The 72,089-nt window shown below is 34.6% G+C and overlaps 1 protein-coding gene across 1 annotated transcript; it reads right to left on the bottom strand.

The window, feature by feature from the left end:
• Positions 1-13,863: 13,863 nt before the first annotated feature.
• On the bottom strand, positions 13,864-60,299 carry PFD3 (prefoldin 3). Its single transcript, XM_089810261.1, has 6 exons — positions 59,923-60,299; positions 57,203-57,260; positions 56,761-56,832; positions 14,609-14,728; positions 14,430-14,531; positions 13,864-14,300 (listed from the first exon to the last, which is right to left on the bottom strand). The coding sequence occupies exons 1-6, from the start codon at positions 60,060-60,062 to the stop codon at positions 14,226-14,228; spliced, it is 567 nt and encodes a 188-aa protein (XP_089666387.1). The 5' UTR covers positions 60,063-60,299; the 3' UTR covers positions 13,864-14,225.
• Between the last annotated feature and the right edge of the window lie 11,790 nt (positions 60,300-72,089).

The raw sequence follows: 72,089 nt of genomic DNA on the forward strand, positions 1-72,089 counted from the left end.
AGCATCATCAACATAAGTGTTTTATCATAACAACATACATATGCAGATAAAGAAACAAGCCATGTTCATTAATCAATCTGGCACAAGATGAAGCCTTAAAACACTTCCAAGGGTTCCATGACAACCCCTAGCATTAACAAGAATGGTCATTCACATTTTTAATCAACCACACTGGAACTCAGACATTATCCACAAACCTCATGGGATAGACTTGGACCATTGTTCATGGTCTATCCTCAACATAGTCATTCGCTAGGTTCATTTTATAACCAAATTGAAATGTGAACTAAATGATACCAACTTAAATAAAAAGAGGTAATGTCAATACATAAAAAGGGTCCTAGAAGCCTAAGAAAACCAAATCCAAACTATATTTCTACAAAGACCCTTAAGATCATCAAACTATCATGAATGTGAAATTCTACAAGATATATGCACAAGAATAGAGGATAAATGTGCTAGTTTGCAAAAAGATGAATATGTAGAAGCAAAAATTTTATGTGCAAACAAAAAGAATGAATGCACAAATGCATGAGTATAGGATATATGCACATAATCACCCAAAACATGGAAAATTGACAAAATATAAGATGTCAGCACTAATGCACAACCATACAAAGAAAAATTTTGCACTAGTGAGTATCAAATACTTTAAATGGAGGTCAATTACATCAATTTAAGTTGTATAAACCAAAACATTAATTAGAAGTACAAACAAGGGCACCTAAGTGCAAGTATATATAACATGGAACTATAATGTCACAAAGAGGTATAATATAGTTTGGGGTTGCTTGAATACATGTACAATGATCTCCAATAGTGAATGGTCATTCCACCCATCTATGAGGTACCCTTAGTCCATCCTCAACATGTTAGATAGATAATCATATGGCCCAAGCACACAGACAAACCAACTATGTAGGAGTTCTTATTATGCAATCAAATACCAATAACTTCAAGGTACAATAAACACATCATGTAAGAAGAAAAAGGTCACATCACAGACACAAGGATATAGAAGGCATGTTACTACTCAAGGCCATGCAATAATCAACACATCAAGAAGTCCACTCTACATGAGGTCATCAAAGACTAGATACACAAATTGTATTTGCAAGCAATCCAAAAGCACCAAGGACGCCATGCAAGGTAATCATACACGACAATAAGAGGATCACTCAACATGAGGGCAACACAATAATGCAATCAAACATCCATCAATAATCCATATACCAAAAGACTACATCTCGTTATCCATTTTTGGAATTCACTTCTGACATAGCCTCAATTGGTAATAATGCTAAGAGAACATCTTTGAATCAACTCGATAAAAAAATTTTCTCAGATAATATAATAACTCCACAAAACAAAATAACACTTAAATCCAAAAGGTCTCACTTTTATCAAATTCTCAATTAGCCTAAAAACTAGTCATTCAGGTCATCCACCATTGATGGACCTCCAAAAAGCTTAAAATTCCAAATGTAACAAATCAAAAACTAGAGAAAACTCATTGCAATGTAACCGCCCAACACTCCAACAATGCAATGGCATTTAAAATTTAGGCATCCATAAACATTTGAGCAACATTTACCCATATAGACTCCCATTTCTAATTTTTCTTCCCATAGATTCAAAAATGCATCGATTAAACTTCTACCAAATAGAAATGTGTTTAAGATCAACTCACGAAGCATTTGCAGCTTACACATTTCAATTTAAATGAAAGACCAAGAAAATATGATGCTTTCTTACCTCTCACATAAAGACAACATAAAATGTGGAGAACAATCCCAACTCACAATGAAAAGATGCGAAATCTGTAAAACTAGTACCCAATATCAAGCCAATACCTACGAAGTATTTATAAAATGGATTTCTTCATCCAAGCTAAATTTGAAATCCCATGATAAGGTTTCTGGGAGCTTGTAAAAAATTGGGAGAAATAAAAAAGAATCATAATAAAATCACTTCTTCCCCGAGTATAAAATGAAGCATGCACACGTGCACGCGCACGCGCACACACACAATTTATCCATGCATTGTTGACAACCATAATGATGAAGAACAATGCACAACACACACACCATTAGTCTCATCACACAATCTATGGTATTCGAATGTTACCATGATAACCAACTGGTAGATATGAACAATATGGTGATTGTAGCCCAAGAACAAGAATGATGTTTAGACTTAGAAACATGGTTGTCCATATGACTATGTCCAATTTACCCACTATTGCAGATAATATAGGTAGGCATGCTTGGACCTATGGAGCTAGATGAAATTGATGCATGGTACCTTCCTTGATTTGTACATAGCCAAAGCACACATATATCATCATAAAACAATGGTAATCAGTGAAAAGGAACTTTAGCAACATAATCATTAGAATGATGTTATGACACCACCCCTTCCCACATACAATAATCTCCTATTTTAACACATTCATACCTATTTTAAACAATAATAATCAGCCACAATTACTAACATGAGTGTTTGGGACTCGAGCATTGGATGACCTTCCCCTCTATTGCATTTATTGCTTTTCTAATAGGAACATGGCTATTGATTGTGGTCTTTTGCATAAGAAAGGTGTTGTTGCTTGGTCTACAAATGCAAGCATTGATCATTTGGCAGTCCATGCTTTTGATTATCTCTCTAATTCTTCAACTAAGGAATCATAAACTATTGATGAAGATGAAACCTCTGCAAAAAATTTGAATGTTAACCCTATTGCTAATCAAAATTAGATTTTTGATGCTCTTTCAATTTCTGCTCTTACTACAACCCTAGATGTTGCCCCTAATACTTCAAGTGCAACCCTCTTTTGCCTTGCAGTCCATTTTGATCCTACTCCTTCTTTTGTTCTACATCAAGTTTCTATTGACATTACTCAACTTCTTTAGCACTCTGACCACTATGTTGATAATTTCCCTAGAGAAGTTTCTTCCATTGGGGCATTGCCTAGATATTTGTCTAATGATCTAGGAAGAATTGTTCTTCAAACTCTCACTCTTCTTCTCTTGTGATATGAGTTTGGCCTTTTTGTTGAAGCAATTCTATCCTTTATGCTATGTGTTATGTCTTTCTAGTTAGCACAAGCTATGCTATATCTTTCTAGTTAGCACAAGTTGTGTTGTGTATGTGTTGTTTGTTAATGGCTTGACTTTTTGCTTTTGAGCCTTATTTATATAAGGTTCACCCTTCTTGCTAGGTTTCTTTGATAGTCAAACACGAGATTTCAAGAGAAATCATCAACTTACATTGCTTACCATTTAATAGTGTGGTCGTAACAATCATAACCTTACCAAGGCCAACATGTTGAGCATCACTAGTCATTAACTATAACATAAAATGTCATAAAGGATCTTTGATTAGCATTAGTATCATTAATCATCAAATGATAACATAAGCCACTACATTTATTAACTAATATCAACATCATCATGAAATAAATCGGCAATGCCACAAGGCTACATAATATCTGAGTTGGAGAACATAATTTAAAAAAAACAATGCATAACTATTTCACTTATAGTATTGTCTTAAACCGCAATTTCCTTGGCGTGAAGTATAATCTACCCATCTAAGATGTGTAGTATTATCCCATGACCCCGTGTAGAGGCGACATCCTGACCCTGTGCAGAGGCGACATCCTGTGCCATAACCAAACAGGTTCCATCCCATTTGACTATTGATGCCCTAACGTTTGAGGCCCTTGACTGTAGATGCCCCGTCGTGAAGTTATCCGTGAAGAAATCACCCCCCTGCAGTGAACGTGCAAGTAAAGTATGGAGAAGTCGTAATCAATCCATACCTACACCACTAGACAGATTATGACCCACAAGACAGTCCGTACATGATTTGTTTGACAGAATGTCTAGTACTGTTTCTACTTTGTTTTATTCAAATACGACTTAGTATTATTTATTCATATATTGTTTAGTATTATTTTGAGTCATGGACCCCCCACCCAATCCAGCAACATTACAGCAGATAATTGACCTCTTGGCATTATTAGAGAAGGATAATGCAGCTCTGAAAGTCACAACTCTTTCTCTCTCAGCAGTTTCCCAAGGTCTTTTAGTGCAGCTCCAGAAGTTCGAATCAGTGAATCAAACTCTCTAGGATACTATTCACTCCCTATCTCAATCATTAAATGACTTGAACCAGCAGGTTGTAGCTAATTCTTCACGCATCCAGGACCTTTCTGAAACTTTTACCACACAAACGAAAGGCATTACAAAAGATATCAGCTCCATTATTGAAGACTTCGGAGACATTGGAAACCTCGAGGATAAGTAGACCGAGCTTGTTAAAAAACAATCATCTCTTTTGACTGAAACAGAGCAACAAATTAAAACTTGGGCCTCTACTTGCAAAAACTCCAGCACTATGCCTCTGCCAGTGGTTGAAAAAATTGTCCAAGAGAAGTTGGCAGAAGACCGAGTTAGGCTCTTCAGGGAACTCAACCTTCGGGTTAGAGGTCTTCCTTCGTCCTCCATTGATCCTCTCCCCATAGGCTACTCATTTCTCAACGAGCAACTGGGTATTTCAAATATTACATTAGACAGAGCATGGTTTGGGCATGATGGCACCCTTTTTCTTAGGTTTCTCTCACTGGCTGATCGACTACAAGCTCTCAAGGCAAAGAAGAAGCTCTTCCTTCTTCCCACAAAGATATTTCTTGATGAGGACCTCACAAAATCACAGGTAGTTGAACTAAAGCACTTTAGGAGTCTTGTGGTAGAAGCAAGGAGTAACGGGAAATGGGTAGTAATAAGGAATCTAAAGGCAGTTATTTGTGACTCACCTCCCAAGGGTTGGGATGAGAGACATACCCAAGCCAAATGACACTCTGAGCACCAACAATTTGGCAAGTCTAAGCCCTCCATTGGCTCTTTGCTTGTCAACTGTTGGAATGGCAATGGTTCCTTGTGGTCTTTGCCAGGCTTACTTCATGATGCAGTTGGGGATGTTGATTTGTTAGTTGTTACTGAGACTCCTGAGAGTCTTGCTCAACCCCTTCCAGGTTACACAGGGTATTAGTGGCTTTCAGTTTGCAGAGAGGAGGTTCGAGTTTCGGGTGGTGTGCATGGTTCCGGTGGAGTTGCTTGTTTGATTAGAGATGATCTGTTCAGTATTACCACATTGGTTCTTTCTTACACTTATGCTAGATTTATGTGGATCCGATTGAAGGTACCAGTCACCGTCAGAAAGATATCTTCATTGTTGTTTGTTACTTCCCATCGACTACCTCACCTTACGCCATTCATAGTGTTGAGGATGGGAACCCTTTTTCAGACCTATTTGAGAGCATCTCCAAGTTTGGGGCTATGGGCGACATCATCATCTTAGGAGATTTTAATGCACGGACTAAAGATCTCCAGACCCCCCCAATATGACCGTGGGTCCGATTTGATTTGTACTACTAAGAGGGATCTTACTAGTACGAGGCTTCAGCGTTTATCCAAGGATCATAGTGGACCTCTAACTTGTTATGGTCACCACCTTCTCCAGCTTTGTGAGTCCTCCAACTTGGTGATTCTGAATGGCCTCTCTTGTTTCCCGGGTTCTGAGCTTTTTATGTGTTGGCCTCATAGTGGGGGTGCAAGCGTGGTGAATTACATCCTTGTTGTTGCTTCCTTCCTCCCCTCCATAAAAAATTTTACTATCTCCCATCTTCCTTGGCTGATCATGCCCTTCTTAGCCTATCGGTCTGTGTTTCTTCCCACCCTTTACCACCCATCTCTACTCACCCTGCCCGGTTCTGCCCCCACACTCATTTTTGTTTCGAGGATAGTGATCAAGACCTCTTCATTTTTCATTTGAGAAGATTCCTTTGCCCAACTAGCTTCACGGATCACAGTCAGGTGTCCACCATGTTTCACTCACTAGCTACCGCAATTTGGGAGTTGGGTCTCCTCTCTATCCCTCACTGCTCCATTTCCAGCACTCACAGATCAGCTCGACAAAATACTTGTCCCATGAATCAGTGGTTTGATGATGACTGTAAAACTTTTCACCGCTCCTTGCGCTTGGCTTTTGATACTCATTCCCCCACTTTCACCAATTTACGGCTCTCTTACAAACGCTTTCTTCGCCATAAGAAGCGATTATTTATTGCTTTATAGGGCAGATCCCTTTGAGACACGCTTATTTAGTATCCCAAGTTGTTTTGGCGCATCATGTTCCCCAAGCGTAGCCAACCTCAGTCCACCCCCGACCTTCATCTCCTTGCTTCCCATATCTCCACGTTGTATGACATCTTGGGTCAGCTCACCCCCCTTCCTAGCCCGCTCCCCTATTGTCACTTATTCTCCACCTCTAGCATTTACGAGGCCATCAGACTTATGAGATGCAGTAGGGCGACTGATGAGGAGGGTTTTCAGGTGGAGCTCTTCAAACTCGGTACCACAATCTTGGGCCCTTATCTCTCTACACTCTTTAATAGAGTGGTTTGTTTTGGTTTTTCGGACTCTTGGTCGAGACACATTATTCACCCAATCCATAAGTCTGGGCTGACCTCTAATCCCGAAAACTATAGGACCATCATGATTGGGCATACATTTGCCAAACTTTATGCTACAGGTTTGAATACTATTTTATCCAGTGAGCTTGATAGGAGGAATTGCAGGGCTAAGGGTCAAGCAAGATTCAGGACAAACTACCAGACCATAGATCATATCTTTACACTACGAGCTATTATCGAGGAGGCTCGACATCACTCAAAGAAAGTCTACTGTTGTTTTGTGGATTTTTGTAAGGCTTTTGATTCCATCCCTAGAGCAGCCCTTTTTCAGACTAAGAGATATTGGTATTTCTGAGATCTTATTGACAGCTATTATGAGGTTATATGAGACTGTGATTAGTAGACTCAGGACCACTGAGGGCCTCTCTGATCCTATCCAGAGCACCATTGGGGTGAAGCAGGGTTGCCCTCTCTCGTCCACCTTGTTCGGGATCTACATTGATGAACTCAAGGCTTTTCTTAGTGACTCCTCACTTCTAGGTGATGGTTGTCATCTACACCAGGTATTGATCTCCATCCTTCTCTTTGCTGATGATGTGGTTCTTCTTGCTTCCTCTCCTGAGGGTCTTCAGAGGCTTTTAGATAGACTTTCATCTTTTTGTGATATGAGACAGCTGGTTGTGAACCTTGAGAAGACTCGGGTTATGCTCTTCAATGGATTGAAGACTTCACATCTCCATTTTCACTTCTAGGGTCGGGAAGTTGAGATTACATCATCTTACACATACCTTGGGGTTAAGTTTTCTGGATCTTGTTTCAGCTTGAGATTGGCTATTCAGCCTCGGATCAGTAAAGGGTTGGTTTCCCTTGCCATGCTCGAGAGACAATGCTTTAGACACCACTTTCAGGATACATAGTCTAAGTTATCCCTCCTGGATTCCTTAGTAAGACCCACAGTGCTCTATGGTTCGGTGGTTTGGGGTCCTTCTCTTTTAGACTCAGATTGGGCCAAGATCGAGAGTACCCAAATTATGCTCCTCCGTCGGATTATCAGATGTCACGCTTCTACCCCCAACAGTATTATTTTGGCCGAGTTCGGTGCTCACCCATTCAGACTTGCAGCCATTTTTGACTTGATCTGATTTCTCCACCGTCTTTGTGGCTTTGCTGACTGGGAGGAAGGCCAACACAGATACCCTCATTTAGCCTACTGCTCTTCATTTGCTATTGCTGACTTCGATCCTGCCACTAGAGCCCGTGGTTGGTATGCTCAGGCTACTATCCTACTGAATTCAGTAGGGATCGACATTGATCATCTTCCTTCCTATCAGTTCTCATTAGATGCCCCTGCTCATCTACTCCCTTCTCAGCAGGAGTTGAACAGGCATGTTAGACTTGACATTTACAGGAAGTATATCTCACGAACCTGGGTGGATCCTCCAGGGGGACTACGTCCAAGGATGGCTTTCTACGCTGAGCACTTCTTAGTTATCCGAGATGGGATTATTGTACGCCTTGAGTACTTACATAGATACTGGACTCATGCCTTGCGTATCTCCCTTGGCTCCTTTAGGGTGGGCTTGCACAAACTCCAGATTCAGGTCGATCACCATATTGCTAGAGAGGATTGAGTGTGTACACTTTGTACCTTAGCAGAGGTAGAATCTGAGATTCATTTTCTTTTCAGATACCCCATATACTACGAGATTAGAGGGAGATTTTACTGTCTGTTTAGAGATTGCAGATCCCTCTCGAATTTTTTCAGGTACACCGATCAGCATTGCATTGCACTCTATCTCTGTGAGTCCTTACAACTTCATGACCATACTTTACAGCTTTCATTTCTCAAGAGTCAGACCCAGGCACAACTTATTACGACCTTCTTCTGGCCCTTAACTCCAGCTCGGGGTGTGAAACGACCGTACAGTTTCCCTAGCACAGGCTGTTCCAGATCGGTGAGACCCTGTAGGGGACCTTTTTGCTAGCGAAACTCCTCTCGTAGCACTCAACTTCATCACAAGGCTTCTAGTAGCCGCACAGATCAATTAGTGTTGGACTTTTTCCCTGTGAAGACGGATACCTAATCTTTTCCGTGATGTTTCCTGCTTTCTTCTTCTTTTGTTGTGCTTGTTCTTTTTTGGACACCGTTTGGTGCTCCGTTTGTCTGCTTTTTCCTTGTTGTAAGCTTCCAGTCCCATAGACCCACGTTGTGGTCTTTTGTTGGACGTTAATAAATTTATCTTATCTTATCTTATCTTATAGTGGCATTAACAAAACCACAAGTATGATCTATTATCAACATCAATTAATCATCCAAAGTACAAGGATATAACAATAGTTGGATGTGATACTAGCATACCAATATCAAGAGAATGATAAGAAACTAATCAAATAGTAATCAACCACAATATATGTGTGGAATCATAACAAGTTACATGCTAACACTAGCACATAAATAGGCATCATCACAAAAAGGACCAACGTGACTAAACACCACATACCCATGTTGAGGGTCACTCAATAGAAAGCATATAGGAGGGGCACTACAACCTAATGACATTCAACAAGGAAAATAACATGAAACAAGAGACTTCTGGGTTGCACAACCCCAAAGTAATCACCTCACAAGGTTCCCATCCACTGAAGATCAAATAATGTATTAATTTTGGCAAACCCTTGACCAATCTGCTCTATTTCCTTTTTGACAAAGTTTTGCCTATAACAATCACCCATAACTTCTTCATGCCAAAATATATCAAGAATAGATATTGGAATATTAGAGGATGCAAAAATGGAGTTTTCTTAAAATAATATGCATTTGTCATAGTACCAATCAAGAAAAATGACTTTGTATCAAAACAAGATACAAAAGTTTCTAAACGAGGTTGTTAAGAAGATTGACTTATCGCACCAATCAAACAATCTTTTCTATAGAACTAATAGGAACAAAAAACAATTGCAATAAAGTTATTTTCTACCCATCAAAGTTTTAGAGTCATACCTGTCCATACTAAGTCATATCATTCAAGTAATTGAAATGAAAAGAAAGATACAAAAACAATGTGTAAGTGTCAAAATCAAGTATCCATTTGTAACTTCCCCGAGTGATTTTCATCAAATACATAGAAAGTTGCTTTTATTTTTGACACTTTGGCAACTTTTCTTGCATGACAACTTTTGCTATTTATTGGTATTTTTATAATTTGTTCTTGAAAATTTTGAGCAAACTAAGGTCCACATGGCCTAAATAGTCCAAAAGAGACCTTATTAACACTAAGAAAACCAAAACCAAGGTTGAGAAACAAATTCCAAACCTTACAACCCAAAAAAGTTTCACCATGGAAATTCAACTAGATTTGGTAAGAAATCAAGAAATTCAAATTTCCAACTTATTCACCTAAAATAAACTAAAGAACTTGATTTCCCTGACTCATAAATGACTTCATCAAATCAAATCAAGACTTGGAGTGACAAAATAAACATGACTTGCATCGACAAGGTGCTTCTGCATCAATTACTCATCCCCCTCAAGCACTAAGAATTCAAAAGTATGTTATGGAACTTGTCCTAATTCAATAAAAACATCATACTAAATGAAAAGTTGATATGTTAGTTTTATTGTGGAAAATTTGTTTGTGCCAAGCAAGTCTAATATAGTTTGTTCAAACATCAAACTACTTGTCCTTTTAGATGAATTACATAACTAGTCATATTTGAGTTTTGTGGACTACTTTGCTACATGAGATTAGCCTTGACAAGTTGTCTATAATTCATTGCTTTGAATTAGCAATTGTATGATAGTATCCTACTAATTTGATATGAGAGCCAACAAAGTTTGTAGTTCCATTTTGAAATCTTTGAGTCAAAGACTTTTGAGCAATGTGCTTTTCTTGGGCCTTTTCATCCTAAAACAAGGAAAACATGTGCTATAATTCAGCAACCTTGCAAAATAAAAATTGTAGATCGCCTAAAATTTGTGGATCATATGTTATGAATATGTTGAAAAATCATCCCCAAATGGGTAGAACGCATGTTTTCATTCATCTACCTTGCAGTTTTAGCCAAACTCGCTCTCCAAAATGGAGTATGATTGCACCCCATGTTTTCCAAGCCTATTGTGGAGTTACCACAAGTACATTGTCCTATCCTCCTCACCAACAAAGAATATATCAACATATTTTACAAGACTCCTCAATAAAAATACCAACACAAAATGGAAACAATTGGTTGTTGGTGTCCAAGAAAAAAACAGGTATGTACCAAGCACAAATCTAAAATAATTTGTAAGAATATAGGAAGGACTAGCCCTTCTTATGAAATGCTTAACGGCTAATCATATTTGAGCTCTAGAAGCTAAGTTTCAAAACGAGATTAATCTCTACAAAGAAATAGATTGACCATAATGAATAACTATGAATTTGGACTACACACGACTTCTTAACAAATTAACATAAGAACGAACTATATGGGGTTCTTAAAAAAATTTACTTATGATTTGTAATTTATTTTGAAGTTTTGTGTCGAGCTTCCAAAGATTTCAATATACCTTCTCTAGGCCTTTTCATGGGGAGTGTTGGTGCATAGAAGAGTTCGTTCACTGGCCCCTAAAGAAAATGGCTCTAAGCAATATGGGTGTCAAAGCTCAAGGCCTTCATGTTGGGAGGTTGATGTCTCTATCCCCTCTAGGTGAAGATATCATTCAACATAGACTGATGGATTTGTGACATGTGCTTAATTGTTTCTTGTGGATCCTTGTCTCTGGTTGTTTTGATGTTCATTGATAGCTCGAGCTTTTGGTGTAACAATAGTAGTGATTGCAACGAGTGGTATTAGAGCATTGGGTTACGAGTTCAAATCCCTTGGGTCATCTTGAGGGGGGGGTGGGGGGATTGTTGGGCAGTTGGTGCCTATGTCCCCTCTAGGTGAAGGTACCATCCAACACAGACTGATGGATTTGTGACATGAACTAAACCGCCTCTTGTAGATCCTTATCTCTAGTTGTTGTGACACACATTGATAGCACGAGCTTGGTGTAACAACAATGGCGGTTCCAACACTTCAACCTTATAATCAAGCTTGAATAAATTTGTTAGGGTGGATTAGACCTTCGACTCCAAGTTCAATTAGATCTAAGGTGGTTTTCTAGAGATTTCTTAAACAAGGATAACACAACTAAAAATGCACAAATGGTTAATATGTTGCAATAGTATATGATGTGCACCTGACCCCAATAGATGTCACTAGGCCAAGTACCAACCTATTGCTATAACCTCTACTATTACAATAGACTGTATGCACAGCAACATTGTTTCCCTAATTATAATGTTGAATCACAAAATGCCAAAAACTACTTATTCCTAACCTACAAGTGAAAGGTGTTTTCAGTTAAAATTCATGGTGGATCAATTCATCTAAGATTGGTGCCTAATCCATTGGCTTACAACATCATAACACATCACACATTGAATAAAAAAAGGATATCAGATACGCATATACATACATCAGAAACATGAAATAAAATAAAATTAACATAGCAATCAATCCCCATATGCGATAAATAAATGACAATTGCAAAACTTGTAGCATCTTTGAATGTTGCAACGTCCATCAAATATCCATTACATTCATATTAGCACATTTGACAAGTGAAAAAACTATGCTAGGATTTCTATTCATATCCCCAAATGGAGACATCTAGGCATTCAGTTACATGAATCATTTACCTATCAACAACCTGTGATTTTTAACAAATATTGTGATGTTGTCATATAATACTTTGTCGATTGTCCCAATGCTTTATGAATCAAGAAAGAACTGTCAGTAGCAAGTACTTATGTAAGGCAAGCCTTGAACATATAAAATCCACTAAATAAGTGATCTTGAATAGGCACAATGGCCATTGGGAGCTCAAACTCAACCGCTGCATTAATGACTAAACAATCATATTTCCACAGTTAAATTTAACTCCATATTAGCAATCTAAAATTTGAACAGAGAATCTCTAGACTTGAAAAAAAAATTAGATTTTCACAACTTCCAACACATGATGAGCCCATGGGAGATGATGGAGAATATTACTAACGCAATCTTGACTAAAGGAGACCCATCAACAATTATCTCATATTGGTTAAATACGATGGGCATAGTGAAGCCAAAATACATGAGGGTTGTGACAAGCAAAATTGAACACTGTCAAATTGGGCGCCAACAAAAGCAATAATGTTTTCATTCAGCTCCCAGAAGCAAAATTGCAGTTGCTTGGCACTAAAATAGAGAAAAATGTCATGATTCAGCTCCCTTACATTTTATATTGAACTTGCACTTACAAATGGGGCCTTATTATATCCCTTACTGTGCATGCCTATTACAAAGTTAACCACAAGACCACTATCCATCCTCATCACAAAGAATGTGTCAAATTATTACACTTGTTCTCACTCAATAAAAACATCAGACCAAATGGGGGAAAAAATTGGGTATTATTTTCCTAGCCAAAAAAGGCACGACGTACAAAGCATGCATGTCAAGGATCATTTGTATAGGCATAGGAAAGACTTGCGCTTTTTATGAATTGGACATCTCGTCATATGTGAGCTTTCAAAGCTAAGTTTCTACAAGATGCAAAGTATTTATAATGCATTGCCATGGATTGCAATTGCACGACAGAATCTTACCAATTTGACGTGGGTCCAGACATGAAGGCTCAGTACTCACAAATTTGGCTCACTAATAGAAATCAAGCAAAGTTGGCTCAATTGGCCCATACTAGTTTTAAAATACTTACAAGTGCTTGATGTGTAGGTATATCAATTTTTGCAACAAGTTATCTATTTAAGCTATTTAAGCTATTCTTGCAAAAGTTATCTATCATGAGCATAACAATCAATGTACTCTTGGTTTGATTTTCTGACTGGTTTAATGCCAGCTCTGTCATCCATGGAATTTTGGATTGTCATTAAAAATTCAATATTTTTATCTATATTGTTTGGCTTCTAGATCTACTTCAGTATTCAATGTAGAACTGAATACTTGGCCATCATAAAGTTGACATGTCTAGCTCAATCTCCATCACTGAATTACTAAGTTGTGAAACCTCTCACCACATCCCTTCTGATTACCTATGTAATTGAAAATTTATTTGAATTGGCTAGCATCCGTGAAAAATACCGATGATAGATAATGCCTGGTTTCAATTACCTATTAAACATTAAACTTTGTGCTGCCAATATTTAGCAGACAGTGAATTGAACAGAAACTTTTAGGAGAGTTTGTTATGGTATCAAAAGCACAAGCTATATCAAGGTATCAAATCCTAGCCATAAAAATATTACCAGAGTTTATCCTCGGAAATGCAAATTCAGACTGCCAAATCTGACCATAACTAGTTTGTTCAAGTTAACAAGAGAATAATATTAATTAAAATATGGATATTTAATAGTACTCTTTAACCTAGAACACTCTATCCAAGAAAAAAATAGGGCGATTTCCAGAGAGCTTCAAAAGCTCCTATAGGTTAATTATAAAACTTCTACAACAATCGGAAAGAGCAATCAATTAAAACCATTTTTCCATATTTTGAGAGGGTTTCATAGTGACACAATTAATATTGATGGGAAGGATGAAGGAAACATGGATACATGGAGCTAACAGTCCACAAAGAAGGGCACATCATGTAATAAACATCATCAAAGGCTGGCTAAAGGTCAAGGAAATAACATAGATTGCAGAATACTGCCATTAAACAAAATCAAACATCTGTCCCTGGTTGACGTTGTTTTCTGCGCTGGTGAACATCCCAGTTGTAAACTCGAGCAATGGTTACCTAAGCATAAATCAATAGCATGAATATTCACCGCACAATTAGAATGTGTTCCAAGAAAGGGCACTTAGAACTTAAGACACCTGGAAGTCAGCAAAGATTGAACAAGAATATGACATCAAATCTTAATACCTGTGTTATCGTCACCTGATCCCGCAGAAACTGCAAATCTTCCAAGATGGCTACCAAACTAGAATTAGCATTCTCCAGATTCCTTTTAAGAAGATCAATAGCCTGCATAAAGAATCATATCGTTTATCAATGTGTTCAAGAGAACTTAAAATAATCTTCAAAGAGAAACAATCATCTACCTCATCGAATGGATACTCTAGCATAACATTTGCACCCAGCCACAGACATACTGAGTTAGTTGCCTCGATACGAGCCTGAGTATATATACCTTCTGCAAGCTCAAAATCCACTGTGGTTGCCTGTAGTTAAATTTTGGAACTCAAAATGAGAGATGGATCCAATATATCAATGAATGAAGATTTCTTACGGTTTTTATATACTCCAAAATTAAATCAGGACCAAAAGCTTAAAAACAACCAATTTCTCAAATAATTTCATACGAGATTATATTTGCAGGATAAGCAGATGTTTCAGCCAGATTGATATGGGTCAACAGAAGAAATACAGCTAGCAAATTCTTGTCCAAATATATAGCACTGACTGGTGGATGATCTTAACGTTATGTCATGATCACTGTATCCATATAGATATACTGTTTTTGGTATTTTGCTTGGAAAGCAGGATATGTATACCCTGGGATGGTGGACAAAGTTGAAGAGGTGTACACTTTTGGTTATAGAGGTGTAGAATATTTCTCCTTGCTACAGGGGATGGTTCTACTAGGCACAGGAGACATACCCTGACATGTAACTTCAAAACACAAAAATAAAAGTGAGAAAAATTACTATCCTGAAGCCCTTAACGGTCAAAATGTCTCATTCCTTACCACTTCTCAATCATTCAAACAAAAAGTTTGCAGGACATCTGGACAGAATATAAAATATATCAGATGAATCTTGAAGAAAAAGTTAACCAAGATTTTGAGCAAAAACACAGATATAATTCATAATTAGTATGTAACATTTATATATTCTTTCCATTTATTTTAATTCACTTTTTTTCAATTGCATTTACATATATCAAGAAGCACTGAAATAAAAGGCACCAACATTTCCAGCTTTAGTCCAAACCAAAGAAACTAAAATTATATGACCTAACCCCTAGAAGTCCTAGAGATGGATTTTGGTGGAGATTCTGATGATCAAGTAGACCTTTCGATAGTTCATTAGCAGATACAAGTTAAATTGTAAACCACAAATGCCTGTACAAGTAGTGTCAAGAAGAGCACGGTTGCCAAGAAAAAGATTTGAAACATCTACATTATAATATTGTACTCCAGTATAGCGTTGTTGACTTGCATAAGTTACACATGCCAATAAAACGTTTTGGTAAATGATTATAAATATTCTTTATATGCTTTGAAATAATGGTTACCCCTGCCAATAGGTTGGGTTGCTTTCAGAAGAATTATTAATATACAATTCTTCAACAAGTAAATATATAATCTAACCGAAGAACAACAAAACTTGTCAATCATAAAATAAATATAAGAATTTCAGAAATGCATAATGCTTGAGAATGGAGTTCAGTAGCATTGATCAGATTTACATAATACAAATTGAAAAATATTTGAAATAAAGCAATTAACATAACTAATTTGCACCTCACAGCTTAAAATGGTGATGAGAAGATCCACATAGATCAATGATAATCACAACTAGAGAGCAACCAGTTATTATTTTTTTTTTTCATTAACACCCTATCTGTATAGAATTAGATTCAGTATGCAACATTTGAAGGCCAACTCACTCTTTCTGCACTCTTCCTCAAAGAACATAATCATTTTATTGCTAATCACAACTGAACATCCCTTAAGTCATGACTAGTCTTTACATATTCAAAAATTGGTCTCAACAATAAACCATATTAAAAAAGTGCCTGTTAGGGAAGAGAACTTAGAAAAGCCAATCATTGAATGAGGCCTAATAGTGCAGGCACTTGGAAACTGAAGTACCATTTTTTCTTTCAATAGAACTTTTAGATGCGACTTAGCTTTTGATCACACAAATTACATAAAAGAAACAGAAAATTATGTGATTCAACATACATAGGGCAAAAATGGTATGACTTAGTTTAATAGTAAGTATTAGATTTACCTTTTTCTCCATTTGTTACTACAAATTTGAGGGGACTTTTAGGGGTGATAATTACCATATCCTCTTTCTCCATTTTTCAAACAATGGCCTTAAGCTAGTCTCGAATGTCCTTAACTTTGTCAGATGCTCATGTAAGGCCTATAAGGACATACGCTCATCCACCATGATAGAAAACAGTCGGTTATTTAGGAAGAATGCATAGCTCTTATCTGATGTCTAATGGAGATGATTCATAATAGTCCAAAACTATGCAGTTGTCTTGTCAGATGGCACTTATGGCAATTGATCATCACTAACTGAAAGCTTGATAAGCATGACTGCTTCTCAATTGCACTCGTCAAACTTATCATGATATTGTCCAGTTCTAATAGAATGAGACTGTTTACCCAAAATGAGCTCATCGAGGTGATGATACGTGAAGTCAATCATTATTTGTTGCTTCCATGTGTTGAAATTTTATTGTTGAATCGTTACTTGCCTTCCAACATTATGTTGGTCAAATACACCATAGGCACATTTTCCATGGAAAATGAGAAATTCAAAACAAGCAAAAAACAGAGTGCAAAACACGAGGCACAAATCTCAATGCACAAACAAAAGAAAATTCAGTTACAAGCTTCAAGAAAGATGAAGTTCAGGTAGCATGAATCTCGAGATACCGATTTTTGATAAACCCAATAAAATCTGATGAAGACCCAAAAATCTTTGCAAAAAGCCCACAGAGAATATTGAAGTAAAATTTCGATCCAACCAAAACTCAAAGGGTTTTTGACATAGCCTACTTGACAGGAAATGGAAGTCTGAGAAAAATGCAAGATAAGAGCAGATAAAATCAATCAAAGAAACCATAGGTCGCAAAGGAAAAAACTGTTCTGTAGAGGCATTAAAAACACATCTGCAAGAAACAACCAAGAATGGTCGTGAGAGCCAAAACATATAGTAAAATGGTCGTCCATTTCAGGAAATGAAGAAAAACAGTTGTCCATTTCAAGAAATGCTAAAAGAAAGCACTAGACAAGGTTGAATACCATTAAATTGCAAACAGAATATGTAAGCGTCTATAGAAAATGGCTACAAACAGGTGTTGAAATCATATGAGCAAAGAAAATGATCATAAAAATAATTCTTTGAGCTAGAGAGAATAAAGCACAATTTGCAGAGAAAAAAACTCATACCCTATGCTAAAGGCCAAAAACGTCAGAAAAATCATATTTGCGACAAAAAAATGAGCCGCAAGTCTCATAAATGAATCTTAAATGTGCAAAATAAATAAAAAACATATCTATAAAACTGGAAGAACAAAAAATAAATGTTAGTGTATCTTTTGGATAGTTTATTTTAATTCTAATACTAGTGACTCAATTGCCTTTATCTTCTACTACTCTGAAACTTTTCCCCACAAGCTAGCATGTTCATTAGCTTTGTTACCACTGTAATGCCCCATTTTAAGAACAATGCAACATAACCACAAAAATGCAATGTTTTGATACTACTACAATGTCCCCTTATTGGATCTCTTGCGATTTTGGGACTATTCACTTAAAACTATAATGTCCCCATTTTTGCTAGCATCGGACTTTCAGGGATTAGCCTATTATTGTGATTCTCGTAGGCTAATTATTGTGGATAGAGGGTCTTTTGAGGTAGTGACTTAGCTTGGGAGGGTTTTGTATTTTCCACAATTCAGTAAGCTACACATTGGTTTCTATTTGGCTCAGATTGGACCTCATTTGGGCTTAGATTTGTGTACTTACTATTTGTGATAAGTAGGGTTTTGATTGAGATGGACCCTTTCTATTTTTGGAAAGTGCATTTGGTCACATGGAGAAATAATAAGTGTGGTTCTTATTTCAGACAGCATATTTAAATGATGAGCATGGGAGTTATTATAATTTTAGTGGCAAAATTATTATTAAATCATTGAATGGCTTATTATAAAGTTGTAATTTAGCTTAATAATTTCACTTAAGTTGAGGGTCGAGTCATCATTGGAAGGGGCCATTTAATATATGCCTAAGCTGAGTATTAAATATTTGAAGTGATGTTGTGTTGGAATGTTTCTTAAGCTGAGTTCATTTGGGAAACTTTCCGAGTTTCTGAAGTTGAGTTCTTTGGAAACTTTTATCAACAAAGCATTCTAAATATGAGCTCATTTCATTGGAAAAAGCACGCTTGAATATTTATTGACTTTTGTTGTCTTTGTGACATTCGTGAAGGTCTGATTTTTCATGCCCTTGCTGAAGTATAAGGGTCTGATTTATGAGTGGTGTCTTTGCAAGTTTGCTGCTGAAGTATAGCAAAACTGAAAATTGTTATTACTTCTCTACTGTATCTATTGTGGATGAGAAGAGAATTTATTTGCATCTTCCATTTCTGTACTACTGTTGCTTTGGAAGAAGTTTTGGCTGAGAATCACAAGTGAGTTCAGTTCTGAGAATTGAAAGTTTGAAAATTAGGAGTCTTCCTACAGTATCCGCTGTTGCTGGGAGACACAGTTTGTACATTTGAATATTTGGTGATTGAGAAATCTGTTTATGCATGCCAATCATCTCTGCTGCTGGGTGTGGTTTCAATTTGCAAATTGGTGAGAAAAAATGCTACATTGCTGAATATTTGTCATTGCATTTTCTGATCAATTATATCTGCTTATTTGGGCGTCTGGCCACTGATTTGTGAGTATCTGAAATACTGATTTCTGGGTGGTTAGTACTTTGGAAGTTTGATGTTAAAATGCTGCAATTGAGTGCCTAAGTTGCTATCAAACTGGGCATCTATTGGAAGAGTTCGGCCTGTGCACAGTGGGAGGGCACATTTCCTAACAGGCTTCTTGTTTACTAACGCCAGCTGAAGGTGTTTAGTCTTTGCTGCTGGGCAGAGATAACCGTGTTTGTCTGTGATTTGCAATCAGATTTGGTGCCCCAGACTACTGCAAATTCATGGGTGACTTTATCCTGCTAGGGTCTGCATTTTGGTTGGAAAACCACCCTGTTATTGAGCATGGGTGATCTGCTGTAAGTAAAATCATTCTAGGGCTTTCATATGAAGTTGTATTTACTTGAGCATTTGGATGGTCAAAGAATAGTTACAGAATTGAAGTTTATTTGTAACTGTATGGTGAAACAGTGAATTGTCAATGAAAATAATATCATGTTTAGAGATTGGCACTGATGGTTAAAATTGCAAAATTTATTATAACCATTTATTTAGAGATTGGAGCTGTGAATATACAATATTTGTTATCATTTTTCTTCATGTATTTCTTGAGTTGCTTTAACATAGACAACAGAATTACAATCCCACAAAGAATATTACATATTCTCTTGGTTTAACAGAGAGAACCAGTCCAGGTTATTACAGTAACTTCAATTGCAAGAGACTTCTTTCTATTAAAGCCTTACAAATGTTAAGTTAATTCCCTTAACACTGAGTAAGAATTAGATTATAGATCCAACTTGTATAATATGGAAACTCCTCTGCTCCACTAATTGTATAAGTCTTACTGGTGGAACTGATATGTATATGGAATGAATTTACAGTGAATCACTGATATACAGAATAGATCTGAATATGCTGATAGGTAACCAATGCAATATAATCTGATGTGTAATGTAGGACTTATCCTTTATGCAAGATTAAAGGATTATGTTGATATTGGTATCAACTGTTGTCTCTGATATAATCTTAAAGTATATGCAAATGTATAGTGTCAAAATATCTTCTGATACGATCCTTGATGATGCTATAACCACAATATAATGGAAGTTGCCTTTGACCATCCAAAATTGACTTTATATTACACATACTTATGCAAATTAAAGTCTGATGAAACAAAGACAAATCTGAATATACAAGAGATTGTTAATCTCTGGATAATGACTGATGTATATTAGTATTGTTAAAACTATAACTTGATCCTCATACAGTCTGACTGTGCAGATCGCACATTCCTCTTATTGCATATAAAACCATTGTAAAGGCTATTAATACATTGCCCTTTGAATAGGCATGATCGGCAGTCTTTTGGGGTGACTATAAGTTAGCATTAAACATTAACTAATTAGTTATGTTTGTTGTTAAAGTAAATCTACTAGGCACCGATTATGAGAAGACATTGTGGGCCGACCTAGATAGGGTCATGTCCCTTTAAGGGACATGCCCTTTGGTTATGGTATATAAAGAGGGTATTGTTGTAGTTAAAGGACACACATTAGAATACAAGTCTGCTCCTATAAGCAACTCTGCCACAAATTGATTACTTGCTGTGATAAATACATTTCAGAAGGACAAATTAATATTATCATATCCTTTCAAGGTCAGACATTAAAGAAGATCAGAACAACAAGCTTAAGAAGGTTTTATCTCAGGTTTGATTATTCAGAATTTGCAAAAACTTTATATGGTATCAGAGCTCTGGTAGTCAACCCTAGGCTCTGCAAATTAAATAATCAAACTTGATATATATCTAGCATCATTCTCTTATCTTCAATGGCATACACAATCAGACCCGAGGACAGGTTTGATGGGAAAGAACACTTTGATGCTTGGAAATTCAGAATCATGATGATTCTCGAAGAAAATGATGTAAAACAATTTGTTGATTCAGCATCCAGACAACCTACTGTTGAACCTCATAAAACTATATGGAGTAAAGGAAACAGGAAAGCCATATAGATCATATTAGATGGAGTGAAAAATGAAATAGTACCCATGCTAATGAAACATCAAACAACATTTGATATGATGAATGCAGTATTAAATGCATATGAGGTTAACAATGCAACTAGAGTTCTTGCACTAAAAAGGTAGCTAAATCATATACAAATAAAGGAGGGAGAATCTATGACTTCTTAATTCCTATGGGTTGCTAGTCTAAGAGATGAACTTGCAAGTATAGGAACCATCATCAATGACATGAAACTAAAACTGATGGCTATAGATGGATTACCAGATTCATGGGAAACATTCACACAAGGAGTAAGTGTCAGAGACAATCTTCCTGATTTCAATGGACTTAACAGAGATTGTCTTCAAGAAGAATCTAGAAAACTTAAGAAAGGCGTTAAGTTAAAAACTGAAGATGAAGAACTTCATGTTCTTAACACAAATTCCTATAAAGGCAAGAAGAAGCACTTCAAGAAGAAGAAGGGTAATCAAAAGAATGACAAACCTAAGAAAGATCTATCCAAAATAAAATGCTTCAGATGCGAAAAGTTTGGACACTACAAATCAAATTGCCCTGAGAATTCCAAACAGCAAGTGAACTGTACAAACATTACAAGGGAAGAAGATAACTATGATCCTGAGAATCGTGTATTGTATTCAACACTATCAAATGAAGTCTCAAGTAAGGCATGGGTGATTGACAATGGATCATCTCAACATATTATAGGATACAGAGAAGCACTAGACCCTATATCAGAAAAGATTAATGGTGAAGTCACCATCGGTGGTAATTCAACACATTTCGTCAAAGGAATTGGAAATTGCACCTTGAAACTAAAGTCAGGTAGTTCTCTTCTTCTCAAAGGAGTACTCTATGTACTAGGAATAGAAAGGAATCTAATCTCGGTTACAACACTTGAAGATGATGGATATAATGTTGCATTTATGGACGGTAAAGTAATAACTTGGACTAAGAACTCCTCATTTAAGAAAGCAAAATTGATTGATCAAAGAAAGGGGCATTTGTATGAGTTAAATTTAGAACCTAATTGACCCACTCAAGCCTTAATTCATAAAGCTATTGATATAAACGAAATATGACACAGAAGATTAGGACATTTAAATTTCAAAACCTTATCTACTATGGAGAAGATGGTTATTGTTTACCTAAGTTAAATAAAGATCATTCAAGCATATGCAAAGGATGCGCTATGGGTAAGAACACCAAAAGTCTATTTCATGATAGCACTAGAAAAACTAAAAATGTTTTGGAATTAATCCTCTCAGATTAAAATGGACCTATGTTTTGTTTCCTCTCTTGGAGGATTCTGGTACTATATACTTTTTATAGATGACTTCTCTAGGAAAACTTGGATTTACTTCTTAAAATGTAAAGAATCAGAAGAAATCCTTAAGAGATTTAAAGAATTTAAAACCTTAACTGAAAACTTATCAACACATAGAATCAAAACTCTTAGGACTGATAATGGACGGGAATACACCTCAGATTTGTTTAAAGAGTTTTGTAAAGAAATAGGAATTAAGAGGGAGCATACCGTTCCTTATAACCCACAACAAAACGGGCTAGCAAAAAGGAAGAATAGGACAATTATAGAAGTTGCAAGAGCTATATGATATTTGATCAAAATCTAGAATATTATCTTTGGGCAGAAGCCTCTTGTACTGTTGTCTATATTCAAAATAGAAGTCCTCACTCCTACCTTAGAGATAAAACTCCTGAAGAAGTCTTTAATAAGGTTAAACCTAATATAAGTCATCTCAAGATTTTTGGGTGTCCAGTATATACACATGTTCCAAAAGAAAAGAGAACTAAGTTAGAACCCTCTAGGAGTAAAGGTATTTTTGTTGGGTATAGTGAAACATCTAAAGTATATAGGATTTTAATACTTGGTCAAAAAAATATTGAGCTTAATGTAATTTTTGAAGAAGATTTAGCATTCAAAAGAGCTCTAAGTTCTGAAGAACTCTCTCCCTTACCTAGTTCTGAAGGAAATACTGAACCTGAGTCTCAGAGGGAGAACATTGAAGAAATTGAAGATGAAATTCAAAACCTCAGTCTTGAAGAAACCAAAAATTCTAAGAAATGACCACTTTGGGCCATTAAGACAGTAGAGGAAGCACAAGACTTTGTTGCATTATCTGGAACATTCAGAGAATGCAAAAGACCCAAAAGATTTTCTAGTTATGCAGCAAATATGAATGATTTATCTAAATCAGAACCAACCAATGTTTCAGATGCTATTTAACATACAACTTGGAAGAATGTAATGACAGAAGAATACCAATCCATTATGAAGAATGATGTTTGGGAAATTGTTCCAAGACCTGAAGGAAAATCTGTTGCTTCTTCCAAGTGGATATTTAAAATCAAGCATGCTGCTAACGGTAGCATTGAAAAATATAAAGCCAGATTCGTAGCCAGGGTATTCTCTCAGAAAGAAGGGATTGATTATGAAGAGACCTTTGCTCTTGTTGCCAGATACACCTTTGTAAGAATAGTCCTCACTATTGTAGCATCGAAGGGATGGAAAGCACATCAGATGGATGTAAAAATAGCATTTTTGAATGGAAAGATTCTAGACGAGGTATATTTGGAGCAACTCGAAGGATTTGAATCTCATAACCCTAAAATTTTTGTTTGTAGGCTCAAGAAAGCTCTCTATGGGCTTAAACAAGCTCCAAGGGCATGGTATGAAAGAATTGATAAGTATCTTACTAGCTTAGGATTCTTCAAGAATGAAGGTGATCCAAATCTATATTATAAAAGGGATAAAGATGATATAGTAATTTTGATATAGTATGTTGATGATTTACTAATAACAAGTGATGATCATCTCATAGATCAATGCAAGAAAGATCTAATCAAAGAATTTGAGATGAAAGATTTAGGACTCCTTCATTACTTCCTAGGACTCGAAGTATGGCGGACTTTTGACAGCATCATTCTCGATCAAGGAAAGTATACATTAGACATCTTAAAAAGATTTGGAATGTGGAACTGTAGGCCTATGTCTTCTCCTATGGAGACTAATTTACATTAACTTAAGGAAGAAGCTACAGAATCACCTTCCATAGATTCTACTCTCTACAGACAGATGATTGGGTTCCTTATGTACTTGGTAAATACAAGACCTAACATTTGCTATGCTGTTAGTACATTAAGTTAGTTTATGAGTGAGCCAAATGAGATTCACCTAGTTCTAGTCAAACACATCTTGAGATACTTACAAGGCACTCTTAACCTTGGGCTCAAGTATGAGAAGGTTGAATTCGATCTACATTTATATATAGATTCAGATTGGGCTGGAAGTGTTACTGAATGGAAAAGCACCTCAGGATGTTTCAGTTCAGGCTCAGTGATGATATCATGGATATGCAGAGAGCATTCTTCAGTAGCACAAAGTTCCACAGAAGCCAAATACATTGCAGCAATGATAGCCTCTCGGAAAGCAGTTTGGCATAGAAATTTAGTTGTGGGATTATTTGGTCAAGCCATGAATCCTACGATTATTCACTGTGATAATCAGAGTTCAATCAAGCTTTCTATGAATCCAATTTTTCATCATAGGTCTAAACATATCGAAATTCCTTACCATTATGTAAGAGAGATGGTAGATAGGAATACTGTAAAATTAGAATACATTTGCACTGCGGATCAGACAACAAATATTCTCACCAAACCTCTCTCTCGAGTGAAGATAGAGCACTTTAAGAAAAGACTTGGTATGGTTGAACTGTAATTCATTTGTATTCTTTAAGTTATTAATAAAATAATTTTACTGTCAAGCTATTGACTGTTATGGGCTCCACCATTTGTATTCATTATTTCGAAGGTGACAGTCTCTAAGATAATGAACACTTGTATGAAAGACATTATGAGAGATGACGATCTCTTAGACAATGTGCTAATCAGCAGAGAGAAACTGTCAAATCTAGATGAGTTTAAGATCACATTGTGATATAGACATTGTTATGCCTATAAGTCACAATTTGGATAAAGGTAGAATTTTATTATTCTCCGGAGTTTATCTTATGTTCTGGTAGATCTTAACTCGGGATCATGTTGTGATATAGGGATGCCAATACCTATGGGTCACAACTCGGATAAATGAAGAATTTAGTTACTCTGTGGATGTTATCATGTATGTTGTATTCATTGTAACACTGTTATCACTAGTATAAGTGATGACATATCACAAATATTGTAATATGACATAGGATCATGTGTTCAATAATACCACATGCTAAAAAGAAGATTCAGATAGATTAGGAGTATCATTCTATGATTATTCATCGTAATTGATGATGTTAGATATGTTATCTCTCAGTATGATTATCAAGTTAAGAGGGAGTGTTAAAACTATAACTTGATCCTCATACGGTCTGATTGTGCAGATCGCACATTCCTCTTATTGCATATAAAACCATCATAAAGGCTATTAATACATTGCCCTTTGAATAGGCATGATCGGCAGTCTTTTGTGGTGACTATAAGAATTAAACATTAACTAATTAGTTATGTTTGTTGTTAAAGTAAATCTCCTTCTAGGCACCGATTATGAGAAGACATTGTGGGCCGACCTAGATAGGGTTATGTCCCTTTAAGGGACATGCCCTTTTGTTATGGTATATAAGGAGGGTATTGTTGTAGTTAAAGGACACACATTAGAATACAAGTCTGCTCCTTTAAGCAACTCTGCCACAAATCAATTACTTGCTGTGATAAATGCATTTCAAAAGGATAAATTAATATTATCATATCCTTTCAAGGTCAAACATTAAAGAAGATCAGAACAGCAAGCTTAAGAAGGTTTTATAGCAGATTTGATTATTCAGAATTAGCAGAAACTTTACAAGTATTGATCTGATCAAGATTGTATGGATGTCCATATCAGTCACTTATTATAGCTGGAGTATACTGATTGAATATAAAAGTTATATTGGTCTGAAAGTAATATGATGATCACTATTTCTGATCCTCATCATTATATATGAGCAAATTGTATGCTGCTGTAAGGTCAGAAAGACCTTTAACTGGTCGCTTGTCTGATAATTTGTCTAGTGCAGTCGCAATTATCCAATTGTGCTTCAATTGGTGCCTTGACATTAAAGCCCATCTAAAGTCCTATATTGCTGTTTCTGATATATAGCTTTTCCTTTTGTTTATACAATGTTATTAAAATGTCGTTTCAGATTGTTGACAACACAGTCTCAAACTCTGCAAGTACTCTCTGAGTTGCCCAGTACTCTAATTTTTTTGTTGGGCAAGTTTTCACGAGTTTAACCCTCACATTTACATAGACACGTACAACCCTGTGTAAAAATGTCAATGCGGGTAAAATCTTGGTGGAAATGCATTTTTCCCATGTTTTTGCTATAAAACCATGCATTTCTCTTTCGAGATGTCAATTTTAAATTTAATATTTTTTGTAATAAAATTTTATTAAAAAAAGTTTTAAAAGAGATTTTGATTTTTAAGACATGCAAAGTTGTTGAGTTTTTTGCCAAGTTTTTGTTGAGTATTTGTCGAGTTGAAAATTCTGAGCTTGTCAAGTACACTTGGAAGTCCAAATCTATGAACTATGGTTGGCCATATATTCATGCATGTATTTTTCTGGAGCCGTCCCTAATGAGTATTATTGGTTTTCATGCTTGCTAATCGTAGAATTCTGCTGCTCAGTTCGAGCCTACAGGTTAAATCAGAATATAGAATAAAATCTTCACCCCCTTTCAAAACACAAACTTTCATATTTATATCCTCAAACCTCATTAAAGAACCCACCTTTCACAATCACATCATTGGATTATAGGTCAGCTAACAACAATTATTCATTTAGAACCTTAATATTAATAATAAGCGATTTCTTTCTTGAGTGCTGCCCTATCATAAGGAGCCTGTTTATCAAGGTTGATTGTATTGATTTTGCAAATTTCTTAATGTAAGTCGACCTAGTTATTTTCTTAGACTACTGCCCTATATAAATAAGCTAAGTTGCTGGTTTGGATTCCTGTACGGACGCGGGTTCAAAATTCATAAAAATATTTTTGGTGTTGGGCTTTGATTTTGGGCTCATCCATACAGGTTGTGTGTGTGTGTGTGTGTGTGTGTGTGTGTGTGTGTGTGTGTGTGTGTGTGTGTGTGTGTGTGCAGCAAATCAGTTCATACACAAATGGAAGCAAGAAGTTTTTCTTTTCATTCACAAATGCACAAATGACACATGAAATAACCCTTTTGCTTGTTTTAGTGGTCACTTTTAAGGTTTGAGGGTCATATAGTCAAATTTGCCCCAAATTCATTTTGGTCTCCTCTGTCGAAATCAAAAGTCTTCCAAATTCATCCAAAATTCTTATATGGTCCTGAGAGAATTTAAGTAAATTTACCTGACTGGCGGAATTTTGAGCGAATCCAAATCAGATCCAATTTTGCAGCAAACCAAATTTTGAATTCCACCTTCTAGGAGTCAATCTGGTAACATAGTATACAAGCAATAATCGCAGTATAGTCTCCCTTGTGGTCATTATCAAGTTCCTTATCCTCTGCTCCTTATTTACAATTTTGTTCCCCTAAAGTAATCACTGTTAACAACATTCTTCTTAGCTAGCCCTCTGTTTTGTTCTCTCAGGGGAATTGTTATATTTATAATTGTCAGATTTTGGCGGGGACGCCACATTTGCACAATTATTGAATGGCTCATACTACCTAGTCTAAAACTTTTATTTTAGCCCGTTCCTTCAATGTGGGTTGCTCATATGGTTGGAAATAAACAAAGACCATGTCACCTACTTAAAAGTTGTGACCTATCCATTGGTGGTCCTCTTTATGTTTCATCCTATTTGCACTCATAACTAGATTGTTTATTTATCACTAGATGGTTTTTTCAACAATATAAGTCCATTTTGTATTTGCCTGTGTGTCCAAAATTGTAGGCATGTTTCCTCAATGAGCACCACAATTCAATAGTAATGGGATATCATAACCATGAAGTGCTTTAAAAGGAGTCATCATTAGCCATATACAATAGCTCATGCTGTAACTATACCAAGTACGACCATTATACCCATTTCTTGTGCTATCCCTAACATATATCATACAATTGCCCTCCAAACATTTGTTACACTATCTTCGTTTACCCATCTATCCAAGGATGGTAGTATGTACTCATGATGAATGCAACTTGTATAGAATGTAGAGTTACTCAAAGAAATGGCTCTTGAATATATCATCCTTATTACAAATGATTCATTGCAATACCTTATCTAACATAGATGTAGTAAATCGCATTGACAAATTGATAATCATCGATGGTTCAAAATTCTGCAGTTCTGTTGTATTTTGTGCGACCCAGCAAATGCTCTAAGTACAATGGACATGCATGCCATTGGATGCACTCAGTAAGATGAAGATCTAACAGGTTGCAAGGCTCTCAATTATTATAAATCAGGACTCAATCATGAAGCCCCAGAATTAGTCCATGCTAGTTAGTGAATTCCCCTTGATTAGCACAACAATACAATGCACATTAGCGGACCCCATAGATCTGAAAAAAATTGGTTGATTAGTCATGTTATAATTAAATCTACACGGTGCTGCCTCTTGCAAGTTCCTAAGAATTAGAGTGATAATCTCTACTTCGGATAGCATGTGTTGTTTTATCCACCATATTCATCCAATGATGCATGGGATGAACGATCAATCCATTGCAGACCTTCTCAATCATATGCCATGGCTACACAGGTTCATATCCGCAACTCCTCCATGACATCCACAAGCTATCCTACAACTCTACAGCAGTTTGGATAAGGATCTATCATGTTTCAAGTCCAAATATCCTCAAAATCTAATACTGAAAACCAGCTAACTGTGTCCCATGTGACACACAACATAAGAATCTATCTACCAAAAGCTACAAAGTGTCGTACTATACATAAAGCTTCATTAATCATGTATCCTTGGCCTATGTAGTAGACCCCAAGCACCAAGAAAAGAGATTCAAGGTGCTGAATTCAGAAGTTGTTACTCTTTTCTTGGTTGGTCTATAATTTCAAATATCTTGTTTAAAGGGAGAACTTCACTGTGGGTTGGGATTTTTAGCTATTGTAATGTCCCATTTTTGGGACATTGGGAAATATCAGTCCACTTTAACAAATATTTAAAAAGTGGCTTTTGGACCTAAGTGCAAATTATATAAAGGGATCATTTTTAAATTTAAAAGGGAAAAAGGCAACTGAAGAGAATGAAGAGACACAGAAGTGGAAAGTGAAGAGTTGCAGCTTGGTGCATTAAAAGGAGGAAGGGAGACACATTTTGGATATGCGTGGATATTGATTAGGTTTTGAGATTTCTTTTGAAGAAATTGAGGAAGCTTAGGATTCTATTCAGGATCTTGAGGATGGAAACCTTAGGGCTCTCGTTGGTGGATTGGACGCAAAAACCCAATTCATCAGTTGCGGTGAATTCACAAAGGAGTTCGCAGTTGGATTTCCAGGTCTTTTCTAGCTTTTCCAATCTGACTGTGACACTGTACTTAAGATTGAATTCTTTGTTATGTTGTTTTGTTGCTGATTATTATAATACAATAATAATTCTATGGATTGCTTTATGAGCATTTGCTGGCTTATTTACTGGTTTATCGAAAAATTATTGCATTAAGTTATTTGTTTGCATTCTGAAAATTATTTGGGAGTTTTTGGGGAGTATATCCAGTAGGGGATATTACAGTAGTATCAGAGTTGGTTTTCCTGCCAACCTGTGAGGTTTCATGAATTATAAAAATTAAGCTATTTGCAGTTCTGGAATTTTATCATCTAATTTAGAGAACAAGAAATACCTCTTTCCGGAACATGAAATGGTTTTCTTTGTTGTGAATTTATCTCAGAATTATTGACGGAAGAATATCATTTGAAAAGGAAAGTTATATGTTCCCAATAGTTAATTGTCAGATTTAAAGACATTTGAGTGTCCTAGTATTGCCATGGAAAAAAATATTTATTGGCCAAGGTCATTATAAAGAAAACAATAAGGTTTATATCTGCCTTATCATCTAATTTGGAGAACAAGAAATACCTCTTTCTGGCATATGAAATGGTTTTCTTTGTCATGAATGTATCTCAGAATTATTGACGGAAGAATATCATTTGAAAAGGAAAGTTATATGTTCCAAATAGTTAATTGTCAGATTTAAAGACATCTGAGTGCCCTAGTATTGCCATGGAAAAATATATATTATTGGCCAAGGTCATTATTAAAAAAACAATAAGGTTTATATCTGCCATGAGTTATGGCGCAACTTCGTTGGCCTAGGTTTGATTTGTATTGGCAGCAATTCTCAAGTTTTCTTAAAATCATAGAACTCACCTTTCAATACTGCATTATTGTTGAAGACAAAATATTTGAGCATTGTGCTGAGACTTATTTGTGAATGGCAAATAATCAAGCATGTTATATTCTGTGGTGGATTTCAAGGAAATATTCACAGCTTTTTGTATTTTCCGTGGTTTATAAGGGAAATTATTATTTATTTAGGACATCAACATTTATATTTTGGCCAATAATCGGCTATTTTCAAGGTGAAAGATGTATTACAAAGTTTGATTTTAAAATAATGGAAGTGCCGAGAGCTTTAATCTTTGTTGCATGACTATCATCGGAATATCCAAGTTTGATTAATCTTCGGGAAGATGGTCCCAATTTTAAAAAGAAACAGTATTGTTTTCCTATTGTTAATTCCTTGTAACTTTGACAAGACAAGTGTTCTGATTGTCAGATCAGTCTAATCTGGATTCATGAGTTCCCTTAAGTATTGGTCACTAGAACATATTGCCCCCTCTAGACAGATCAGCATTTTCCTTGTGGCTTTTATAAGCCTTCTTATTTACTAATGTGGTTAGTTAGTTACTAACCATTAGTAACTCTTGGAATAGGCACCAATCTTGAGGAAAGAATTATGTTGTTAAATGGGCCAACCTAGAGAGGGACATGTCCATTCAATGAACATGCCCCTTGAGTTAGGTATAAGGGAGGGCTAGATTGCAGATTAGAAGACACATTGAAATCAATAAGTCTGCTCTTCTAGCAATCTGCCAAATAGGATTATCTATAGGAGTGTAAACAATTGACCAAGATCCATGAACTTAACATGGTATTAGAGCTTAATTCCTTTGTGGAAAGCTTAACCGCTTGAAGGTAGATCCATTCAAATTCATTGGGTTTAATCTGAGGTTTCTGTAGATTGTTGTGACTACTTGTATTGTTTCTACTGTGGATGAGAAGCTATTGCTTGATAAAGAATTTGGCAATTCAAAAGATTGTCATTATGTGGGACTACAATGATATTCTGAGCTATAGATTGATAATAATTATCTTTCAGAGTTGGGCGGTCAACATTGTAGATTCCAAGCATTGCAAATCCCTGATAAAGATGCATAAGTAATATTGTTTTCAGCATGCAAAGACCCTATATCTGGACGTGATTTACCTGGCTTCTTGGACACTGCATTGTTGAAGGATTGGACGGCAATTAAACCCTACTAACAGGACTGCAATTTGGGGTTATAACTGGCCATTACGACCTACGGTGTGTTCCTTCAATACGATAGCTAGTTGTCTACCTGAAACATCATTATTAGTGTCATCCAGCTTTGTTATTTGAACCCGCGATTGCGTGGTATCAAGAAGTGTCATTACTACAGAGCTGCATTTAAAGAGAATAGTTGTCTATGCATTGGCGTGGGAAGTAAATGAGAGACTCCTGCTGGAAATTGTGCAACATTACTCAAATAATCAAGAACCTTTAGATCATATTGAGGCAGACTTCATTTTGTTTGCTGATCTTTCTTGACATTCTAGGTTGAATTGAGTGCAAGTACATTCATAGCAGCGCCGGCGGACATCCCGGTTCTAGCGTGAGCATTATCTAATACCAACATCAGTATTATTGAGGCACGTGGGTGGAGTTCTTTGGAATTGTGGCTGTGTTTGGAATACAGATCCATCACCAGAAGCTATGTAATAATGGAATGTGTTTGAGGGGTCAAGATTGAAAACTGCAAATGTAAGAAAGGAATATAGGGAGATATACATTAAAAAAATAGTTATTAATCGGAGATGGTTATGATCAGAAATGGTTATGTGCTTGCCAGTTTGCACAAATGATTCTTGAATTCACATCTGCATGCATAGAAGGCCACCGTTAGAGGATATGAATGGTCATGTCTTTCACAAGGAAGGAGCATTGGGATATGAAAACATGGAATATGTAGTGATTATCTACCAAATTTAATCAACACTTTTATACTCCTGCTGTAACACATCAAATGAAAACAGAGATGACTCATATTAACTTGTCCTGTAATGATTTTATCAAGGGTGGCAATTATAATAAGTAAACTCACCTCCTTACAAATCTGTGATTACTTTAATGTGAGAGATCATCAATTTTTGTTTAGAATATAGATTAGGTAACACCAAACTTCCCGAATGTTAGATGGTCGAATTGACACATGGACAAGAAAGTGTCGTCATGTATAAAGCGCTTGAATCCCACATGGATACCATGACAAGGAATAGAAAAATAGATCAAATTAGCGGGGCATAGCAATTTAGCAATGACAATGTCGCATGGATCAAAGTCTGCAATGCTATTTCTAAAGAATTGGATCGAATGTGCTTTATTCTTGGGTTCAGGACTATGATATGAGGAGATAATATCAGACTACGAACAAATCAAGGAAAAACTACTCCCAGTTGGCAACGTATGTGGCAAACATCTAACATGGCATTTCCATCAAGGAAAATATTTGATGCTATATGTCGGGCTAAACTACAAAGGAGAGAATGCAAACTATTATTCAAGAGGCAGTTCTGAATGCACCAAGAAAATCACAGAGATAACACAGATTTGCAGGCAGAATAAGATATCAAATGTTTAATAAATACTATGTTGTTATGGTCGTAATTGTCTATACAAATTAGAATATCAGATACTATCGACAGTTGGCCTTCAAACAACAGGCATCAGTGTTATGAATTGCAGGATGCTGCAATGATGATCTACATATAGACTTATGATTGCACACTCATGTGCAGATTCTACGGTATTGACCAGAAATGAAGGTTGTGACCTCTAGATGGGAGATACATTTGGGAAGGCTTTGTCAGGTCGGGAATATTAAAGGAGGATACATCAAGCTGCTGGAGACTATAGTCAAGCACAAAATTCATTGTAATATTTGGTGACTATCTACCATTCTGGAAGGCCATTACTCAAAGAGTATTTGGTGAATATCGTTGATATTCTAGGAGGCCAATGCTCATGATATCATATGCGATATCAAAACATTTTACTCAAGGCATTTATGATCTTCCCTCAAGTCCAAGAGGGAGTGTTAATGATTGTGGACTTAGAAAAGATGCATTCTATATAACCTTATGACTATTTAGATTATTAGTATTGGTTCTCTTAGAAAGGAGGGAATAAAGTGACATCCTGCTATGACACTAAGATCATGGATATTAGCATGGTATGCCTTCTTGACAAAAGGAGAAGCTAAATGATCTACAATGGTGAATCTTGACTCAGAGGGAGTAGACCATGCTTTATTGATTTCCGAGTAATAAAGAATTTGTAGCAAAGAATCATAAGTATCATCTTATAAGAAGGTTATATGTCAGAGAGAGTACCTAGAAGATCAAGTTGACTTCCCAGGCTCTAGGTTATACAAACTCAGACTGAGTGTACCATGTCAAGATGGTGTACAAAAGCTTTCATCAAGCTTATGATGGAAAGATAAGTATCTATTGTACTTGAGCTCTTCTTTTAACTTATGTTGGTAATATCTTTCATTTATAAGAAGAGCATATGCCTTGATTTTGTTTTCTAAAGAATGTTCTTGTAGGAAAGAATTTTGGATTCAAAGGGAGTCTGACATCTCATCAAGGCAACCTTGAATAAGGAGCTCAGAAGATTTGATATCCAGTAGGAATCTAGAAAATCTAAAGTGAGCAACCATCTGATGGGCCTACCTTTATAAACATCATGGTGTGGAAGCATTTCTCAGCAAACAGTCTTGCAACATCAGTTTGCAGTAATAGGAAACAATCTTCCAACACGAATTTGCAGTGATAGCAAATGATCTTATGGTGTTTTAAATCAATAGAGGACTCATGGAAAATCTTGAATAGATTCAAGATTGTGTTGTGAAAGAGACATTCCAATGTCTATGAATCACAACTTGGATAAAGTGAGAATTTAATTATTCTCTAGACTTTATCCTTAAGTACTGGAAATTAGAAAGCAAGTATTCTTAACAAACCTCTCTGAGAGTGATCATCTCAGGAAAGATCCAAGTATGATTGAATTGTTTTGTATTCTTATGATTATTTATATTATTGTCAGGATATTCACTGTTATGGGGCTTCACCATTTGTGTTTGTTATTTAAGAGGTGAAAATTTCTGAAATAATGAACACTTGCATAAAGACATTATAAGAGGTGACGATCTCTGAGATAATGTTCCAACCAGTAGAGAACTACTAGCAAGTTTGGATGAATTTAAGATCATGTTGTGATGGAGGCATTTCTATGTCTATGAATCACAACTTGGATAAAGGAAGAATTTAATTATTCTCCGGATTTTATCCAGTGTATTGGCAGATCTTAATTCAGGATCATGTTGTGTGCCAATGAGTCACAACTTGGATAAAGGAAGAATTTAATTATTCTCTGGATCTTATCCTGTGTAAGGTATTCTAGTAATGGATTGCTGGTAGAATCTAGATCTTGGACGAAATCAAGATCATGTTGTGACAATGACATTTTTAAAACTCCAGACGTCACAACTTGAGTAAAGGGAGAATTTAATTATTCTCTAGTCTTTATCCTGAGTATTGCATTCTATGTAATACTGTTATCACAAGTTCAAGTAATACTTCATATCACAAGCCTAGGTGATTTGATAGTTTGTATTACGAACGATGCTTAGTGATTTGATCACAAGCTCCGATGATAACTTATATTACAAGATCTGCAATATGATGTGTTTTCAGGTATCATTTGTCTAATGATACATCATGCTTGAAATTCAAAAAGGTATAGAGTGTATATCTATGCTTAGTCATCTCTATTGATGTTGCTAGATATGTTTCTATCACTTATCAAGTTAAGAGGGAATGTTAATTCCTTGTAACTTTGACAAGACAAGTATTTTGATTTTCAGATCAGTCTGATCTGGATGCATGAGTTCCCTTAAGTATTGGTCACTAGAACATATTGTCCCCTCTAAACAGATTGGCATTTTCCTTGTGGCATTTATAAGCCTTCTATTTACTAATGTGGTTAGTTAGTTACTAACCATTAGTAACTCTTGGAATGGGCACCAATCTTGAGGAAAGAATTGTGTTGTTAAATAGGCCAACCTAGAGAGGGACATGTCCATTCAATGAACATACCCCTTGAGTCAGGTATAATGGAGGGCTAGATTACAAATTAGAAGACACGCCGAAATCAATAAGTCTTCTCTTCTAGCAATCTGCCCAAATACGATCATCTATAGGAGTGTAAACAATTGACCAAGATCCATGAACTTAACACCTATATGCATCTTATATATATGGGGAATTTCTAATGTCGAGCGTTATTTTTCTGTGGCATGAAGATCAGTTTATAAAATTTGTATATTATTTTTGACAGGCCAATTTGTTACTTGCCTTGTTCACAAATTGTATTGTGAATTTTAATTAATTCAAGGATATAAGCTTTGGCATATATGAAATTCTCAATTTCCACCAACAAGAAAAGCTAAAATGAGGCCATGAATGTTTTAGGCAAATAATTTTATCGGGTCTAATACAACATTTAAAGCCGCTTCATTAGCTTTGCAATTAATTATCGACAAAACTGAGGCTTGGTGCGATTCACATGGTTGGAGTTTTGTATGGACAACTCGTGGCTTTCCCGAAGAAATAATTGTGAATCTTTTCCTTACCACTGTGGGTTTATTCTTATGAGATATCTTGAATATCGCCAGTTGAGTGTGCAATTGTAACAAAAGGTAACAACTTCCTCTCTGATTACAAGCTATACTTGATGGCATCGTTTCTTCTTGGGTATGCGAGTTAGAACTAGCAGCAGTTCCACAAGATTTGGGTGTGCAACAGAAATAGTAATATAGTCTGGCCAAAAGTTAAAAAGCAACGCTCATGTTGGTCAGCACCATGGAAAAAGAACGAATTCAAGTATTCTATTAGTAATCATTGTGGTTATTGCCTACAAATACATGAGTATTGTATTTCTCTGTCAAATGGTTTCAAGTATAAAGATTACATAGCAATTGGAAGCTTAGCCTTGGATTGGTAACAAATCGCTTCTCAAACCCATCATCTACGTGATGAGTTGGTTCTAAATGAGCAATGAGTACCTTGTGGATCCTTCAACGAAAAAATATTGTGCCACAAGTCTGAGCATTGTCCACTCCTCTTATACTACTGGGCATGAGTAGTGGGACAATTTGTAGACGCCAATCATTATCAGTCGACTCTAGTAAGCAAAGCCCCAAGGGTGAAGCCATTACCGAGGCTTTGTAAACTTCATAGCCTATTTTCTGTTACTAGTTATGCTTTGAAAAAACCGAGAGACTATGAAGAATCATATTGAATATAATTTTATTAATCAAGTTGATTGAATCATTGCATGTGCATGGACGAATGAATGTCATTCTTAAAGTCTGTATGGTTTTGAAATAATATATTTATTTTGGTTGATGAATAAATGTGCAATCCCTAAAATAAACGTCAATATTGGAAATAAAATTGAATCCATTGTGACTATTGAAGAACTTTAATCTTAAAAAATTTCCTTTGAAAGTTCCTGCATACAAACTGTTTGATAGAATTCCTAATAAGTTGTAAGTTTCAAAAGGGGTATCACAATTGCATCATTGTTGTTATCTGTGGAAATGTCACATCCCAATTTTTGGCTCAATAATGCACCTTTATAGCCGTTGAGGCTTAATGCGAAGTTGAATGATTGGTTAAAGTTGTAATTCATTATGGTTTCATTTGACAATGAAGTGATGATTATTCGTTATGATATCACTGGAAATTGGAATAGGGGTTAATCATCATGATGATATATGAACTGGAAATGGATGGCTAATATGATCATATGCTATGATAATTTTGATTTCTTAAAATTATGAGAAATATGTTATTACCATGATAAATTTCTCTTGCAGGATTGCGACGAAGGGGGGAAGCATTGCCAGAAAAGGAATTGGGCACGGAGGCACCACCTACCATTGAGAGAATAGGTAGGAGTCCTAAACCACCACAACCAAGGAAAAATGGCTATGCAAGCCAGCGTATATATACTATGGGACAACCATCAGCTATCCAGTCCAACTTATATAATTAAATAATTACTCAAGCACAAATCAAATTGAGAACAATAGCTACCTTTAAGTAATATTATTTTATGTTTTTATATTATCTTATACAACCGGCCCCTATATCTTATGTTTTAATATTTTTCCAACATTGGCTATGGTCTTAACATTATTCCAACTTGAGCGATCCATATTTCTATAAAGTTTTCTCATCGGCCTTATATTATTTTGTTGTGGGAGGCCACATTAATATTATTTTGATTGCCACATTAGACCGATGGCCATGTATCTTGTAACTCTTGCCATCCTTGCAATCTTGCTCATAATTGAGCATGCAACCAAGAAGGCTAAGTCTTTTGTGTGGTAGCTCTTGAGCACATATAATATTTTCTCATCTTGACAAAGCGGACCACGGCAAACAGAGTCACTACCTCTTTTCTATTCTCAATATTCCTGCGACTTGGTACACCTCATTACAAGCATTGCATTCAATCGTATTCATACTTTAATGCATAGTCCATCATTTGCAGTTATAAGCCTCTCGGAGTTGGGCATTCCATGCATTATTAATTGTTGCTCATACTGTAAGCCGACCAACAATCAAGTCATGGTATTACCTTTGTTTTCATGTGAATATATGTTGCAAATAAATCGTGAGACATAGCAGAAGCCGTTTGGAAGATCTTAATATTGAACTTCTCGGGATTCTACAAGGAAGTCTCTATGCATGTTCTTATATAATATATATATATATATATATACACACGTTGATATTCCAGAAATTTGTATTATTTTCTATGCTTATGAATTGACTATATGTGCCTTATGCTTTTTCCTTATGCTGATTATTGTATTGTGAGCAGCAAGGCTCTAATATAATCATGAGAATGTGTGGATGTGGGATGAGCCTTTATTTGAGTTTTTTTTATTTTTTGTTTGTTGTCAACTCTTTCAAGTTTTACACCCACACAATTTTAGTCTTAGCTTATTAGGACAGATAAAGCGTTGAACATAAAATCATGGAGATTACACCCACACAATTTTAGTCTTAGCTTATTAGGACAGATAAAGCGTTGAACATAAAATCATGGAGACTAACTTATATGAATCGTCCCCACACTTCTAAGGCTATAGACATTGTTAGTCCTATGTGGCACATTGGTCTTGAACAATACAATTACACTTATCAACAATTTTTAGCATGCTCAATAGACTCAAATCAAACCAATATGCTTAGAAGTGAACCTGCCCCCCCACTCAACAAGTCAAGGTAAATTCTTGGCCACTAAATTACAAATAAGACCACACCGCATACTCCTGAGTTCGTAAGAGGCAAAGTGCTAAGCCCTACTTGAGATAGCATGCATTATTTGAGCCATCACCACATGTTCATCCAACACCTCAGGGATGCATGGCAATCCATTGCAGATTCTCTTATGATGCTCTATGGCAGCATAATTTTCACACCCATGGCTTCTCTACAACGTCCACAAGCTATCCTGCAGCTCCAAAGCAGTTTGGGTGGGGTTTTGTCATGTCTTGAAATTCAGATTTCCTCACAAGTACCAATCCAACATTAAAGAATAGCTAGCTTTTGTCTCATGTGACGCACAACAGAGGAATTTGCTTAGTGGACTTCATTATATTAGAATAATGTAATGTTCCTTTAATGGTCATCTAAGTTAATCTTTAGTTTATTAGGTAGTTTTTATTTTCGTCTTTAGGTCACAATTGTTTCATTACAAAAATGTTGTCTTTGTAAATCTGTATACGGAGCTTTCTATCTCCTCTATTTATTACAACATCGATTTACCCTAGAATGGTATCAAAGCAGGTCGATAAGATTTCATAAATTTTGGTGCCTCTTAAAATCTGGAATTAATTTTTTTTCAAGAAATTTGTCTTCCGATTTTTTAAGTAAAAATTGTTGGAGATATTTTATGAAAATTTTGTGGTGTCTTTGGAGATTTTTTCTGAATATTGCAAGCTTGATCAAGGGTTTGATCACGCAATTTCCTAATTTGGGCAAAAGTGTCTGATTTTGTAGTGTTGCATGTACTTACATTTGTTACATGTACTTGCATGTATCTTTTGTGAGTTGCATGTACTTCCATGTTTGTTGCATCTAGCATGTGTGGTTTGTGAGTTGCATGTGCTATTTTACCATGCAAAGCCCTATGTTTTGTTGCATGAAGGTTTCTATAATGGGTTTTCATTATCTTTTCCCTTAAAAAATTTCTATGAGTTTTTATAATTTTTTCCCTTAAAATTTATGATTATGTAATTCGCAAAGTTGTATTTCTTTGTGGGTTTTAATAAATTTTCCCTCAAAAATCATATTTTGGGTTTTATAAGAATTTCCTAAAAAACATGAAGCTTTTATTCTCTTCTGTGTATTGAATTCTGTTGTTTGGTTTTGATCGATTTTTCACCTCAAAAAGTGTGGTTTTTATAATTTTCTCCTAAAAAATCATGACTTTTGGCAATCTATTATGAGTTGTAGTACTCAAAGGCAAAAGTTCTTGGTGGATCATCTTGTAATCTGTTTTGGGCCATAGTGCTCGCCTGCAAAAAGGGTTCAATTTCAATTTCAAGTAGTGTCTCTAGCTATAGGGAGTAACATCTGATTGGATGGCTTCTTGGTCATTAACATCTTGCTGATCCAAGGAGGGTCTTAACAACAGCTGAATGTTCTAACGAATTTATGACCCCAAGACATGTAGTCTTCTGCAGAGTAGTTAGTTGATGACCATTAACGGAGGGTATTAGAATATTGTAATATTTCTTTAATAGTCATCTTAGTCTTTAGTTTATTAGTGATGCATGAGCATCTTGGGTTCATGGCAATCTTGCATTAACCAAATTGGTTTTGGTCTTTTGTTTGTTGTTTCAGTTTGTGAGATGATATGTGCAATTCATGGTTCGTGCATTTAGCATGGGTGATTGTGGCATCTTGTTTAGGACCTATCATGGATCATTCTCCTATGATCACACATCATTTGGATTCCTATTCAATGAGTTATCATGATTTTTCCCTCGAGTACCGTGTTCTTCATTGGTACTTGAGCAAGAGGTGAAATTTCATTATGTAATGCATTGTTCATGGTTTATGATGATCATGTCTTGCAGTGAAGATTCTTGGATCATGTTTAGACCTATATCTCGAGTCGTGCATCTCTCTATGCTTAGTGGATCAACCATTGATCTTATCTTTAGGGTTTAGTCTGTTCATTGTAACATGTTTCCTTGTTATTGGGAAATGTGATTATTGAGCTGAAATGTGAGTCGTGATTTCTTTAAATGTAATGTAATACTGTGAGAGAGGCATCACATAGGATCAAGGGATAGATCAAGGAAAGGGATCATTAAGAGATCGGAAAAAGAGATTGAAGTTTGTTTCCTTTGTATTAGTTGTAACCGGGAAGGCCTTACAACCCGACATGTATGAAGCCAATTGGAAATGAGTTGCAGACTGATTATAAATTGTTCTTTGATTGTATTCTTCTTGTTTTCCACTGTGTTACTCATTGTTGCAAGGTGTGGCCTTTAGAATTCTCCATCCTTGAGTTGCATCAAATGGTATTAGAGCAGGTTAGTGTTCCTTGTGGAATGGTTCGTGTTGTGAACCCTAGATTGATTTGGTTGTAGGCTGTTACATCCCAAATTTTGACTGAATTTTAAATTTATTCATAGCCATTAGATTGAACAGATTTTTCTTTCATAATCATGTGAAGTAGGTAGTTATTTATATTTGTTGCATTCATTATGTTAATTGTTTTACGAAGATGGTCGTTATTCATTATTTGTCATGTGATGTTTAGCAGTTGCTTGATTTTGGGATTATGGTTAATAATCAAATTCTTTATCTATATTAAATGTTATGATGAAAATTATTATGGAACTTCTTATTATCGTGGAAATATTGCACGGATGATTACAAGAGAAGATGAAGAGGGGAAGCATTGCTAAACGGGATCAACGGAATGGGATACTAGCTTAATCCAATCATCAAGTTGACAAATATGACCTTAAATTACCTTGGTAAGGACCTAGCGACCTGAACTTCAAGATACAATTGAAGGACCCGCATGAGCTATTAAATAAACAATTTAAAACATAAAATTAATTTAATTAAAAATAATATGTACCTCAAAGGTTTTTGATTGATCTTTTCTCCACATCATTATAATATATACCTCTGTATGTACACATAGATATAAGAATAAAGTGACACCATAATATTATTTTCTTTATAATAAAATGATGCCACCTCATAAGTATATGATCTACGTGCATATAGCTAGATATAAATCATAATTATTTTCGATTTATAACCTTCAAATCTTTTTCCATCTTTTTATTCATTTTCTTTTGCTTGAAACCAATTTAACACTTGGCATATTTATTTGGCGTTCAAGAGCCAAGATACTTCTTTTTATGTTACGGCTTCTTGGAAGCCAAAGAGACATATTATCTCTTTATATTATGAAGTCAAGAGAGGTGGAAGACATTCTTTTTTTTTCCAACACCCGACTTCCTTATCAGTTGCAACTTCTTTATTTTCTATCACATGACCTTCATTCTTTTACCACCCGATACCTTTGCAGATTTCCATTTGATACTTCTATGTTTATGAACATTGCCAACCTCTTCACATTCTGCCTTGTATTGCTCTTATCTTTGCTGAGGACGTGATTATAGTTCACACAAAGTTTGCGCCTGGAGGACTTTTTGAGGAAGAGCTGAAACATTAACATCTAGCAAGACTCCCATCTTTTCCAAATTACACCAGGTTATGTGGTCAATTATATTTCCAAGTATTGCTATAATTTCGTTACCAATTGTTACTACATTCTGATTTCCATAGCAGTGAGCTGCAGTTTATATTCAGCATCCTTAAGTATCTTCGGTTAGACCCTTTAAGAAGGTGTCGTTTATGATAAATAAAAGCAAAGTAACCATGACATGGAATCATAATTTATGCCATAACCAGCCAGAATCAAATGACATTTTCTTCTGTAAGTCTATAAGAACACATTTTTCTCATCTCAGATTGTGATAAGCTGGAAAATATGTAATACTCATGAATTAGTTCAAAATCAACGGATAGGCTGATTACTCTGAGATCCAAGCACCTAGGACTCACCGGCTATATAGCCATGGAAAAGGTGAAGAGGTAAGATGGAATCTGCAATGACATGGAAATAAAATCAGATGTGATACAATAAATCTTAATTAATTTCATAGCTCATGCTCGTCCATATTATTGTTTCCTTGTTGTCAAGTCGAGCGATGGTGATCGGGTCAATGAACCCATCATAAAACCTTGGCCAAGGTCGTTTTAAGGCATGTTTGTCATCTATGATCACTTGATGTCAGCGGAGCCAGTTATTCAAACATATCCATCCATAACTGTGCGGACATTCTAAACACCAGAATGCTCAGGTGGCTGGACTAAAAGTATCTCAAGCCTGATCTGGGGGTAGGGAGAGCCTTTCTAATTCAATAGATTGTGTGGGGATAAGTATGGTCCGAAGTTGGGAGGTTAAACCTAAGTCAATGCTTCTCCTCTTACCAAAAGCCGAGGCTTGCACAGCCAACTAAAGACTCACTGGATTTTACTCGTATGTTTTTCTTCTTCTCATGTTAAGTATTTAATTTATTTATATGTAAGGATGAATTGTAAATCATTATTTCAGTTATTACAATTTATCATTGTTACAGTTATTTCAGTTAATCGTTATTATAGTTATTACAGTTATTTCAGTTAATCATTGTTATAGTTATTACAGATGATCATAGTTTTAGTTGAACCTTGATATAGATATTTCAGTTGAGCCTTGTTATTTCAGTTAATCGTTGGTAGTTAAAAGCAGTTAATGTCCCATGAAAAAGAATTCAATTTATCTATTCAATAATCTGTTGAGGAAAACTTCTTCTAGATCGTCTTTATTTTGTTATGAAAATCCGTTTGTTACATAGGGTGGCGGATTGAAATCTGACCTACAACTTGCAACGGATTATAATCCTATAGAGCCCTACTTGATTCGGTTGTAGGGGTGCAAGCTTGTGTTATGACATATAACTTACTGAGGGTTGTAAAGATGGTTTGAGGAATGAGAGATGCAGATTATGTTGTTATGGAAATTGCCGTTAGACTTGAAGTTGTTGAGACAACCCAGCAAAGAGGGAGACCTATTGAGGATGTTAGTGAAGATGAAGATGAAGCTGAGGAAGTTGATGAACAAATTCCTGATCTTGGGCAAGGTGAAGAAAGATTCTCGAGAGCTTTGACAAGAGTAAATGTGAAACCTCATTCCAATCTTCCTAAATATGATGATAAGCTTGGTTCGGATGAATTATTGGATTGGATCTCTAAGATGGAGAAATATTGAGTATAAAGGCATGCTGATAGATAAGAAGGTGAAGAGTGCAAGTACAAAGTTGAAAGGACATGCATCTTCATGGTGGGAACATTTGCAGACTAATAGACAAAGAAGAGAAAAGATAAGATTAAGACTTGGGTTAAGATGATTAATAAGTTGAAGGGTGAATTCTTATCAGGTGATTATCAAGTTTGGATTATCAAGTTTGCTTGTTGAAGTTGCAGAATTTGAAACACATGATTGTGAAAGACTACACCGAGGAATTTTACCAGTTAGATATCAGATCTGGACATGTTGATGATTGAGTGGAGAATTGCTAGGTATTTGAAAGCATTGAGGACACCCATATAGGATGAAATCAGCCTGGTCAAGATGGAAAGCATTGAATAAGCATATCAATTCGCATTGAAGGTAGAAAAGTTGAACAAGATGCATGAACAAAGAGGAAGAGGAAGAGGAAGAGGTGGTAGATTTTGTTAAAGTGTAGCTTCAGTTGAAGTACACATTACTTGATATATCAGTATTTCTATCATTACCATATATAAATATGTATTCACTTATAACCACTGATATTTATGTTAAAGTTTCACATTAATTCAAACGCATATATATAATCCTCATACCTTCCTAATTCTCCTTAATCATTCCCGATTATCTTTTTTTGCTATTGAGTGGTTTATATGACTGTTGGCTGACATATACATGTCATGTCCCTATGGGAACATGACTCCTCCAACAAATAGATAATACTAGTCGCTGGCTGAGGAGGATACCAATAACAATGGCAGTATTCCTTCTCCAGCAGTGATATCAATATTTAGTTATAGTTAATCTGCTACTGATAAATAGTCATAACAGAATAATATCAGGGTTGTCAATAGTATTTTTCAGTCTACATCATATTCAGAGTTCTGTCACAAATATAAGTATTTGTCATTGCTTAAAGGTTCATCACTACTGATCTCTATCAGAGATCCAAAACATTTACATGGTACCAAAGCCACACTGGTAGAGAAATTCAGTCAGCCTTACACCAGATTTAAACTATTAAAATATCTTCAATCTAAAATGATGGTGAATCACATAGACTAGAAGACAGACTTGAAGGGGCCTCCAACTTTGCATCATGGAAAATACAAGTAATGATTATTCTACGAGAAATGGAATTAGAAGGATATATAGAGGAAAATAAATCTATGCCAGTGAATGATCCAGACAAAACAACTTGGAAAAGACACAATAATAAAGCTACGAAGATCATTATAGATTCTGTTAAAGATCACATCCTCCCATCTATATCAAGCCTTAAGACAGCTTATGAAATGTTTTCCACTATTAAGAATACTTTCGAAATTAATAACACTAGTAGATTGCTAACATTGAAGCAAGATCTACTATGCACCAAAATGAAAAATGGAGAATTGATTACATCTTATTTTTTAAGAATCTCAGAGTTGAAAGATTAACTTGCAACTATTGGAAATCAAGTAGATGACAAAGAACTTGGCATTATAGCACTAAAAGGACCGCCTCTATCTTGGGAAACGTTTATTCGTGGACTAAGCTCTCGATTGGACCTTCCGAAATTTGAACAACTTAAAAACAAATGTACTCAAGAAGAGTCAAGATTAATTTCTAGAAAAATCAATTTAAATCAAGAGGGAGACATTCAAGCTCTCCAAGTCAACACCAACAATAAAGGAAAGAAAGGTCAATTCAAACGAAAAAAAAGGAATTAAACAAAACATCCAAGAAACTAGATTGATCAAAAGTACAATGCTTCGAATGTGACAAATTTGGCCATACTAATAAAAACTGTCCGGAATGGAAAAAAATTCAAGCAAATCTAGCAGAAGTCAAAGATGAAAAAGATGAAAACTTTGCATTCTACTTAGCACTCTCAAGTGAACTAAACTCCAACGAAAACACATGGATTATAGACAAAGGAGCATCGCATCATATCACAAGCTTTAGAGATAAATTCAAAAGCTTTAAAGGATACTCCTCTGAAGAAGTAACTATTGGGGATAACTCTACACACCCGGTAAAAGGTATTGGATCATGTTCAATACAACTGAATTTAGGTATCATTTTTCAACTAAAGAATGTTTTGTTTGTACCTGGTATAATAAGAAATTTGGTCTACATCTCTGGCCTTGCAAACCAAGGGTATCGAATCACATTCCAAGAAGATAAAGTACTATCTTGACCAAAGAACTGCAACATTAAGAATTCTATATCCATCAAATTTAGAGATGGAAGTTTGTACAAACTTTGTAACCATCAAAATCTAGCCCTAAATCATGAAATCTCAAACAAGAATGAGATCTAGCATAGAAGACTAGGTCATCTTCATTTTCGTGCTTTATCATCCATAGGAAAAATAGTAACAAAGTTACCTAGTTTAAAACCTAATCATTCTGGTATTTGCAAAGGATGTGCCCTAGGTAAAAACACAAAAGGCTCCTTCCCCAAAAGTTAACACAAATCTAAATTTGTACTTGAACTCAATCATACTGATTTATGTGGTCCAATGTCTGTACCTTCCCTAAGCAGATGTCTCTACTATGTAATTTTTATAGATGACTATTCTAGGAAAACTTGGATTCACTTCCTTAAACAAAAGGAATAACCGAAGTGTTATCCAAATTCAAAGAATTTAAGGCACTAGTTGAAAACCAATCTGAACAAAAAATCAAAATCCTAAGATCAAATAATGGAGGTAAATACATCTTAGAAATTTGTAAAGATTTTTGCATCTCTATTGCATTTAAGAGGTAGTTTTTTGTACCATATAATCCTCAATAAAATGGAGTCGCAAAAAGGAAAAATAGATCCATTATTGAATCAGCCAAAGTTATGATGCATGATCAAAACCTTCACACCTCCCTCTAGGCTATATTCAAAATATATGTCCTCACTCAATATTGGAAAATACAACTCCTGAAGAAATATTTACGGGCAACAAACCAATTTTAAGCCATCTAAGAATATTTAGGTGCCCTGTATATATTTGCATCCCACAAGAAAAGAGAACTAAACTGAAACCATCAGAAAAGAAGGGCATATTTATCAGATATAGTGAATCATCCAAAGGTTACAGGATTTACATCCCTAGAGAAAGAATTATTGAAATCAGTAGAGATATAAAATTTGAAAAAGAGACGATGTTTAACCTCTCCAAGAACATTGATGAATCATACTCAAAACCTACTATTGAACTAAATGAGAATCTTACAGTAGAGAATGAGAGGGAGATTGATACTAGAAATCTTGCACATCCTAATCCAAATTCAGAAGATACTGAAATTACTAACAATAAAAAGAGACCATTTTGGGCAAGAAAAATGATAGAAGAAAATCATATAAAACCAGATGTAGTCAGAGAAAACAAGAGAACAAGGAACCATTCATGCTATGTAGAACTACTCTCTGAACTCATCAAAACAGAGCCTACAAATGTTGAAAAAGCATTATCATGCCAACCTTGGAAAGATGCAATGATTGAAGAATATCAATCCATATTAAAAAATGATGTGGGATGTTGTCCCCAGACCCAAAGATAAATCAATTGCCTATTCTAAATGGCTATTCAAAATCAAGCATGCACCAAGTGGCAACATTGAAAAATACAAAGCCATATTTGTAGCTCGCAGATTCTCACAAAAGGAAGGAATAGATTAAGAAGAGACTCTTGCTCTAGTCTCCCAGTACACCTTTGTCAGAACCATTATAGTTGTTGTAGCATCCAAAGGGTGGAAGATACACCAAATGGATGTCAAAACTGCATTTCTAAATAGTGAAATTGAAGAAGTAAACATCGAACAACCTGAACAATTTATCACTCATGACAAAAATTCTCATGTATGTAAATTGAAGAAAGCATTGTATGGTCTTAAACAAGCTCCCAGGGCATGGTACGAAAGAATAGATAGCTACCTCTCAAAATTAGGGTATTCCAAAAATGAAGTTGATCCTAACATATATTTCAAAACAGTTGAAGGTGATATGATTATTCTTGTACTACATGTTGATGATTTACTAGTAACAAGTGAAGAACATCTTATAGCAAAATGCAAACAAGACCTAACAGCAGAATTCGACATGAAAGATCTAAGGCTTCTTAATTACTTCCTAGGTCTAGAAGTCTAGCAAAAGGAGAACTACATCTTCTTAAATCAAGGAAAATACATTGTTCACATTCTAACTAAGTTTGGAATGATGGAGTGTAAACCCTTAACTACTCCTATGGAAGCAAATCTACATAAATTGAAGAATGACAGATTTCAATATGAATCTACGGATCCTACTTATTATAGGCAAATTATCGGGTCATTGATGTACTTGGTAAACACTAACCCTGATATTTTTACTGCAACTAATGCCTTAAGTCAATTCATGTGTGAACCAAAGAAGATACATCTTATGGCAGCCAAGCACATTCTACAATACTTACAAGGTACAATTGGTATGGGTCTCAAATATGATCAAGTTGAAATTAATCTTCATGAATATTTAGATTCTGATTGGGTAGGCAGCTCTATTGACGGTAAGAGTACCACAGGATGTTTCGGTGTCGGTTCGGCAATGATCTCTTGGTTTAGTAGAAAACAATCATCAGTCACCTTAAGCTCTACTAAAGCAAAATACATAACTTCTTCCATGGGAGCCAGAGATGTAGTATGGTTAAGAAAATTGCTAGTCGTATTATTCAGGAAACCCTTGTAGTACACAGTCATCCACTGCGATAATCAAAGTTGTATCAAGTTTTCAGTGAATCCAGTTTTTCACAATCGAACTAAGCATATTGAAATACCTTATTATTATATTAGAGATATGGTAGATCGAGATGTTCTCAAGCTAGAATACATAGGTACAAATGAATAGACAGCAGATGTATTTGCCAAACCTCTTGCCAAGCCCAAATTGGAATATTTCAGAAGCAAACTTAGCATGATTAGATTGTAATTGTAAACACTGAAATCAAGTTTCAATCTTTTATTTATGTATATTCTATGATATATGCTACTATCTTATGGTTGTATCAGATATGTAATGAAAAGTTACGATCTTTCGTTGACATATATATTTAGAAGGAAACTATTGTAAGGTGACGATCTTACAAGTGGTAGACCTATTATCTTAACAAAATTATGTTGTTGTTCTGGACTGCCAGAAGTTAATGATAACAAACATATTATGATTTGACTTATTGTCCCAGAGTGCCAGAAATCATAATATTTGTTGTGATTGAGTTCGTGACATTGTGACTTCAATTATCTAATGAACTACTCTAGATCACTGTCTCTAAGTATTGGAAATCAAATAACCCATTCTCCTGATGGATATCATTGATAATGATACCAATGCACACATCAAGAGAATATGTGAAATTTTGTCTTTGAAATGTAAAGAAGTGTAATTTCAAGTACAGCTATAAATTCTTACTCTTGATACTTATGTTAATATAAAGCTTAACACTGATCATAATAAAGTTGAGGTGGTTCGAAAAAAGCATTTGTAGGACCTGTTTTCCATGCTTTAAATCTTGATCTTTGCCAATTCCTTCCATTCCATTACTACTCTAGATCACTGTCTCTAAGTATTGGAAATCAAATAACCCATTCTCCTGATGGATATCATTGATAATGATACCAGTGCACACATCAAGAGAATATGTGAAATTTTGTCTTTGAAATGTAAAGAAGTGTAATTTCAAGTACAGATATAAATTCTTACTCCTGATACTTATGTTGATATAAAGCTTAACACTGATCATAATAAAGTTGAGGTGGTTCGAAAAAAGCATTTGTAGGACCTGTTTTCCATGCTTTAAATCTTGATCTTTGCCAATTCCTTCCATTCCATTGTAAATCTTGCAAACTTTCATGAGATAACACTTTGTGAGTATTATTGGAAACTATTCACATGCCTTGACTAAACTTCCATAATGGCACATGCAAGGAGTTTTAGATTTAACTAAAGCTCGAGAGCCTTGTAAGTATATTCAACAAATGTATATTGTGCATATCATGCAATCACTTTATTTTATGAGAACACACTTATTCAATGCAATTTGTAGACAATGCTCACACTTTTTGTTTTGATTAAGGAAAAAACAGGTTTTGAAGGGACCCCAAAACCCTATTACTTCAGATATTGATCAGATAAAGCATTAAGCCCAGCAACAAAATTATGTTGGGAGAGACCAAAAACCAGCATCATAAAAGCCAAAGACCAGCAAAAAGCCAGCACTACAAACTGGCCATAGGAAGACCAAAAAACAAGATCTGGAGCACAAACACAACACAAAACCCAAGAGGGTAAGTCACACAGACCAGTAGTATCAAACAAAAGATCAAGCCAGTTCCTTGATGGCACTAGCCACCTCGTCACCAATAGCGTTCATCCTTTTGGCCACCTTCTTGAGCTCCTCCAAATCATTAGGTTAGGAAGTAACAACCATCTTTCTCTTGCTTGCCCTAGTCCTTTTACCAAGACCAAAACCATCCTAGGTAGCCATATCCTTATTAGCATCCACAATGATGGCTCTCGTCTCCTAGCACAAACTCTCGAGTTTGTTGATCAGCACATCCATGTTCTCCGTAGTCAACTATATAATCTTGAACCTATGCTCAAGGATCTTCTTCAGCCTAGCCTCCATTTTATTCAGCCTCTCGGAAATGATCTCAAACTTCTCCTTCAACACCCTCATAGACGACCTCTCAATTTCAACCAAGTCCACCACCAACTTTTTCTCCTCGATCATCCATAAAAACATCCTTATCCCCTGTAGGATTAGAAAAAGCTTGTTGCAAAACATCAATCTTAGCAGAAAGGGCCCTTTGCTTGAGGTTCACACTTTTAATCTCATGGAAGGCCCACCTATTCACCCTGAAAAAGGTCTAGGGACAGAGCTTTGACCATTTGAAAAACAGCTAAGGGAGGCTCTTGTTTATCTTGAAACTCAGCAAACCATAGGTCCCCAAACACCATCCTAGTAAAACCTCTCTTCTCACCTTCACCATGCTACTAGAAAGGGAAAATGGGAACATCATGAATCAAATTGTTTGTATAGTCTTTAACTAAAGGGATCTATGTATCTATTTCTTCATCACTCTGATGGGTGCCCACAAAATTATTAGAAGGGGAACCAACAGCAAGGCTAAGAGGGATCTTAACCGCCGACGGTGAGCCAATGCAAACTTCACCTAGGGCAACACATAATTTGCTAGACTTCTTACAAATATTGACCTTTCTCCCTATAGTATCCTTTTTAGGCTTGGCCAAAACCCTCACCTGAAAAAATGCCAACCATAGGGGACCCTTAAATTTGAGGAGAAACCTTGACATTGTCGCTATCTTTAGTATGCTCACCTTCCCCACCAAAATCAACCTAGGCTTTCTTGGGGGTTAAAGTTTCCTGGGGATGAAAAGCCTCCTCGTTGTCCTCCATATGATTTCCTTCTTCCACAAAAACAATCCTTTTAGGTGGCAGCTTGGTCTTCTTAGTAGCAAGTGACTTCATTTTCTTTTTGGTACTTCCCTCCGTAACCACAAACTCAAAGTCCACATCACTATCAAACACATTCTCGGAAGGAGGAAGGTCCTCATCCCTGTACCTTTTTTTCTTTTTGATAGGTCATCAACCAAAGCCTAGATCATTTATTATCCATTTATTATTATTGTTAAGATTCATTATTATTACGTGTTAATTTCGAGTAGATTCAAACCCCAAACCTCCCCGATGAGAAGCTCACAATTGACCATTGCCTAGGTCCTCATCCTCATTCTTAACTAGTATAGATATCTTAATTGCCTAGGTCCTCATCCTCATACTTAACTTAGTATAGATATCTTAAATAAATTTATTTAAAGAAATGCTGAGAGAAATCCAGTATAAAATGATTAAAATTTAGTTTACTACACCCAAAGATATTTATATTTTCTTGTATCTTCATTTATTTTTTGCATTGACTTATGCTTTATTTTAATTTTCATAAAACATGATAATTCATATTTCTAAAACTTATAATTTTAGTAAATATTTTGTGTAGTGTTTATTAAATTATTTTTTATAATATATTCTATTTATAATAAATATTCAAATTTTAACATCTGGATGGTTGTCAAATTTAACCTAAAAAGTAAATGTTAACATTAACACACTCACATTGTCCCACTCCACCCTTTTCTGCCATAGTAGAATGCCTCTCGGCATTAATAACAAATTTAGGATTTTTCGCATTCTTTGTCCTCAAATACTTATAAAGAATATATTACGATACTAGATAGTTTCTATTATCTCTGTTTAGTATCTAATGGTTATCTATTGTAATCTTCTGTAAATATTAGAATGTTTCTAATATTTAGTTTTTTGTTTCTAGAATAGAATGTTTCTATTCTTTATGATTGTTTATTAAGGAAACATCGTTTAGTCTCTTGTATAAATTGATCCCTTGATTACTGTTAATAACAAGAAAATATTTTTCAATTAATCAAAGCCAACACTCTAAATTTTTTAGAAAATAATTATAATTTCTTGATTGATATTATTTGCCTTTTATTTTCAAAATTATTTACATGCATATTTGCTTTCAACTCTCTCTAATCCAACTAGGGTTTCCGTTTTGAGAGATTTGAATCCGTCGACTTTTGGTTCGGTTCTGCAACCCATTTCTATCCAGATCCATCTTTTTTTTCTGCACATTTCTGCCATTTTTTAAAGCCTTTTTGCAGCCAGGGCCATTTTTGTTCAAAACCCTAATTTTTTGTACCCGATCAAAAAAATTCCAGATTCTTGATGGATTTTTTGAGAGCTCGACAAGGTTGTCATTTGATTTTTCTAGGTGCCTCAATTTTTGGGCCAATGGATCTAGAAACCAACATATTCTTTCTGGGTTTTTTGAGCTCTCTTCTAAGTCATCCTTCGAATTTTTTGGGTCTTCCATTTTTTTGTCTCGAAGAATGTGCCTTCACAAATTTTCACCCTTTTTCAATAAAAAACGTGCTATGGCATCTTTGACTAATATTTCGCTCGAGGGAAATCAGAAGTTCAAGGTCGCCATTATGGCACGTGGAAACAGCGAATGCTAACCATCTTTGAATATTGCGACAACGATCAGGTGGTTCTAGTTCACAGTAGTCTTCTAAGCTGAGGTCCTCTGCTCCAACCTCAGAAGGCTTTGGGAAGAAAAACATTCAATGCAACTATTGCCACAAGTTTGGGCACATGAAGGTTGAATGTCGAAAGCACTTAGCTGCCCTATATAAGCAATCTAGTTTGCAGCCCACAACGAACAATGTGGAGCCCTCTAAGCAGATAGAGTCTGCTTTTACACTTTTTAACGGCTTCGTGCTCCAGATAGATTAACCATTAAAGGAGGGTATTACGATAATAGATAGTTTCTATTATCTTTGTTTAGTATCTAATGGTTATCTATTGTAATCCTCTGTAAATATTAGAATGTTTCTAATATTTAGTTTTTTGTTTCTAGAATAGAATGTTTCTATTCTTTACGATTGTTTCTTAAGGAAACATCGTTTAGTCTCTTGTATATTTTCATCTCTTGATCACTATTAATAACAAGCAAATATTTTCCAATTACTTCATAATAGAATAAGGATTAAACCCTAGTGGAGTACCACTTTGGAGGGTTTCTTCTTATGATAAAAAAAGCTAGCATTCAACAAAGATAAGAAGTAGAAAGGAAAAGGCATACGGTCTTTGTATCTGAAATGGTCCAGAAAAACAAAGTGATGCTTGTGAAGCCTCAAGAATCTACCATCACCAATGACAAGCTCCATAATCACTTTAGTCATGCGTTGCCAAAAGGGCTTCAGTTGACTGGGGTCATAAAATATATTGCTCCCTTTTGACTTAAACAAAGCTTCCCACTCCCTATCATCTTTTTTTATTTTTTGCAACATGAGGTCAAATACCTTCCAAACATCGAAATACTTCATACCATGTGTTTAGAGACTAGTGGCCTCCGCAATAACCCTTTCAGTAATCAGACTTCTTTCCTTCTTAGACTAACCATTCCATCATCCCAATCCTCAACAAAAATGTCAGTAACATTCATGTCAAAGCCTTCAATTTTCTCCAAGAAGGGAGTTAAGCCACCCTTATACAACTTGTTCCACACTTCAAAATCCCTCCTGATATGTTCACAAGTCGCATGTTCAAACCTCTTCAAGTTCCCTCCCATCTTAACTTTGCAGGCAATGTACAAAACAAGAATACAACAGAGAAGGCAATATTTTCTATGATAAGCACTCACAACACCTAAAAAGCGTGCCACCCAAAAGAAGTAATAATTATGGTAAAAGAAATATCATCCCTTGTCCTTAAATTATTTGAAGGTTCTTATGTGTCACTTCCATCGTATGTACTTTGAAGATTTCCTTTTTGTTGTTAAATCTTTTGAAAACCACCACATTTCTCAGCTCATTATTAATTTGAGCTTCCATGTGCCATACCAACTTATGATTGCTTCGAACCCCTAAATTAGCAAGAAATGCTCACACTCATTTGTTTCTCTAATCTATCAAGTCCATTTTATTTTGTAGTTATTTGCCAATTTTATAGACATTTGCCTAGTTTTTGTTGAGTCTGCAAAATCCGAGGCAAAAATCAGCTTGCCAAGTCCAACTCTTGTAACACTATTGAGATTGCCAATTATGCAAAGTAATGGAAAGCAAGTCTAGAGGTGTATCCATGGTGTTTTTTGAAAATCAGTATTGATCATTCGTATCAAATGAGTCGATAGTGAGCATTGTCAATTCCTAAAATCTTGTCTGTGAAGGCAATAGTCAGTAATTAATAACTTTTTATAAAAATGATTCATTTTTTGGCATTATGAAATGGATGCATTAGCATACTAGATATGATCAATCATTAGGTTCTTATGTGTACGCTCTGACCCTTATAGTGGAATTCAATCAGTTTTAAAACACCTATAATAACACTCATATGTTTATTATTACAGGTCCTTTATCTTTCTTCTTGTTTCAAGTTTCCTTTCTCTTTTTTGGAAGAAATTATGTTTTTAAAAACCCAAAACAAAATCACTCAAGCTGACCTATTCCATAATGATCTATCCAACTGTTGGAACATTTTGTCACTTCCCATTGGATAAATCATAGAAAGTTTCAAGTAACAAATCTGTTTACTAACACAACCCCTTTGAATAGTTATTGAATATCAATTTATCATTTTTTGGATCAATTCCTGATGAAACTTTGATAGCTGTTAGCAAAAATCAATCTTGCAACTTAGCTCCCCATCAGCCTCGCTAGTCTACGAATATGATCCATAGACTAGGAAATATTTGTCATATAAAACTCAAGATTTAGATATCTCTATTCAGACCAATAATCATGCTTGGTTCTCAATCTGCTCACTACTTGCGGTGCTCAATGCCTAGCTCTTCAATATTCCACCTCCTCGTGAATATTCCTTGCTACAGAGACAGTTTCTCCATCAACTCTAGCTTTCCTAGCCTGGTTTAGTTCATAAATGTTAATATTAACCAACACAATCCAAGTTATTCCAGTCAACAGTTCACCAATACATATTTCACACTTAAGAGTGACAGCAGACGAGTTCACTTACTTCTACACAGAGAAGTTGCAGAATAGAAATGCTTATGGACATGGTCATTAAGGATACAATATGGCAACATAAATGACTGCAAAGTATGGAAAATGAAGCAATGGGATAATGACCCCATGTGTGCCAATTCAGTACAGAGATAGGTTGTGCTTCTGTACTTCCACTAAATTATGCACACAAAAAAACATAAATTACATAGAATATCTTCCAGTAGAGCAAATGAAAAGCTCAATTGAATTCATATCTCCTACATCTTACCATAGCCTGCAAAATCGGACTATGACCTCCTTTCCTGCTAAACTCTCATGCAACTTCTGAAAACTCAATAGATGCTTCAATAGGATATTTATAAATGACTAAGGTGCCTATTATACCACAAAATTCTCATGCAATTGCTTCAAATTCCACAGTTGCTTGATCAGGAACCGATTGTGTGCTTTTAAAGGCCTAAGTTCCATAAAGGAAAGATCAACTGAATTGTCTTGGGTGAGGTATCACTCTTGCTACTATGCCTCTAAAATTCCAAGCATCGTCAAAGATGAATTAAAAATGCACTTGAATGGGTAATAAGAATGTACACATTTCCAATCTGACAATTGAACCCCTGCAGTTTGTTCTGCATGTTGGAACAGGTTTGGAAATACATTTTATTTTTTTACTGATTGTCGTTACTAATAGCAATGGGTTTGGAAGGGGAAAAGCTCATTGCCTTGGTTGTCTAATTCATTTTATTTTTTAAATAAACATTACCACAAACATATATTCTAATTATCAAAGAGTTAAGCGTAGAATATTAATTATCCAAATGAAATAAATTGTTATCCACGAGTAAATTGCTTGCACCAATTTGGTGCATATCTAAATCCTTATCCTATAAATTGTATACTCCCTTCTAATTTGTTTCTAAATTAACAAAAATAAATATTTTTTGGATTTTAGACCTACCAATCAAATTTAAAAAGTTGATTTTAGACTGCAATCACAACTAAACTCCGAAGTAGAGACAGGCTTTGCTATTGTTGCATACGCAAATTATTAAAGCAGATTCCAACTTTGGGCCCAAAATATAAAATATATGACAATGTTCAACACTGTCCAAAACTATATATACATATATATATGCACACCAAACCGGAAATTTTAAAAAAAGCATTCAAAGAGTAGCAAACCTCGCCTGTATGCTGCTTAGTTTGAAGTGCTTCCACAATTTCTAAGCATTTCTTAATGTCAGGAATCTTTGCCTGCACATATTAAATGAACAACAATATTGATATCAAGATTTGAGGTTTCCATGGTACACAATTAATATGAAGAACTTTTTTGCATATTATCATTATAGTTCAATCCAACGTATTCACCCAAGAATAAAAGAATCTTCAAAGTTATTTCAGATGCCCTCATACTGATATCAATCTAGTTTGAAATAATTCATTGGCCAACAAATAAAATGATAGTTAGCAGTTAGGGGGTTATTAAGAGCAAACAAAAAGCAACAGCTATTAAAATAAATTTTGATATCAGCTTCATTCACTTTATCCGAATTACCCCTTTATTACACTCAAAACTACTCCCACGTCACTAGCCAAGTAAGATTTTTTATCAAGTAACCACCTGCAGATCTCTTTGTTGGGCCAGCAATTTCATTTCTACTAGCTTGTAATGCTGAAGCCTGTAGCCAGAGACACAGAGAATAGCTTATTAGACTTGAGGACAATGATATTTAATTCCAAAACCATAAGATTCACCACACTAAAAACATTATATCTCAGCCATATTATCCAGCAATGACAAGCAAACACTGAATACCGTAACAAAAGGTTAAAGTCAATGCAGGAACATGGACAAGCCTTACTAGCAGATATGTGCAGCAAAATCCCCATAATCTAGAAAAGGAAATATTTGATCACACAAAGATCTTGTCAATCAGGGTTATATCAAAGGACTGTGCATCACAATTTCAAATTAGTTAAATCCAGCTACTGTGCACGTCTTTTTTTCAATATAGATACTGACATGAATTTACAGAATAAACACCAAGACTGAAAGTTGAAAGAATCCATAGTACAGACACAGCAGCTATTCAGTATGTGATAACTGCAGCTTATAGAATATTTTGTCTTTGCTCCCTTTAAGCCCAAGCTTCAACATATTTATAATTAGAGACATGTACCTTTGGTAAATTGTCTATTAGGAAAACAACTGTGTGCATGAAACAATTCAGTACAAAGTGTACCTTCCCACATGTCTAATTCGAATGCAGTATTCAAACTAGCATTTCTCTGCACATGAATGGAACTAATCATCTTAGATAATAATATTTGGTTTCTAACTTTCTGCAATTGATTACTTCTTAATCTTTTAACAATCTCCTTATTATTTTAATGTGTTCTGATATACCATAAGCATGTCACCAATGATATCAAACCACACTCTCATCTAACATTGGTTTCAGGACAGATTGGTTTCAGGAACATGTTAACATAAGAACATAAACTTCTTATCTAGCCATGGGAATATTTGTTTTGCATCTTACATTTTCAAATGATGCTGTTCAATTTTATTTTTTCTAACTAACCTGGGTTAAGCACCAAGAAGCCCCAAAAAATAGTATCAGAGGCTGGATTCTGTAACCCAAGGCTCAGCAGATCCAAAGTATAAATATATTATCCATCATGCCAAACACAGCTTGCCATAACAGCATTTATCCATCCCAATTTTTAATTCTAGTCCAAGAAGAGCAATCCTGAACCCTGCTGTCCTTTCCTGACCTAGGAGAGCAAGGTCGTCTTGTTTTCCCCAATGCCATTTTTTACCAAAGAGGCCTTCCATTTCTTATCTTCTATTGTGATCCACTCATTAGACTCTTCAAGAGAGCTTTCGTGCACAGAGGCCACTATAGAGAAGTGTACCACACTCTGTGGGAGAGGAAGCACCAATCTTCACTGAAGGAGGAGCTGTGGGACAATTTTTCAATCAACAAAATCAAGAAAGAGATGCTCAGCGTGAGTTATGAGAATCAAAATGTTCAGAAGAGGAACTGTCCACAGATGATTCTAATAGAGCATCCTCATCATAGTCAAACACCTGGGATTGGTGCTCAACTCCCGTCCAACAAGTAGCCTATCATTGTCAAGGTGCTAAATGAGATGATTTGGAGCAATTTGCAACCAAATGTCCAAAAGTGAAGCATGAACTCTACTTAACAGTAATTCCTTCGTAATCAATCTATTTTTTCCAAATGCTGCCTCCTACTTCAAAAAAAAAAAATCTTCTCCCAATTTTTTCAATAATTTGAGTCCAACAAGAATTTTGGCATCAGCGAAATGTGTTTACAAACTCCTCAAGAAAAGGGAAACAAACTAGATATCCAAGGAATCATCGATGGAGTAGATACAATGCACAGGCCAAAATGTAGAGGTAGGGTCTGTAGCCTCACCCATACTAGAAGATCAGGAAAGGATTCCCAAAGAGGATTAAACTCTGGAGTCCAAGGTTCTAAACCCAAATAAGCTTTGTCCCTGAACCAAAGGCGTCCTTGAACATTTCTTTATCTATCAGAAGGATATTACAGATCATCAAGAACCATCCTTTCACACATGAACAGATAACGAATCCATCTTTCACCAAATGTTTCAAGCAAAGAGACAACCATTCATGAAATTTCACCAAACTAGGCAAGGAGTTACAAAATTTGCAAGTAAAAACAACTTTTTGGAGCCACTCCACTCTATCTTTTCTTTGTATATCTTTATTTCAAACATACTTTTTATTTCGGTTGCATTAACCTGTTCCGGTCATTAGTGACAGAATGTATTTATTATATTTTCTAATGCGAGGAGCATAAGAACTTCCATATCAATCAACTTATAGTTGTTTGCAGTTGCACTGTTCTTTCTCGACAACAATATTGCAACGAAGTCTTAACTCTTTGCAATATATTTGTGGGATTGACTGCTACAAAGGGTTCAAAAAAAGCATAAATCATTTCAGCTTTGAACAAAATAGATTAGAAGGAAAGATATTTTACTGATAATCAGAGTGAAAAAAATAAATTGTAACTTTGCAAAAAGAGAAGAAAAGTGACAAACAGTCCGCTAGTCTGGACCGCTTATTGTTAAAAATTATAAGAAATGGGAAACGATAGCAAATGCAACTGGCGGCATAACCAGAGAACCGCTAATAAACTTAAATGATGTTTTCACAGTGAGTCAAATTATGTGAAATTCACTGTGGTGGTTGAAACCCGATAAGACAACAAATAAAAAGGTAACTAATTTAAATTCAGCGTTTTGAACATAAGATGATGTATATAGGGTTACAGATGTAGCAACCTTTCTTGGAGGGCAGTAAGGGCAGATGTTGCATCAGAGGCAGTTGAATTCAGGAATGTCTGCACATCTTCCACAAATGAAGCCGCAGGAATGCCCCTCTTTTCCGCAGCAGATGTAGATGCAGATGCATTTGATGTCATTTCTAAACTCGGCAGTAGCCAAACCTCGACCAAAACATTCACTCACGGTCTAAGACACTGCCTCTTACGAACAAGAACGAAGCCGCAAACAACAATTCCTTTGCTACAACACTTCCTTTGTCGTTGGATCACGTAGAGGATCGTTGTTATCAATCGGAGCCTAGCATACACTTTTTATTAAAACAACAGACGCAATGCGCACAATGGTTGTAAATGAGTGAGAATCTAAATTAACATTGTGAATGCGTTAATTTTTGCTTATAAATGCACTTGTGATTTGATAAGATCGCTCATATTTTGTTGTTAAATTCTCGTCTTAGAAATGCGCCTGTGATTTGATAGGATGACTCATATTTTGTTGTTAAGTTCTCGTCTTAGAAATGCGCTTGTGATTTGATAGGATGACTCATATTTTTAATCATTAGCACTGGACAAAAACTAGGATAGAGATATAGATAGAGATAAATAGCAGTATACAACAATAACAACATAAACATCTATGCAGAGGAGAAAAAAAAGGATAGATAATATAGAAGAGGAAGAGGAAGAGAGATAAAATAGTAAGATAGAGTGATACCAACATAAGTTGTGTGTGAGAGAGAGAACTAAATATACTTAATTTTCTTAATAAAACAAATAGTCAAAATAAAACCTAGTTATAATAAAAAATTAAAATATATTATATTTTGCCAATAGTGGCATGTTGTGATGGTTAAGTTGTTAAGTTGTTATCTTTGCCATCAAGGTTCAAATCCAATGGGGACAAGGTCTCCCATTTGTGATCTCACTGGTTATAATATATATATAAACTAAGAATTTAATTTTTATATTAAAACTCACATTTCTATAAGAAAAAATGAAATGTATTGAAATATAAAAATATTTTATAAGTAAAACTAATTGTTTAATTTTACACAATTAGAAAAGTTTAACTATTTAATGTTTTGTATTTCCAAAATTTTCATAAAATTAAGTAATTTTTAATTATGAAATAATATCTATATAATTTAATATGTACATTTGTAAATAATAAATATATTTAATACATATAAATTTGATATTGATGAATAAATATAATGTAATAAATAAGAAATAAAATATAACTATTTAATTTTAATACATAGTTTATAAAAACTTAATAATAATTTATATATATTTTAGAATTGAATTATTTATTTTTTGTGGTTATTTCTTTAGTATGTTTTTTTATATAAAATATAGTTATTAATTTAATATTGAAATATATATTTAAGTTTTAAATATATTTAAACTAAATGATAAATTTTTTAAATAAAAAATATTAATAATAATAAATGATATAATTTATAAATTGTAACACTTATCAATTATACATATTATAAACACTATTATAAAATATAATTAAAAAATAATATTATTTAATTTATTTTTATAAAAGTAAAATAATAGTAATAATTTAACTACTTGTATTAAAAAAGAAATTTTAAAAAAAAATTATAAATTAAAATACAAAGATTTAACATATTGAAAATATATTAAAAAGACATATTTATTATATATATAAGTATAATTTGAACTTATGCATTACATGAAGTTTTAGGAACAAGTTATATCAAATAGTAAAAAATAAACATAAATGTAATACTAATAATAAATATATTTAAAATAAGAAATTAAAAATATTTAATAGATTGTGATCATTAATATTGATATATTAATTAGACATGTTGTGTGAGGTGGGAGATAAAATAATTGAAAAAATAAAATCTTATCAACTTGTCACAAATGTGGAAAAGATAAAGTTATAATTAATACATTCATTAATGCAAGATGAAGTTGTTAGAATAAAATATTTGTAATTTTTTGTTGAAGAAAATTAATTTTCTCCCCCACCAAAAATAGTATGGACCAATAGAATGGATAAAAAATGTGATTTATAAAATAATGAAAAATTAGAAAAAGATATAAACACTTGAAATCTCATATAATCTTTTAAATTCTTTGATTTGATTGGTTAGTGTTAATGCCATATTTGCATTGACATGAATGCATAAGTATTCCTCCCTTGGAGGAACTAACAAATAGACCTTAAGGGAAAATTGAACATTCGTCATATTTTTTTAAATGCTTGAAAATTCAATATAATTTTTTAGTTATGCACTTTCATTTAGAATTATTCAACCAACTTTACTACAAGATTAAGAATTCAAAACAAATAGACCTTAAAATGGGAAAATTGAACATTCTTCATTTTTTTTTTAATGCTTGAAAATTCAATAAAATTTTTTAGTTGTGCACGTTCATTTAGAATTATTCAACCAACTTTACTACAAGATTACGAATTCAAAACAAATAGACCTTAAAATGGGAAAATTGAACATTCTTCATTTTTTTTTTAATGCTTGAAAATTCAATACATTTTTTTAGTTGTGCACGTTCATTTAAAATTATTCAACTAACTTTACTACAAGGTTAAGAATTCATTGACATCAACACCATGGTTATACAATTAATATCTTTATTATGTTTTAATGTTTATTATGCATTTTTTAATTATAAAATATCTTATATTATTATTAAAGAATATTCAAAAGAAGAACATGAGTTTATGTTGATGTCTCTTTTAATTAAGAAACAAAAATTGAGAAGTATCCTTTCTATTGAAAGCCCCCAAAAAAATAATTTTGAACTTGTATCTCTAGGAGTTTGAATCTTAAGAGGTGGCATGATCAAATAGCATATCACCATTCTCATGAGTAGAAGTACAATCCTTTTGTTCGCAATTTGAATTTTATATAAACTAAGAGATTGAAAATAAAATAATATGGTGGGAAATAGATATAGATATATATGTTGAGGAAGATAAAGTTTACTTGGCATTGTCTCAATCTTGAATTTAATTAATCTAATGTTATTAGAACTTAGTAGCTAGAATTTAGTATTAGATTTGGTGTCAAGGACTTAACACAATCAAGAAAAAAAAAATTGATCCCAGAATAGAACTACATACATAATCTAATCCAAATAGAATAGTTTCATCTATTTTGAAATAGGTCTTCAAAACCTATAGAAAAGTTTTTCCTAATGTATGTATGTGCAAGGGAAATGAGTTGGCATTGAATAACATTGTTGAGAGTATGGTATGTGAGTGTTGAAGTGTGAGAGTTCCTTGATGATTAATAGTATTGTTTTATTGAATTAGCAATAGTAAAAAGGGATAACAATGATAATGAGTGGCACTATGAGTGGTGGCAACAAATGACATTGAGCTAACTATAAAATGTTGTTTGGAGTCTAATCTAAGTAGATGAGCAATTGTGTTTAATAAATGTCTTTGTACTAGGTTTGGACAATAAATATCAATTTTTGGTTATAGATCATGTTTGATATTGGCAAATAAGGATGGATGCTTGATTTCTTATATGTAGAGATTTCTTTTTTATTTCTTTTGTTTATCTTCTAGTGCATAATCATTATTTTTTTGTTTTTCTCCTCTAAAAGAGATCCTATAATGAGGTATTATGTACACATCCTTAAAACACAATCTAAATTATTTAGAATACACACCATTAGTTAATGACAACACATTTAGACTACTAATGTTAAAAATTGATCATTTGAGTTTTTGAAACTAATGATGGGATGGTACCCATGGCCTAGTCTAAGGGTCATAATCATACAAGTTGTTACATCTAAGATGATAAAATTAAGAGGAACTAAGTAGTTAGGTTTTGAAATGACATATATTGCATACTAGATTGTAGGCTTAGGCTTGGGTTCAATGAACATGGTAAAAGAAGTAAAATATTTGCAAAAGTCAAAGATCCAAGACATTCACATGCAAAGTGGTATAAAACATCTAGGGAAAAGTATAGTTTTCTTCTTTCTTTTTTATCCGTACTTTGGTGTGTATTGTATGCAAAATTTAAGTTTAGAGTCATGATAAAAAAGAAATAAAGGAATAAGTACTATAGATACCTAAAACTAATTTCACTATTTAATTGATTAAGTAATATACATATTTCTATTACATACTAAATTCAAAGTCGTATTTCTCCCTAATTCTATAATTAAACTTAAATTTAATTAATTATTTAATTATTAAACATCTAGTTAACTTTCATCATTATATTCTTCTATAAAGTAGTTAAATAGCTATTGTTATTTACTTAATCCCTGTGTATCAATGTCAATTAAAATAATGAAAATTTAATTAGATACTTTTAGTTTTTTAATAAAGCAAAAATAGCTTTTGAAGGGACTCGAAACCCTTTTTACAACCAAATTACATTAGAAAAGTGATAGAAACCCCTAGATGAAAGAACACAAAAGATGAATAGGTAGACTAAGATAAACCCAACCTATCACCATAAACTAGAGACAAGCTAACCAAAGGCCAACACAACAACTAACATAGATCATTTTTGTAAGAAATGATAAACTAGAGCAAGAAAAAGAAAACAATCCAAGTGAGTTAAGCGAGAAATAATGTTACCATGAGATAAACAAGATCCAAGAGCATACACCAAAGTAGATCAACAATGGAGACATGGATTTGAAAGGGGAAAGAAAAGAAAACCTCTTGTGAGTATTATGAATGAAAGCAAATGCCTAGAGGAGGGAGAGGGAGAGGGAGAGAGAGAGAGAGAGAGAGAGAGAGAGAGAGAGAGAGAGAGAGAGAGGGAGGGAGGGAGGGAGGGAGAGTGGTGGAGCAAAATAACTCAATATAATAACATCAAGGTGATGTGTGTAAAAGAAAGAGAAAGAAGTGTCTCTTTTAAAGAGATGAGAAAGGAGTTGCATGTGTTCGCATGTGTAACTCCCATTTCTATGAATGTCACATTAATAATAAGTATGTGCAAAGTGTTAAGATCCTCTTAAGGAGGATAAATTAAATTTCGTAATAAAGGAATTATAAAATGAGTTGTCCTCACATGTGGACTAGAGGACAAGTAAATGACATGTCCTCCACATGTGTACAATAGGACAAGCTACATTTAAGGATCCTTATCCCAAATTAAATGCATCCAAAGAAGGATTAATATTTCTAACACCCCCACTTAGTATTTTCTTGGGGAGCTTACATCAAAGGGAGTTAAACCCAATTTATAATAGCACAACTTGATTTTTTTGAAATATCTCCAATCGTGCAAGAGGTCTCTTATTAGCATGGGTACATTGTTGGAGAGCCAAGAGAAGTGGGTAGTCCTTCAAGTGTGATACATCTTCAAATGGATTCATGTAGCATAGGATCTATCCAACAAATAATAATGTCTTGTATGTGCCATGATGTATTACATGAAACATAGAAAAAAGAAACAAGGAAACTATCCATAAGGATAATTTTATCTTATATTCAAGTTAGAAAATTTGTAAGTATAAGTAAACTCTCATAGTGTAAATTGGAATAGAGTGATAAATGTAAAGTAATCAAGATAAATCATATTCTTCAAAGAATAAATATGTTATCAAATCTCTCCAAGAAAGGAATATACAAGGCACAAATGGCCATAGACAAGGCCAACTAATGAGCCCAACATCAACAATGCATCAATCACATGGATATAGATAGTCCATTAATAAGTCATTTCACTGCAGGTTAATGGGTGATCAATTCATAACCTGCATGACCCATGATTTAAGCAATAAAGTGTATGGAACATTATATGAAATGATTTCAAAGAAAAAAGAGGGAAGGAGTATGAGTATTAACAACAGATTGCCTTCAAATAAGAGTAAAATGCCTTCAAGATGGAGGGAAACTCAAATAATAAATGGTATAACCCATAAAGTGCCAACATGGGAATAGAATGATGCTAGAAAAGCATAAACTACACCTATGCACCAATTAGTAGAACAAAAGAAATATTGAAGGCAATAGTGTATAATAACTCAAAATCTGAAGGAATAAGAAAGATTGAACAAAAAACATTTACATGTGTGAAATATATAAGAATGCACTCATAATTGAAAAGTCACAAAAGACACAATAATTTGTATATTTATCAGGATTCATCTACACTGTCATACGTGGTTTATAGAATTTTCCAAGCTTCATGAAATTTGGAACAATTTATAATTAATACATATAAATTGGGAAAGATAGAAATACCAATTAAACTTAAAGCTTCTTCATTTTTAATTTTCCAAGCATCTTTTTCATCTTGGGTGGTTGCTGAACCAGGTTCAACAGAAGGATCAGTGGCTATGTCTAACATGTGCTTAAAATGAAAAATGAATGAAAAATGTGTTTTATAGGAGTGGTAATTAGAACTATTAAGTTTTATTTCTGTAACTAAGGTTGACATCTTTATGGAAAAAAAAATCCCCCTTAGAGAAATATGACTTAAAAGTTAATGTGGATTGGAAAAAAAACTTTCTGATTAAAATACGAATAAGACTCTAAAAGATTAAACTAGAGTTAAAAGAAACTTGTCAAAGAAAAAATTGAAAAATAGATGAATAATAATGCAGCCCTACAAGAAAATGTTAGAGGAATGATTAACCTACACGTAAAAATTTTTTTTATACAGAAACATTATGAAATGATTAAATGAGCAAGGAATCTGCAAAAAACTTAGATAGAAACTTAAAAGATGATTAAAAAACTAAAGGCAAACGTATCCAACTAAATCTGAATATGAATCCTAATGAATTTAAAATGAGATTTTATAACTTATAATGTAATTTTATAACTTGTAACTTATAACTTTGAAACAATATAAAATATGAGAATGAAATGGAGAAGGCTCGAGAGAGAATAAATAACCTAATAAATACTAATGAGCCTAAAACTAAGGACAAATTCAAAAGACTCTAATAATAAAACAATAAGTAAAACAAGAACTCAAAAAATGTCACGAATAAAACAAAAGAAATAAACCTAGCAACTCCAACTTAGCAAGCCTAACACTAAGGGTGAGAAGGCAACACATAGGAGGGAGAATGAGGTCGCAAGGCAGCAGATCGAGGCAGCTCACAGGAGGAGGCAGCTTGTAGCAAGCATGGAGATGGAGAGAGTGCAACAGCATGGCGTGAGAGCACGATAGCTAGCAAGGATGGGGGAGGGGATGTGCAACTTACACAAGAGAGAAGGATAGAGAGAACAACAAGGATAGGAATGGAGGCACACAAGAGAGAAGGATAGAGAGAACAATAAGGATAGGAATGGAGGCACACAAGAGTGCAAGAAGATTACACAATGAAACAACTAAAGGATCGCACAAGCCAGCAAGGATAGAAGGCACACAATGGACCAGCATGACAACGGGAAGAAGAAGAACAACAAGGAAGTGCTGCTAGGAAACTAAAAAACTAAATAAAAAAAAAAGTAGATCAAGGAAGCATTAAAAAATTGCAGAGCAAGGAAATCTTAAACTAACAAAACAAAAGAATGAAAGAAAATGCAAACAATGAAAGGATGAATGATTAAATAGTTAAAAGAGATCAAAGAAAAAATAGGGAGATTAAAGGAAAGATTCTAAGGAGAACTTGAAAGGTAACTGAGAAGGTAAGCTCAAATTAAAAGTTGCTTAGAATTTATAAAAGAATAATAACAAAGGATTAAATATTTTTTTTTTTTAAAAAAAATTATAGTTGAGTTAAAATATTTAAATTTTCAACAACAATATGAAAAGGTTTAAGCTTTGTAGTGTAAGGTGACTAACATTATAGTCATCAATAATATTAATAACATTAAGTGTTCCCTGCAATAAAAAAATGTTAGGGAAATAATTTTTTTGATTTTAAATATTTAATATAAAAAAATTGCACAATATAAATGCTATTAAAATAGGAATTGATAAATGTTTCTTGTTAAAACAAAAGCAAAAAATAATAATTAATTTTTAATATAAATACCCTTTTGCTAACGAGCCTTCCAAAGAGGGTTAGCTAAAAATTGATAGAAATAATAAATAAATAAATAAATGCACACACAAGATGTTAAGATGAGCTAAAAACTACAACACAAATTTATTTTTTCAATGACGTCTCCAAATAGGGTGTGCTCTAATGAATGACAAACTTCAACACTAAAACTCAAAACAAGGATTAGTAACCAAGCCTGATACTGTGTAAAAAATGATAAACTAGAGCAAGGAAAAGAAAACAATCCAAGTGAGTTAAGCGAGAAATAATGTTACCATGAGATAAATGAGATCCAAGAGCATACACCAAAGTAGATCAACAATGGAGACAAGGATTTGACAAGGGAAAGCAAAGAAAACCCCTTGTGGGTATTATGAATGAAGACAATTGCCTAGAGGAAAGGGAGAGAGAGAGAGAGAGAGAGAGAGAGAGCAAAATAGCTCAATACAATAACATCAAGGTGATGTGTAGAGAAGAAAGAGAAAGAAGCATCTCTTTTAAAGAGATCAGAAAGGAGTTGCATGTGTTCTCATGTGTAACTCCTATTTCTATGAATGCCACATTCATAATAAGTGTGTGCAAAGTGTCAAGATCATCTTCATGAGGATAAACTAAAATCCTTAATAAAGAAATTATAAAATGACTTGTCCTCACATGTGGACTAGAGGACAAGTAAATGACACGTTCTCCGCATGTGTACAATAAGACAAACAACATTTAGGGATCCTTGGAATATCCCAAATTAAATACATCCAAGGAAAGATTAGTATTTATAATAATTTGGACAGTGGGTTCATTGGTCTTAACCTTGAAGTTGTTTGGGAAATGGGTCCAACTGTCTCCCACAACTCCTAATAGGGTTGGAATCTCCTAGCAGGGATTCAAAGTCTCCTAATAGGGACTGATATGTATTGAATATTTCTATAGACTCCTAACAAGGTCCATCCTCTAACAAGGAATATTTATATTAGTACATCATTTTGTGGGTACCATCTCCACAAGGGTTTTCCCTCTAATCAAGGGTTTCCCTAGTTGACATATCTGGTGTTATTGTGTATGAGTATCTTGTTGTGGTTTCTAATTATATTACTCGTATCGTTAAGTTTGTTTAAAGTTGATAATAGTGATAATAGTTGGATAATTGATTCACACCCACCCCCCCGCTCACCCCCACTTATATTGGTGGACTATATTCTAACAATTGGTATTAGAGCATCAGGTCCTTGAAGGATAAGCTTAGCAGCTTTGGAAGATCATGGCAAGAAGAGATAGTCCAAAGTCAGATAGAGGAAATTTGGTCCCACAAAAGATGGAACTTCTTGGTGAGTTGTCAGATATGTGTAAAGGTCTAGCATTGAGTTTCCTAATCCAGAATCTTTTTGTTGCATACAAAATAATAGAGGCATAGTTAGATCATTATGCCAAGAAGATAAGAAAATCGAGGAAGGTATTGATCTGCTTATGAAAAGGGAACTAGAAGGTATGGAAATTTATATTTGTTGGACATGCAAAGAGTTAGGTCACTTTTCAATAAGATGTCCCATGAGAACAAGAAAATCTAGAAAGAGTTCACTTTCTGATGAAGATAATATGTCTGAAGTTGTTAAGGAAGAGGAAGTAAAAGAAAAGCTAGCTTTAGTAACTATTATCGAAGAAGATAATTCCAGAATTGTTAAACAAAATGCATAAGTTTTCTTTGAGACTATAAATGATTTGCAGAATGATGTGTTAACTATTGAGCAAAGAGGAGAGCAATGACCTAAACCTAGAGATGAGATAAGAGTTGAGATGTCAACTCCTACCGCTAACAAGAATCAGACAAAGTATCACCCTCTAGAGTAGATAATTAGAAGCAAAGATAAAGGTGTGATGAAAAGAAATATAGTTAATGAAGAGATAAGTTTAATTTCTCAAGTTGAACCTAAGAGTGTTGATGAAGCATGTAAAGGTGATCATTGGATTCAAGCAATGAAGGAAGAATTGGATCAGATTGTGAAAAATGAAACATGGGAGTTAGTTCCTAGACCTAAAGATAAGAATGTGATAGGAACCAAATGGGTATTCAGAAATAAGATGAATGAGCAAGGCGAAGTTGTGAGGAACAAGGCTAGACTTGTATGCAAGGGATATTCATAGCAAGAAGGCATAGACTATGAGGAGACATATGCACCTGTAGCTAGAATGGAAGTAATAAGAATGTTCTTGGCTTATGCAGTGAATAAGAAAGTCAAGGTGTGAATGCTAATTATGGGCCTCTAAATCCACACACACTTCAACATGATCTTTACATGTCAAAAACATCCTGAAATGAACATGGAATTATCCATTTGGTATGATTGAACAAAGCGATCTATTGCCTTCTAACTAGATGGGGATTTGCTATTCACTCTTAGATTTGAGAGATTAGCAACTAGATCAAACTAGTACGAAGGATTTGAAAGCATGCAAATGCAATCTAATCTATACTTTTGATGTTTTTCAAATGCAAAGATACAAAGATTAATCTAAATGAAGTTGAAACTAATCTAAGAACAATTGAAAATAGTAACTAGATGAATGCATTTTAGTCTAAATGATGAGCATATGAAAGCAAGAGCAAATTCAAATGCAAGGTACTTGAGTAATCAAATTAGCATTAATTTGATACTATTCATGTGCATCCTCTCAAAATGAGAGATTAAAGGTTTCTTATATAGCATCCAAGAATTTAATCAGTGGTCAAGTTCGATCTAAGTGTGCTGTCTTGATTGAAAATAAGATTGAGTCCTCCATTTTTGATAGAGTTGAATGTGAGGAAATAGGAGATAATAATGATCCATTCAAATATGTGCTCATAATTAGATTTTATAATTTTACAATTAATTATTTTCAACAATTATGAGGACATATTTGAATTAATCAATATATTAATTCCTTTTTCATGTGAGATCCACAAATGCCTTCATGTACATCGATTAATGTGTGTTTGGACACATTGGGTTATAGACACCTAAGAAGTGTTCCATCAAGACCTCTCCTAAATAATTTGTTGACAATAATGACATACAGTGATGTACTATGGATTAGGTGACATTTTTTGTTCCGAGTTAGATTTTTAGAATTATTTGGTCACATAGGTAAGAATAGATATGATGGTAGCGGGACGAATCATGTCCTACAATACAAAAGATCATCTAGGATTCAAGTGAATTATAAGCAGGGTAGGTAACATATCCACCAGAATTTCATGTTGAAAATCATTCTCTAGCATCTATAGCATGGAAGCAAAAGTAGTCATTGCATTAGTAGCCTTGTTGTCTGCTTGAGGAACTTGTTAAAAAGTGACATGAGCAAAGTATTTTTTAAAATCATCCACCATGCATTTATAAGGTATCAACTTCTCATCCTTTGTTTGATAAACATCATTGACCTTATTGATTACTAGCATTGAATCACCAAAGATATTCAACTCATCTACTCTCCATTCAACTACAATCTTCATGCCATTGATTAAGGCTTCATATTCTAGAATATTATTTGTACAAGGAAATAAAATCTTGTACACCTTAGGTAATGAATATTTATGTGGTGTTATGAATAAGAGCCCACAACCAGATCCTTGTTGTGTGAAGGAACCATCAAAGAACATCACCCATGTTTGATGTGTTAGCACTAAAATAGATTCATCAGGGAATTCAATATACAACGATAGAAGACTTTGCATTGGTGCTTCTACTAATTGATTAGCAATTACTTGTCCGTTGATAGCTTTTCTTTCAACACATGTAATATCAAACTCACTTAGTATCTTGACACATTTAGCTAACCTTCCTGTTAGAGTTGCCTTGCTAAGTAAATACTTTAATGGATCAATTTTGGCAACCAATCACATTGATGGTATGTTGAAAGCACAACTTGCATTTCATTTATCCATGGTCTCCCTAACAAGATATTGTATGCAAATGGAATGTTAAGGACTTGACAAGTAACATCTCTATCTACTGGACCAACTCGAAGTGGCAAGACAACAAGATCTAGGGATTTACATTCGACTTCATCATACACCTTGATGGTTATTTTGCAATGAGGATCAATGGAATCTTCAGAATAACTCAATTGTTTGAGAAAAGTAGCAGAACAAATGTTTAGACCAACTCCATTATCAATGAGCACGCAACAAACACATTTTTGATGTATCAT

Source organism: Cupressus sempervirens, chromosome 11 (genome assembly GCF_028749045.1).
Source record: "Cupressus sempervirens isolate cs-2001-9-10 chromosome 11, ASM2874904v1, whole genome shotgun sequence".
NCBI lineage: Eukaryota > Viridiplantae > Streptophyta > Pinopsida > Cupressales > Cupressaceae > Cupressus > Cupressus sempervirens.

Excerpts from the sequence above, each read along its gene's own strand:
- PFD3 (XM_089810261.1), bottom strand. The coding sequence starts at position 60,062 with ATGACATCAAATGCATCTGCATCTACATCTGCTGCGGAAAAGAGGGGC. Across the intron at positions 14,532-14,608 it reads TAGAGTATCCATTCGATGAG|GCTATTGATCTTCTTAAAAG; the intron begins GTAGATGATTGT and ends TTCTTTATGCAG. Across the intron at positions 14,301-14,429 it reads ATCAGGTGACGATAACACAG|GTAACCATTGCTCGAGTTTA; the intron begins GTATTAAGATTT and ends ATTTATGCTTAG.